Below are 67,795 nucleotides of genomic sequence, written 5' to 3' on the forward strand. Positions count from 1 at the left end.
GAATTTTACGTCCAACGAAAGCAGTCTCCTCAACAACGAATAAACATGTTCCCGCTGAAGGAGAACCAAGAGAATCCTCCTCTAGGACCCTATGGTGCAAGAAATATAAAGGGGCTCCCTCAGGCCGAGGAAAATGATACCACGTGGAAATGTGGGTCTTCAAGAATGAACAAAGAGCATCGGAAGTGGAAAGTACACGGGTAAATAGAAAATGAGCATTTCCCCTCTAATTTCTTGGAAACACCTAAGACTGCCTACAGCAAAAAGCAGATGTTGTCTTGGGGGTTTATCACGCGTGTGAAGTAACACATTGGATGACGAGCCCACGAAGGATCAGGGTGTGAACACCCTTCTGGGCTGAGGGGACACAGCATTAACCAGGTGGACTGAAAAATGGGGGAGTGAATGCTGTATCCCAAGAATAACCCCCAAAATAGCGACACAAGGATGTGTCACTTAAAAGTCAAGACACAGATCATGGCAGAATTATTTGTAAAAATAGTCACGTAATCCAAAAGGAGGTAAGAAAGTACGAGAGCAGTAACAGACAAAAAGAGGAAAAAATACATATGAAACAACACACCTAAACATTGATAGAATAAGTAACCCAATTAAAAAGGCAGAGGTCATCGAATGGATAAAATGCAAAACGAGACCCGGCTTCCTACTGTCTGCAACAGAAGCACCTTAAGTATGAAGACAAAACAGGTTGAAAGTGAATGGATGGAACGCATACACCATGCAGACAGTAAGGATAAGAAGTTAAGGTGGCTTTGGGGCGCCTGGGTGGCTCAGTCGGTTGAGCGTCCGACTTCAGGTCAGGTCACGATCTCACCACTGGGGAGTTCGAGCCCCGCGTCGGGCTCTGTGCTGACGGCTCAGAGCCTGGAGCCTGCATCCGATTCTGTGTCTCCCTCTCTCTCTCTCTCTCTCTGCCCCTCCCCTGCTCATGCTCTGTCTCTGTCTCAAAAATAAATAAACATTAACAAATTAAAAAAAAACCAGACGCTAAGGTGGATTTACTCACATCAAATACAATAACTTCCAAGACACAGAATGTTGCCAAAGATAAAGACATACATTTCATGAAGATGAGAGGGTCCATTCGCCAAGACAAGGAAACAAGCACAAACAGAGCCTCGGGGTACATGAAACATTGGGTAAAACTGAAAGAAGAAAGCAAGTCCGTAGTTGTCACAGCAAAAGGGCTGGAGAGAGAAGTCAATAGAAACATAGAGGACCTGAAAAACATCATCCATCACCTTGACAAAATTGTTATCGAACACTAAACCCAACAACTAAAAGATGCACCTTCTTCCCAAGTGCAGATGGTCTGCTCACCAGACGGACCACATTCTGAGCCACGGAGCAAATACACTTAAGTGTAAAAGAATCGAAGTCAGACAGAGTGTGCTCTCTGGCCACAGAGCAATTAAACCAGAAATCAACAGTGAGAGACCTAGGAAACTCCCAAACGTATGGATGCCAACAACATCTAAGTAACGCGTGCTCAGGGAGGACCTCACCATGGAAATTAGAGACTACTTCACCCCGAGGGGATAACGGAGACACAACAGGTGACAGTTTATGGGGTGCAGTTAAAGCCAGGTGTAGAGGGAAATTCATAGCTTTAAGTGGCTTCTGTCAGAAATGAATAAAGTTCCAAAATCAAACACCAAAGTTTCTAACTCAAGATTAAAAAAAAAACATCAACTCAAACCAGGTGGATTGGAGAAAAGAATAAAGGTAAGAAAAGATACCAGAGAAACAGGGAACCAACAAAAATCAGAAAATGCGGACAAAGCCGGTCGCTGATTCTTTGAAAAGATTACACAGTTGAACAAATCAGAGCCAGACTGACCGAGGGAAAAAAACAAAAAACAAAAAACAAGAAAAACACAAACGATCAATATCAGCAGTCAAAAAATTGCTATTTCAGGGGCGCCTGGGTGGCTCAGTCGGTTGAGCGTCCGACTTCGGCTCAGGTCATGATCTCATAGTCCGTGAGTTTGAGCCCCACGTCGGGCTCTGTGCTGACAGCTCAGGTCCTGGAGCTTGCTTCGAGTTCCGTGTCTCCCTCTCTCTCTGCCCCTCCCCCATTCATGCTCCGTCTCCAAAATAAATAAATTTTTAAAAAATTTTTAAAAAATTGCTATTTCAGATCTTAAGAACACAAGAAAGTGTTACAAATATCTTCATGCCAATACACTGAACAACGTTAAAAATTTGATGACAGTTTCACTCATAACTTTACGCTGATGCTTCGACAACTCTGGTTCATGGGACAAATCCCTTGGAAGATGCCAGTTGCCAAAATTCGCACTAGAGGAAAGAGAAAGTCTGTGTATCTCTACAGCTTTTTTTTTTTTTTTTAATGAGCTTTTAAATTAAAAACAAACAAACCTTCCCACCGGGAAAATTCAAGGCCCTGACGGTCTCACTGGTGAATTCTATCAAACCGTCGAAGAAGTGACGTCAGATTTCGCAAACCCTGTTGGTAACAGAGAAGAGGGTCCTTCCCAACTTGTACGAGGCCAGCAAAACAAAACAAACAACAACTGAAAACCAACACTCCTCAGGGACATGGATGCATAAGAACAGTGCAGAAAAGCCAGCAACACGGAGAAGGGGCAATGCGTTACGACCAAGGAGGGCTTCTCTCGGAAAGCAAGGATGGTTTAACATTTGAAAATCAGTTCATGCAGTTGACCCGTATTAACGGTATAAAGGAGGAAAACCAGATGCTCCTTTCAGTGGACACAGAAAAAAATTCCTGGACAGAATTAAATTTCCAATCATAAGAAAACCCTCGGCCAACGAAGGATAAAGAGAACCGAGAGGGAGGCTCTGTGAACCTGCGGAAAACCTCCGCGCGTGTGAGGCTCTATGTTGGGACCAAATCTTCATCGTGTTTGGGGGACGGGGACTGAACTACTGAACACGAGACTGCAGCCTCTGTGCTCCTCTGTGCTCTTGATGAGAAACGGGACATCCCGCCAAAGATAGTTTCCCAGGCGGTGACGCGGCACACTGCGAGACCAGCGGGCCACGGAAGGGCATTCTGTCTCCAGGCGTCACTTTGGGAGACCGCCTGTGTGCCTTTCCTACCAACGTCGGCAGTTCAACGACAGGGACCCCTGGCTTCTGCCGCCGGGGGGGACACCAGGCGGCGGCTCCCCAGACCCAATTCCGCGACCCCAAAGCAGCGCTCCTGTTCTTATCCCAGAGCTTCCTGTTCTCTCGGTTGACGCTAAGCGGCGTCAGCATCCTCGCTGTGGCGAATGCCGTCTCCGTAAGGCTGGGCACGGGGCAAGGACGCGGCTGTCCCCTCGTCTGCTCTGCATTTCCGGAGGTCCTAATCATTGCGAAAGGGACAACAGAAAGGCAAAGTGACTCCACACGGGTCTGAAGCAAACTGTCTCTGAGCTGCAGCAGCGAGACGGAAAAAGGGCCAGAGGCCTCTGCCTCGGTGGCCACAGGCCTCGAGGACCCTGGCTGCACCTCCCCCGCGCCCTCCAAGCACGCTCCTGCAGCAAGGCTGTGCTGTGCACGATCCGGTCCAGCACGGGTGGGACAGGAGCTCCCTGCTGGAAGGCTGCTCGTTTGCCCTTCCCGGAGACGGAGAGCGGCCCCAGGGTGGTCCCCGGAACCCCGGCTGGACTGGGGGAGGGGCTCTGCTGAGAGACAGTGACAAGGGCAGGAGCATCACACCCCCACGAGGCCCCGGGGACTCCGTGGCAGGCACACTGAAGCCCTTAGCACAGGCCAGACACCCAGCAGGGCCAGGGATGGTGGTGGCAGTGTGGTCTGTGCTGCCGTGACCGGCATCTTCCCGGTGACAGGACACCCAGTCCAGGAGGGAGGCCGGGTGGTCCTGAAGGGCCAGCCCCCATTCCTCCCCAAAGGCCAGCAACTGGCGAGGGAAGCCGGCCCTGGGCGGTGGGTGAGAGCCCGTCACCGTGGCTCAGGGCCCGGTGACCACACCCCGGGGAGGCCGTGGGTCTGGCCCGCGTGTCACATAGCGGGCTGTCAGTCAACACCTGTCACTCCCCGGAGTCATATGAAGCAAAGCCATCGAGGGCCTGGAGGGGCTGGGAAGGAACGGTGGGCCCTCAGCTCCGTGCCCGGATGAAGACGAAGCCGGGCAGCCTGCCCGCTCTGAGCACAGGCGGCCGACACCTTGCGTGGGTGCAGCCCCATTTGCTAGGAAATTCGCAGAGAGGAGAGGGGAGAGTTAGTGCCGTTGCCTTGGCAACCGCTCTGTCACATTGTAATGAGCAGAAGGAGGCTTGTCTTAAAGGAGCGCGAAGGGTATCGATTCGCCTTCCCGAGGGGGTCTCGGCAGGAGCTCGGCAGGCTCTCGCTGGTGGTGCCAGTTCCATGGGGAGGACAGCAGCGGAGGGGGAGGTACCCGGATCCCACCGCACCCGCCAAGGAGCAGAGTGGCGCCCCCACGGCACCACACCCCCTGGGCTCCCGGCTGGTGTGAAGGGGCAGGGCCCTCGGTGCCAGGCTCCGCACCCACCTCCACCTGGAGCCGCGGCTCTGAGGCTCCCCGATTCCCAAGTGGGTTGGAGGGAAGACTAGAGTCTACGCTTAGTTGGCATAGAGACGTGTGACAGCGCTGCTGGCCGTGGCCACCCTGCACCTGACTTCAGCCCCGAAGGGGAGAGTCAAAGGGAGAAGCCCAGGGGGCGCCTGGGTGGCTCGGTCGGTTACGTGTCGACTCTTCATTTCAGCTCAGGTTTGTGGGTTCGAGCTCTGGGTCTGGCTCTGCACTGAAAGCACAGAGCCTGCTTGGGATTCTCTCTCCCTCTCTCTCTGTCCCTCTCCCAGGCACATGCGATCTCTCCCCCCACACACCCCCCAATAAAATAAATAAATGTTAAAAACAAAACCCAGAGCTAGGACCAGGTCACAAGGGGACTTTGATGCAAGAGTCAACAGAAATATTATAAAACCAGGATGTGTCCGATGGGGTCAAAATGGCAACGTGGGATAGAAACACGTCCAACCCAACAGCTAACAGGGATTTCTCTCTCTCTCTCTCTCTCTCCCGATTAGCAGGTCCTTCCGGGACACGTGTACTCAGACGGTGATGAGCGAGCTTCCAGTTCCCAGTTTCTTCTGTTCCACTTTGGTCTCCCAGCCTTCTGTCAAGTTCAGGTCCGATCTGATACCTCCAGGCTGCAGAACATGTGGGGGATGATCTCATCCTTACGCATCGGTGCCTGCTTATCCCTCCTGCTTGTGTCCAGCCGCTGAGCGTGTGCGCGTGTGCCCGGCACGGTCCCGGGCGTTTCCCTCGCCGTGGCCTGCACCCCCCTGGCGGGTCGGCGCTTGGCGTTGGCACACCCGCACAGGCGGACGGCTGCCCCCGGGGACGACACTGGCGGTTCTGGGCATCGGCTTCTGTTGTTGTTCTGATCAGCGTGTCATCTTAAAAAACCTGCTTTACCAAGATGTACTGCACGTAGTGTACAATTCACCCAGGGAAGCGTGTGATTCGACGGGTTTTTGGTAGATTGCATCGTTACTTTCAAAGCCGTGTGTGTGTCGACCCTTCACCATTTTCGCGTGTCCAGCTCGGTGGCGCTAATCCCATACATGATGTCGCACAGCCGTTACCTTCTTCCAGTTCTGGAACTTGTTCATCACCCCACACAGAAATTGTGTCCCCATAAGTCATTACTCCCCGCCGTCCGTCCCCGGGCCCCTGGCGGCCTCTGCTCTGCCTTCTGTCTCTACGGCCTGATTCCTCTTGGACTTCGTGGGAGTGGATCCCACAGGGTAGTCCTTCTGGGTCTGGCTTACCTCTCTTGGCACTGTGTTCTCTGGGCTCACCCGCAAGCCCGGGCCAAAAGCCGGGACAAAAATTTTAAAAATTTTTGTTTGAGAGACAGAGAGAGAGAGAAAGAGAGAGAGAGAGAGAGAGAGAGAGAGAGAGAGGAGCTCAAGGAGGCTTCATGCTCAGCACGGAGCCAGACACAGGGCTCGATCCCATGACCCTGGGATCATGACCCGAGTCGCACACTGGACACTGGACCAACTGAGCCACCCAGGCGCTCCCCCCTCCCTTTGAAAAGCCGATTAATATGCCGGCACCCAATATACTACCTTGTTGATCCACCCTCTGTCGCTGAGTTGTTTCCATTTCTTGGCCATTGTGCATAATGCTGTGGTGAGCTTGGGTGTAGACATATCTGTTCCAGACTCAGCTTTCCATCCCTTTGAGCACACCCCACGGTGGACTTGCTGGGTCATCAGAGTTGTGTAGTTTTGAAAATAAAAACAATTCCTGCTCAAGTCAGACCTTAGGTCTCAGTCTACTTGAGGAAATCGACACAGCCTAGCCTCTCTGTTCCACAGGAAGAAAAGCCCCAGGACTGGAGCTCACATCCCTGACCCGCGACCGTGTCCTGAGCCCCTGACCTCTTCCGCACACGAGGACACCGGCAGCAGCCCCAGGGCATTGACACGGAGGTTGAAGGGGACGCTCAGGCAGTACGCCCAGGGCACGGAGGGTGCTGGGTGAACTCTCAGAGCCTCCCCCTAGTCCTTCCGAGTTTACTAAAGGTTTTTTTTTTTTTAATGTTTATTAACTTTTGAGAGGGAGAGAGAGAGAGAGAGAGAGAGAGGATGAGCAGGCGAGGGGCAGACAGAGAGGGAGACACAGAATCCGAAGCAGGCTCCAGGCTCTGAGCTGTCAGCACAGAGCCCGATGCGGGGCTCGAACCCACGAACCGTGAGATCATGACCTGAGCCGAAGTCAGACGCTTAACTGACTGCACTTAGGAGGCCCTGGTACGAGCATCTTTCATTCCCATTCTACAGGAGTGGAAACTGAGGCTCGGAGAGCCTCCCCCTGGAAGGGCCAGGACAAGACACCGGCCCCTCCAGCTCCCCGAGCAGCCTTCTCTCCACCCCCCACCCCTGCAGCCTCTCAGCCTTCCAGGGAGCGGAGGGGCTAGGGGCTCACAAACAGCTTGCTTTCACTCTCAGGCCAATGAAAGCCGAAGAGGGGCTGAGAGAACAAAGAGCCCCCAGGGCCTCACCTCGCCTCGCATCTTCTCCCAGGGCCACCTCCTCTGGGTACTCGGGCCCACCCTGCCTGACGACCTACCTCAGGAGCTCTCACCAGGGCCCAGGGGGCACAGCCCCTCCCTCACCTTCTCTTCCCAAGGTGCAGGAGCCCAGCTCCTGAGCCGGTGCCCACAGGGTGCCTCCTCCGTCAGGGGGCTGCACGGGGACAGGCTGGGAGTCCCCGCTCGTCCCTGCTCACCCCTGCTCTGGACCTTGCTGGGTGACACATCAGTTGCCCCCCAACACTGCCCCCCTCTGCGATGTGGGAAGATCGGACCGGACCACCCCCAGCCGCTCTGTATTCTGGGATTCTCGGGCCTGGAGCCTCCTTCACAGAGGCCTGGAGCCTCCTTCACAGAGTTTATTTCCAAAAGGCTGACCACTAAACAACGGGACAGAGACCAGACAGACGCCTCTAAACTCCTGTGGCCACCTTCACTTCCCAGAAAACAGGTGCCTGGAGACTCTCCTCCCCAGAAGGGAGCGTTTAAATGGAAAATGTGGCCCCCAGGACCAGCCGCCCTGGTCTGGGACTCGTAAATTCCGCGGGAACACATGTAAAAGGACAAGGAGGAACACAAGGCAGACCCCCGGGGACCCTTACAGGGCGTGTGCCCCCCACTCCCCCGCCCCGCACACAACCGTGAACACAAGGACACATCCTCACCCCCACACCCAATGGGACAGGGGCCCCAGCACAGGTTCCGTTCCCCTTGCACCCCCACACTGATCACCCCGGGACTACAGGCCTGAGCCCCGGTCGCCCTGCTTGCAGGCTCTGTCCCCAACCGGCACTCCCACCCCCGGACATCCTTCCTGGGTCTGAGCGTTGCTCTGCCTCATTAAAAGGTGACCCCCCAAGGGCATGTTCAGCTGCCATCTCTGTCCCTCCCGGAGATGTGAAGCCCGCCTGCAGATCCTCCCCCAGCGGCCAGGCCCCCCACCCCCACTCTGCCTTTCCCATCCCAACCCCAGGGGGTCCGGGGCCTCCCGCCCCTGCCGCCAGCCAGGATGGACTCTTCTGTCCGAGTTAAATTTCCCCCGCCTTTTTGATGTCACATCCTGTCCCAGCCTGCTTCCCCGCTGCCGCCGCCCTCCCCACTCCCGCGCGCGAGCGTGGCGCGCGGGTCCCTCTGCGCCACCCGGCCGCCTTCCTCGCAAACTTTTGGCACCCCCCGCCCAGGCGCGCCCGTGCGGGGAGGGGGGGTGGGGGGGAGCGCGGGAGGAGGGGCCGCGGAGGGCCGCGCCCCGCCCGCCCGGGGACAGCGGGGACAGCGCGCAGGACGCGCTCGCCATGCAGAGCGGAGGCTCCGGGTGCTGAAGGCGCGGGGCCAGCAGAGCCGGGAGCGCGTCCGCGTCCGCGTCCACGCAGCGCCGGCGCCAGCACCGGGGCTCCTGCATATGCCAGGACGGCGGCGGTGGCAGCCAGACATGCAACCGGCCCGGAAGCTCCTCAGCCTCCTCTTCCTCGTCCTGATGGGCACCGAACTCACTCAAGTACGTGCGTCCAACGCCATTTTCCTCCTTGCGAGCGAGGGAGCGCGGCGTCCGCCCAGCGCGGGGCCGGCCAAGTCGGGGAGCGGCTCCCAGCTCCGCGCCCGGGTGGGGAGGGGGCCGGAGCGCCGCGCACCCGGCTGGGAGGGAGGGGTGCAGGCCGACGGAGACCGCCGCCGTGCGCCCCCACCCGCGGAACCCCCAGCGCCGGCCCAGCGCCGCGGGGGGGAGGGGGTGCCCCTCTCTCCTAGGACCCCCAGCCTCCCACCGCCCCGAGAAGTTCGGAGGGCGGCATGGTGGCACCCGGGGCGGGGGAGACAGAGCAGGGTGTCCGAGCTCCTGGCATTTCCAGCCGAAGCTCTGAGTCCCACCCCCCACCCCCACCCCCCTACTCTGGAGCCTCCTGTGTCTCTGCCTTTGGGTGTAATGCTGCCCTTGGGGCTCCCCCGAGCAGGGGGTGGCAATTGTGCCTCCGAGGCCAGACCGGGAAGGACAGGCGGCGGGAGCAGGGCTGGGCGCATTGTGCACTCAGTGTGGAGGCTTGGGGGGTTGTGGCCACATGCGCGGCGTGAAGCGTGAGTGCCAAGCGAGGGCCGTGTGCGCGTGTGGGGACCGCTGGGCGTTTGAAGCGGGCTCGCTTGCCCCCCCCCCCCCCCCCCGAGCAACGTATCAATAGAAAGCCCATCTCTGGCTGGTATTCTCCATCTTAAAAATCCGTTTCGGAGCTGGCAGGTCTGGGAGGAGGAGAGGGCTGTCTGGGAGCGCTGGAATGGGGGTGTCTCCTTGGCAGCGGGGTGCTGGGAAGACGCTGCCAGCTTCGGGAGCCAGGCTGCTCGGGGGTGACATTAAAATGCCCTTTCGATGGTGCCACCGTGCCACGCTCGGAGCTGGAGACACTGGCCCTTTGGAGCTGCGGGTCCAGGGGGCGGACGGGGCCGCCAGCACCTTGCCGCAAGCCCCCAGCGGCCCCTGACCCTCCCTCCCTACCTCCGCCTCCCTCCATCTCAGGAGAAAAGAGGAAACAAAGAGAGAAGAGAGGGCAAGAGGAGGATCACGGAAGAGAAGGCTCTGGAACAGTCTTCCCTTGTTCTGCCTTGAAGCCCTTGCCGGCTCCCTGGCTCTGCCCGGGAGACGCAGCTCCCACCCCAGCGTCGCGAGGGTCCTGTCCCAGCCGCCCTCAGAGACCCCTGCCCCGGTGCCGTCGGGCGGTCGGGTCCCCTAGAGAGGTGCCTCGTGGTCTCCGGGAGAGAAGTTTCCTCGGCGGTGGGGAGAGCCTGGCCGAGGCCAGGCTGGTGTAGCATGGACAGTTGCACACGCGCACGCACGTGCACACTCACACAATTACACTCCACAGACGGGAGCACACGTGGGCAGCCAGGCAGGTAGTGAGTAGCGTGTGCCTTATTTAGACATTTTGGGAGAGAGAATGCTGGTTGTCCGTGGCCCTGGACGTGGCCGCCCCCAGCGCCCTCCGAGCCTTAACGGCCTCCTCGCTTCCAGGCACCCCGAGTCTCCATTCCCAGACCACGCAGGCTTTTCCTCGAGAGGTCTCCTCCTCAGGTCTGTGTAAAGATCCCCTGTTCTTGGAAGAAACTTTCGGTCCGACTTCAGCTGGAAGCTCTGTCTCGGTGGCGAAGGCGTCTGCCCGGCCACGCTGCCAGTTCCAGCCCCCGGGGGGTGTCAGCCAAGCCCTGTGCACGCACACCTGCCTCCTCCTCCTCCTGCTTCCGGGTCCCCTTCAGGACCCAGGCCAGCGCCCCACGACCACGCCCTCCCCTGGGCCAGCCAGGGGGGCTGATGTTTTCTGAGGCTGAGCTGTGGGATGTCTCAGGGGACTGTGTCCCTCGGTGCAGCCAGGAGGCCCGGCCCCTCCCTCCCTGGGAGGTTAGAGAGTCCCCTGTGGGAGGCCGATCGTCCCGTATCCCGGCGGGATCTTAGGACAAAGGCTCAACCAGGTAAGCTCGCTCCCGGTTGTTCCCAGCCTGTGAAGGGTCAGAGAGTGGCCACCAGTAACCTGTGAGGTGGGGAGTGGAGTGGGGAGCAGGTGTGGGCCAGGGCTGGGCTGCGGTCAGTCTGAGAACTACTGGCACAACCACGCTCCGAAGTCTTGCTCTCTTGATCCCAAAGTAATCCAGCCCTAGGCAGCCAGGTGTCATGAGCAAAGCCAAGTGCACTCGTCAGTGGCTGAGATAAGCAAACAGAGGGTGGGCCGAGCACCCGCGGCTGAGCCGTGAGGTGTCTGTCTCCCCCCCCACACCCCCCCTCCGTTTCTCTCCCACTTTCTGTAAGTGGCCCCCATGGCCACACACACCCCCCTTCGAGGCCTTTCCAGGGACGTGCCCACAGGGCTCCAGGGCCGCTGTGTTCGCGGGTTAGCCCGCGTTGAAGCGGGAGCGAGTCAGGAACGTGGGGCTGGTACCCACGCTGCTTGAAGGGTGCTCGCGGCCGGGCGGGGGAGAGGAGCGCGTGGCCGAGCCACCTGTTTTCCTGACAGCTCGCGGATGATGAGCCGTGCCACCGAATGCCAACCAGTGACGGACGGCCTACTACGTGCCAGGCCGGTGGGTCCAGGTGAAGCTTGTCCTCAGACAGACAGGCCTTTCTTGGCCTTATTCCGTGATTTCCAAAGAAAGGCTGGTGCTTCGTGCTTCCTGGGAAGGATTTTGGGAGTGTCCCAGCGGGGCACGGGGGAGCCGCCCCCTCCCTCTTGGGGGAGTCAGGCTGTGGGGCCTCCTGGGCTCCAGGCCTACCTGGTCCACCGATAGAAGCATGCTGCCTGCATATGAAGGTGTGAAATGAGCGGGGGCTCTGTAGCAACGACCTTGACCCCAGCTGCCTGCGCTCGTATCCCAATCCCACCAGGCGCCATCGAGGTGACCTTGAGGGAAGCTCTTAACCTCTCAGCCTGCACGTCCGTCTTTTCGTAACCGGATGACTCTGGAAGAGGTGGCCTCACACAGACCCTGTCTTGCTCGGCCGCTAACTCGCCCTCCCCGTCTTGTGCTGTTCTCGGATGCCAGCTGGTTGGGTTTAGCGCAGTCAGACCTGGGCTCAGGGTGCAGACGCGTCCGAGCCCTGTGGTCTGGCATCTGGGCCGACAGGCTTTGTGGGACCCGAGGCTTTGCAAGGGGCAGGAGACCGTGTGGGCCCAGGGCTCTGGCGTCGGAGCGGGGCTGAGCGTCGGGGAAGGTAGCGGCATCGGTCCTGAGGCTGCTCGAGCCGTGAGCAGGCAGGGAGGGGGGCGGAGGGGCTACACGGAGGCCGGCCGAGGCAGGAGGGAGGGTGTGTGGAGGAATGGGATTTGTTGCAACAGAGACGCAGAGCTTCTGTTGTTACCGCGAGCCCCAGGCCGGGCTTGGCCTTTCTTAAGGACGTGAGCCCCCCACGCGCACACCCGTGACGGCCTTCCGGCCCTGAACAATGAGCAGAGTGCCCTTGTGGCCTGCTGTCGCTGTGGCTGGCACGGCCGGGCCGGGAGCCGGAGCCCAGATGACAGCAAACCCCGGCCCCCTTTGGGGAGGGGTGGGGGTGCTGTGGACGGACAGGGCGGGTGTCACAGAGCAGCTGGCGTGGGGGTTAGCCCCCAGAATCCCACCGGGACCCGTCACTTCAAATCTGTCCTCTCCTCCTGAGATCCGCCGGTCCCGCTGTAGAAAACCCAGCCCGCTCCCTGAGCCGATGTAACTAGACTGCAACAGCCCCGTTGTGTGGCCTGCTCTAGACTAACCTGGGGCCGATGACCCCACTCACCTGGACTCCCCCATGGGTGCCCTGGACGCTGGAGTGCGAGCGGAGGCGGGGTGGGGGTTCGGGAGCACCGGGGTCTCGTCCCAAACCGGTCAGTTCACGACACACGGCATGTAAGGCGGCCGGCGGGTTGGTAGGCCACCGGAGAGGAGCCCTCCGGATTCCCAAGTGGCCGCCTTCCGGGCAGGAGGGCGCCGTGACACCTGGGGGGGGGGGGGGCATCAAGTTGTAGATCGTCCTCGCTGACGGCTGCTTCAAGTCCGAAAGCAGTGTGCTCCTCCCCGCGCTGACTTCAGCCTTCCCCGATAAAAAGAAAGGTAATTTTCTGCCTTGGGTTGTATTTATTACTAAAGTTATCAGGCCCTGTAATCAGTATTAACATCACCGTGTAAAGTGATACAAAACTAATTACAAGCTAAACTGAATTAGACGCATATGGCAACCGTGAGCCAGGCTGACAGGGACAGGAACCGATTTTCGGCGGTGGAAAAAAGCACCGAGGACGCCCTGCGTACCCCGAAGCCGGCAGCCTGAGGGTCCTTGCCACGGCAGGGCCACTTCCGCTGGCCAGTGCGGCTCCCACTGGGGCTGAGGGAGGGGGCAGCAGGTGGGACCCGAAAACACCCGTCCCTTCACCTCTCGGGCGACCCCCCCCACACACACACACGCAAGAAACAGGGGCTGACACCATCAAGGGGGGTTCCTGCGCCACGCTGCCCGCCAGGAGCGTCGCCTGGAGCAGGAGGCGGCAAGGCCAGCAGCCCGTGCCGTATCCCCACCCTCAGAGTTAGGAAACCGAGGCTGGGGGAGATGACGCAGCCCGTCTGGCGGCCCAGCGTGTAAGTGACAGACCCCTCCGTGTGCTCCCAGGTCCGTCTGACGCCTGAGACACCCAAGCTCGTGTTTCTGTTAAGACGGAGTGAACACATGAACCGCGGAGGGGAGGCTCGGTGCCACAGAGCAGCCAGCAGGGAGGCGCCTGGGGCCGATGCGCCAGACCCCCGAGCTTCGCGGAGCGCCCCTGGGCAGCCCGTCGTCTCCTGCGTCTCCCGCGGCGGGGCCCCGTGCGCTGCCTGCTCCCACCTGCCAGCTCGGCTTTTAGAAGGGGGGGCAGCAGGGCACGGGAGCGTCTGGCATGACCCTGACCTTGCGGAGCCCTTCCCACCGCGAAGGGCGGGTGGCCTCGAACAAGTCCCCGTGTCCACCCGCCGGGCGTTGGAGAGTGCACACTCTCAGGAACGAAATGGGGGTCCAGGAGGGAGCTCTACGTCTGCTTGATGGCTGAGCCCAGGAAGCGGGCAGAGACACACACACACACACACACACACACACACACACACTCAGCTCCGTGCGGCTCTGGGCGGGATTCAGACAGCGCTGGGGAGGAGGGACCAGGCCCCTCTTGGGGTCTTCTAGCAAACGCAGCTCCCCCTTCCTCTGTGCCCAGGTTCCATCCTGGGACACCTGCCAAGTGACTGGGGTGAAGCTGCCGTCTTAGCTCTCGGGCAGTGTTGGAAGACGCAAGCTTTCCAACCCGCTTGCTCTGATCCTGGCCACAGGGGTTTGGCCTGTGTGCTCCTTGTGCGCGGTTTAAGGACATCTACAATCTGGCGGCCAGGAGGAGAGTGGGTGGCCTCACCGAGGCGCATCTCCTGGCTCCATCCCCATTCAGATGCGCGGGGCGTGGCGCTCACAGAGAGCATCTCGCTCTGGTCCTGCGGGTTTAGGGAGCGGGCGCGACGCCCTCCGGGAGCTTGGACTTCACGGCAGTGACTCCTCCAGTGTGCAAAATGGCTCTCATGGGTGGTTCCGGAAGGACACGAAGTTACTCCCTCTGGCTCTCAGTGATGGTTTGGGTGTCTGAGGGTCGGAGAGAAAGCCGAGGTATATTTATAAATATTATCAGTAGCGGACTCAGCACCCCAGGGTGTTGGTGCTAAATCTGACAGCGAACAAGGTCCCGGAGAAGAAACAGAGGCAGGCTTTCAGAAACAATCCGCGGCTCTCAGACGTGAGTCCCCGAGCGCTGGCCCTGCCAAGTGCAGGAAAGTTCCCGTTCCCTGCCTAGGGGCAGAGTCAGGCGCGAGCGAGCGGGACGTGGCATCCAGGTACTCGATTTCTCCAGACACGACACCTCCCTTTGGTAGAGCTGGCTGGGAAGGTTTCTGAGGCGGAGGCCCCCCCCCACATCAGGCAGAGTCCTAATCTGTTGGAGGCGGGGCTGGGGGCGGAGCGTGTGCTCTGGGAGGGAGGGGCATCGGGCAGCACCCTGGTCCTGCAGACCTGGCCTTCTGAGCCATGTTGGAATCCATGAACCCGGGTCCTGATCAATGACTTAAATTCAGCAGAAACCAGACTGCTCTCCTCAGTCAGTTATGGCGACTTCCCTTAATGGGCGAAAGGAAGCAGTAATGTCTGGGGGGGCCCCCAAAACCCACGAGCTCAGCTCAGAGGGCGACCTGCCTGCAGGGCCGTCCCGTCCAGGGTCTCCAAAGCGCCACTCCCAGAAGCAGACCCCATTTCCGCTGGGCAACTGAGAGGACACGTGGCCGTGGCCTCCCGGTCTGGATGCAAGCCAGTCTGAGGCAACGTTTATGAAAGCAGCATGGAACTTTCCAGAGGAGGAGCAGAGGGTGTGGGGGGCCGCGGGGAGGGGCCACAAACGGTCAACTCTCTGAAGGACAAAGAATCGGGACTGAGGGCTAGAAGGGGGCGTCGTGGCTGAGGGAAGAAGCGGCCCTGGTGACAGCTGCGGGTCACAGAGCACTGTCCCATGGGGAAGTGGCTGCTCTTTCCCGGGGGGTTGGAATAGACACCGTGAGTCCCAGCTCCGCAGGACCTTGAGCCCACTTGCATGGACGGCGGAAGGAAGGGACCCGGGAGGAGGCTTTGCAGCAGGATGGGTCAGCTCTCTGCTCTGCAGCCGGGCTAACAAACGTCCCAAGGTGCCCGGCTCCAGACCAGACCTTTTGCTGTTGCAGAAATGTTCTTCCCCAGCAGGAGAGTGATGGAAAGGGCACACACAGGGTGAGGGAGCAGAGTAGCCCCACGTGGCCCCCCTAACCCTCTCCCATTTCCGTCTGCCCTCCCTCTCTCCTCCACCCCGGCTATGTGCGGATAGCTTCAGAAAAATATGCATGCTTCTTCAAAAACTTTATCTATTGGGGCGCCTGGGGGGCTCAGTCGGTTGAGCGTCCGACTTTGGCTCAGGTCATGATCTCACGGTCGGTGAGTTCGAGCCCCGCGTCAGGCTCTGTGCCGACAGCTCTGAGCCTGGAGCCCGCTTCCGATTCGGTGTCTCCCTCTCTCTCTGCCCCTCCCCTGCTCATGCTCTGTCTCTGTTTCTCGAGACTAAATAAACATTAAAAAAAAAAAAATTTTTTTTTTAATGTTTATTTATTTTGAGCTAGAGCAAGTGCCAGGTGGGGAAGGGCAGAGAGAGAGACAGAGGGAAAGAGAATCCCAAGCAGGCTCCTCGCTGTGCAGAGCCCGACACGGGGGCTCGATCCCACGAACCGTGAGATCTTGACCTGAGCCAAAACCAGGAGTCCACCATTTAACTGAGCCACCCAGGTGCCCTGGGAAAGTGTGCATGCTTTTCCACAGCAAAAGGGCATCCAAACTTTGCTCCTTGGGGCTGTCCCTTTGCCAAGGCCCAGACCTGAGCGAGTCCCTACTCTGGGGACCTGTGCTCTGTCTGTAGAACGGAGATGCTCCGACGTCGTGCCTCCTCGCGGGCCACAAGCCGGGGGGCAGGGCCTCCCAGGGCTGGACCATACCACAGGCGGCAAACGCCTGCCGTCATAAGCTGCCAGTCGGCAGTGTGTTGTCATAGCGGCCGGAGCAGACGGACCCCGTGACGTCTGACAGGCAGAGGTGTGCCACGTTTTTGAGCTTGGTCCTGGGAACGGCCGGCTCCCCACATGACCTTGAAGGTCTTGCTGTCTTCCCGAGCCTGACGCAGCAAGAGCATCGCCCATGGGCGGCCGCGAGGATCAAGGGACATGATGCAGCTGGCGTGAGGGCGTCTGGGGCACAGCACCTGCTCAGTTAGTGTTACGGTGGCTATTGAGAGTGGTGAGCGCAAGTGAGCCCTTGCTTCCAGGGAAGCCGTGTGGAAATTGGGATTTAAATTCCTCCTCAGCAACATTTGGGGTCGGCCGATGCCACGGATCCTTTAATCCAAATGCCTCACTCTTCAACAATGCACAGTTTGCTTTCGGAAATACTGTGTGGCCTCCTAAATCAAATTACACTTGCTCAAGGCTTCTCGGATGACCCTTTCAAATGCATTAAAAGCAAGAGTCTCTCCTACTGACTCATGGATTCCAGTCCCTGGAGAGGACTTTGGTTTGGGATTAGAGGAGTCAGAAGTGACTTACCTCCAACGTCCAGCTTGTCAGAGCAGCAGTGCAGGGAAGGGCATAGGGGTGCAGGGCAGGGCGGCAGGGGTGCAGGGCAGGGCATAGGGGTGCAGGGCAGGGTCGCAGGGGTGCAGGACAAGGTGGCAATGGTGCAGGGCAGGGCATAAGGGTGTAGGAAAGGGCAGGGAGGCAGGGGTGCAGGGCAGGGAAGCAGGGCAGGGTGGAAGGGGTGCAGGGTAGGGCATAAGGGTGCAGGACAACAGGGGTGTAGGGCAGGGCATGGGGTGTAGGGCAGGGCAGGGCCTCAATGGTGCAGGACAGGGCAGCAGGGGTGCAGAGCAGGGCAGGGCAGGGGTGCAGGACAGGGCATACGGGTACAGAGAAGGGCATAGGGGTACAGGGCAGGGCATAGGGGTGCAGGGCAGGGTCGCAGGGGTGCAGGACAAGGTGGCAATGGTGCAGGGCAGGGCATAGGGGTGTAGGAAAGGGCAGGGCATCAGTGGTGCAGGGTGGCAGGGGTGTAGGGCATGGCAGCAGGGGTGCAGGGCAGGGAGGCAGGGCAGGGTGGAAGGGGTGCAGGGTAGGGCATAAGGGTGCAGGACAACAGGGGTGTAGGGCAGGGCATGGGGTGTAGGGCAGGGCAGGGCCTCAATGGTGCAGGACAGGGCAGCAGGGGTGCAGGGCAGGGCGGCAGGGGTGCAGGCTCACTGTGGGTCAGGAGCAGGGCTATACCCACCACACACCCCTGTTCTGTCTACACACGCCCTCTGGGACGGAGGGATGTGAATGGTGCCTCTGTTTGTGCCTTTATAAACACAGAAAGGGATGCAGAGGTGGTGAGGAGGGACTGACAGGCGTCAGGCTGGGTGCGAGCCAGCTGTCGCCCCAAGTCCTGCTCAAATTCTCTGACCTCCAGGGTCGGCTCGGCTCCCAGGCAGCTGTAGCAGTACCGAGGCAACGTCCACAGTTGGCAAACCCCGTGGGAGTCACCCAGAGCCCGATGTTTACAAAGACGGCCTCCCAGCCACGCCTCAGGGGACGCCACAAACGCTCCCAGCTCCCCAGTATGACTGCAGGGCTCACGTCCCCAGGCCGGCCCCCAGTGTCCGTGCGCGGAGGGTCGAGGGTCGGAGGGGGTCCCGGGCGGGTGGAGCCGAAGCAGCTTGTGGGTCCCGGGGTCCTCCCGCCTCCCGAGTTCCCCGGAGCAGCGTCGGCCCCGTCGTCGCAAACTACCTGGTCTTGGGTTTCTCAGTTGAGGAGCCCAACGGACGTGGTGCCCTTCAAACTTCCTTTGTTTCCTTTTTTTAATTCTTTCTATCTGCCCATCTGGACCCTCATCCTCCTCGAATGGGGCTCTGGTCGGGGGGATTACTTTCGTGTCCAGCAATACCTTCTGAGCACTTGTGCGTCCTTATCAACAGCAGCAGCTGTCACGAGGAGCGGCAGGGGTCCCCGGGGGCACGAGTCCCAGCCCTGCCATGCACTTGAGCCCTGGTCACTCAGCGGAGGGGTCTCCCGAGTGCGTGCTGTCTCCTGCCAAGCGGGGTGACCGGGAAAGGCACCGTTACCGGGCGCCAAACCCGCTCCCGCACTAACGCGCTCCGTCTTCACGGTACCCCGGAGAGAGAGGTCACTATTACTGTTAGTGGGCCTGTTTCCCAGATGGGCAAACTGAGGCACAGCAGGCCCAACCCCTCGGCCGGGGTCTCACAGCTGGTGGCAGAGCCAGGGCTCAAACCCAGGCCACCTGCCCTGAGTCTGCGTTCTCCGTGCTGAGCGGCTCGTCCGAGACGCCTCTCTCTGGCAGCGGCGTGTTGGCCACTAATAATAAGAGAGTTTTCATTCACGCTCGGTGCCCGGCCACGGCGAGTGTCCAGGAATCGGCTCCCGTGTTGGTGTCGCTCCTGTCCCGGGCTGCACGGCAGGCTGTATCCAAGCCCTTGCCGCTTCTAGATGCACAGCCCGAGAGTTCTGTAGACTGGGTTGGGCTCGACTGGAGATTCTTTCCGCCAAGGGAGCGGCCACTGCCCGCAGTGGGATTTGAGCGCGAGTGATCTGGGCAGCGTGGCTTGCGGCCCTGAATATGCTGGTCACGTGCTGGCAGGGGAAGGAGGCTGAGCTCCGGTAGTCGCGTGAATGTGTGGCCTGGTGTGACCTGCACGGGCGGGCGGGCTCGCCGCGGAGCCTGCAGTACCGGCTCACACTGGGAGGTGGCGCCCTTCCCCAACGGTTGGAACCGGCCACCTGCACTCCCTGGTGCCCCTGGGGAAAACAAATCAGAAAACCCTTCGTTGGGGTCTCACACCGGACACCCGACACTCGGGCCAGGACCATCCTGGCTGTCATCGTCCCCTCTCCCAAAGGGCATGGAACAGAGACAGACGCCCTGGGAAGGTGGTGTGCATCTTCGGTGGCCCCCGGGAAGGCCGGATCCTTCCAATCCCGGTTCAGGAAGGGAGATTTATTTTCACCCAGGCAGAAAAGAGTGTGGTGAGTGACCTGGGGGATGCTTCCCAAACTTCCGGGACCCTTAGTGGGAGGGACTGAGGACGGACGGACCCTTCATCCCCTAAAGGCTCCTGCAAATGCTAAAGCCGCGTTCAGGTGTTCGACCCAGTCAGCCCCGTGCCTCGGAGACGTGCGCGTGTCCTGCCGTGATGCCGCGGAGGGCTGGGGACTTAGGCCAGGCTGCCCTGACCCTCCACTTGGGCCCCAGGACTCGGGCTCCTCTCTTGCCCCCAACCACACACCCCAAGGCCCCGCCCAGCTCCACACTCCTCATGGGCCAGGCACCTTCAGCTCTCCTGCCCAGATGCCTGAGCCCAAACCTAAACGCAGCTCCTGCCCTGCCCTCGGACCCCTCCCACCCCAACCCAGGGGCCCACACTGGTGGGTGCTGCACCTGCCAGGAGGCTCCTTTCCTCCCAGAGGCCTTAGAGCACCTGCCCCACCCCCCACCCCCCCATCCCGGGGGATTCCAGAAAGCCTTCCCCTTTCCACCCTTTTCCTCGCCCCTCCCCTCCCCGCGCTGGGGCTGGAGACCCCTTCCCGGCTGGGCTCCAGTGCGGGGGCGGCAGGGTTGGCGGGGAGCTTGGAGCCTCCACCCCCCAAGTAGTTCCAGGGCAGCGAGGGCGAGGGCTGAGCGCGCGATGCGGTGGCCAGCGGGGGTCCCAAAGGGATGCCCAGGCCTCGCTCAGTCCGTCCGGCCGACGGGAGGGAGCAGCGGCGCCACCAGTCTGGACGCTAAGGCCGCCGCGATTTTAGGACTTGGGGGCGGTGGTCGGCTCTCCTCCTTGAACACCCATCGCAACCCCTTGGCGACTGGGGTTTGCAGGCCTCGCTGCCAGCAGCCAGGGGGCGGCGGGGAGCCAGAGCGGAGAGGAAAAATCCACCCATTTCCTGGGCAGATTGCGTCGGCCGCCGCCCGGCCGTGTCCCCGCCTCCCGGCCGCGGCCCCCGCGCGCAGCCCGCGCGGCGCTCAGAGCCCGAGCCGGAGCCGGAGCCCGAGCCGGCGGCGAGGCGCGCAGCGCGGAGGGGCGGCGGCACCGCGGACACCGGGCAGCGGGCAGCGGCCACCGTCCCCGGCGCCCGGGGCGGCGCAGCCATGGCCGGGGCGCGCGGGGCGGCGGCGGCGGGCGGGCGGCGGCGGCGGGCCGAAGGGGCGCGGGGACTCGGCCGGGCGCCCCTGCCCGCCGCGGTGCCCGCCGCCTGAAGGCTGCCCGGGGGCGCGGAGCCGGCGCCGGCGCGCGCGGGCGCAGGAGGCGACTCGAGGCGCGATGTCGGTGCCGCTGCTCAAGATCGGGGTTGTGCTGAGCACCATGGCCATGATCACCAACTGGATGTCCCAGACGCTGCCCTCGCTGGTGGGCCTCAACACCACCAAGCTCTCGGCGGCCAGCGGCGGGACGCTCGACCGCAGCACCGGCGTAAGTCCCCGCCGCCACCCCGCGGGCCCTGCCGCCCGCTCCCTCCGACCCCGACCCCTGGCTGGGCGGCGCCGAGCGGGGGCGCGGGGGCGCGGGGCCAAGGGCACGGGCAGGGGTCCCCGGCGGCGGCTCTCCCCCACGCTACCGCCGGCGGGGGTGACCGTGCCCCCCGCGCTTGCCCCGCCGGCCGGCACCCCGCCCCGGTCCCCCAGGGGCGCGCCTCCTTCCTTTGCCGGGGTTTCCTCTCGGGGCAGGGGGCCTCAGGGACTCGGAGGCCTGGAGTCCGCATCAACTAATATTAAGTCCCTCGCGGACAAGGTCAGGAAACTGAGGCAGGGGACTTGGGGACTTGTCCAAGGTCACTCAGCAAGTAAGGGGTGGGGACGCGGGGCTCCACCCTGTCAGGGCTGGTCCAGCCAGGGCTCCAGCGGAGCCCGCCCTACTTTGTCAAAGCCAGACGGACTGCCGGAGTGGGCCAGCGGCCGTTGGGGGAGCTGGCGGCTGCGAGTCCCCAAGCCAGGTCCCTGACGGTCCCGGCCGTGGTGGCCAGGGAGGGTGCAGTGGCCCTGGGGGGCACTGCCTGTGGAGCTGGCCCCTCCTGTCCCCTCTGCCCCTCTGCCTTGCCTCCCAGGTGGCTTTTCCTCCCTCATCAAGGCCTTGGGTGGGGGGGAGGGGGCGGGTGGCGAGTGGCCGGGGTGCCTGTGGGCAGGCCTGAGTCGGATGTTGGCTGGAGCCACTGGGAGGCAGGCCGAGCGGGAAGCAGCCCTGAGAGGAGGGGAACGGAGGAAGGAAGGACCCCAGGCGGGCCCCTCCTGGTGGGGAATGAAGGGGGGCGGGCAGGAGGCTCCTCTCCCACCTGGTTTGTGCTGCCCTGGGCACAGGTCTTTGTGTGAGCCCCTCCTGAGACCCTTGTCACGTTCACCTGCCGTTTCAAGCGCTTCCAGTGCTCTCATAATGACTTTGCTCCGGGGTCTGGGTCCTAAACCTCTGGGGTGGCAATGAATGAAACAAATGTATCGACTACTATAGGTTCTCCTCCCGGCCGGGGCTAAAAATAGCAGGGAGGTGACCTGAGGCGCCCGGGCAGGCTGCCGGGGGAGGGTCTGTGCTCAGGGAGTGTTTTCCCACAGCAACGTCCACCCTGTGCCCCTGGCGCTCAGGACCCGGGCCGGGCGGCAAGGTGACACCGGCCACACACGGCTCCGGTTCCTTGGTGGGTCCTTGGGCATATCCCGGGACCGAGGCTGGGTGTGAACGCCATGCCGCCAGAAACTTGGTGACATCCACTGAAGGACCGCGCGTGGCAGCCGGGTCGGAAGCCTGGCGCTTCCTCCGGCGGCCTCTGCCGGGGTGCCGGGGACGGTCGGGGCTCGGGGCGTTGCGGCTCTGGGCTGACGGGCGGCTGGATCCCGGGTTCTGCCGCGGGTGCCACATCCCTTCGCGTCAGGGACGGCGGAGCGAGGCTGCGCCAGCCACCCCTGCGTGCCTTGTGGGGAGGAGATCTTTCTGAATTACGTGCTGCGAGTGAACCAGCCACTTGCTTTCCTCCCTGGCTCCTCGCCGGCTTGCGGCCTCTTCCCTCCCGTCCTCCTAACCTATCAATTTGGTCAGATGCCAGAACTCCAAACATCCCTGGAATTTAAAAATCCCCTGGATTGGAAAAAAAGAATTAAAAGAGTCGTGTCGGTTTCACTTCCTTCTGGCCCTGGGGACCCTGATAGGAGATCGCCCCTTTGTTCTTGGGGGCCCCTTTCCCTCCCCGTGGTCAGAACCAACGCGTCTTTGGACCGTTTCTGCCTTTTTCCCGGAGGCTGGACTCTGACAGTCCTCCCCGGGTGTCTTTCCTGCTGCACTGCCTTACGGTCTGACCTCTCTCTCCCTCTCGCTCCCTCACCACCCCCCCCCTCCAGGTGTTGCCCACCAACCCCGAGGAGAGCTGGCAGGTTTATAGTTCTGCCCAAGACAGCGAGGGCAGGTGTATCTGCACAGTGGTCGCCCCCCAGCAGACCATGTGTTCACGGGACGCCCGCACGAAACAGCTCAGGCAGCTGCTGGAGAAGGTGAGTCCGCGTGGGGCGTGTGTGTGTGTGTGTGTGTGTGTGTGTGTGCGCGCGCGCGCGCGCGTGCCCACACCAGCACCAAGGCTCGGCCAGCCTGCAGGGTCTGTCCTGCTTCAAGACCTCCCTCTTTCTTGGCACGTCCACACTCAGAATGTTTGTGAACGAGTGACTGAGTGAATGGATGGGTGCAGAACCCTCAAGGATGGCCCAGGAAGAGACGAGTAGACCCGCCGGTCGCTGCAGGCTCCCCTGAGGAGCCACGTGGGAGCGGGGTGCGGGGACGCGGGGTGCTTTCTTTCGCTGCCACCATCTCTTGGTCCCTCCTGGGGACCCGCAGTCCAGGGGGCTGGGGGCTGGCGCGGAGCAGCTCCGCGGGGGGCATCCTTGCAGCCCTTTGGATTTTGCCCCTGGGGCTCTCCCCCTGCCCCCCCCCCCCACAGCAGGCCTTCCGGAGCAAAATTACACTGGGTCCTCATCTTTGCACCCACTGTGAACGGCACCGTGTGGCTCAAAAACACACTCGGAAGCCATCGTTCCAAATAATCTCCACGAGGATCATGTAAACTTGGTGAGATTTTTCACCCCGTTTCAAGAATGGAAGTCAGAGGGTGGACCACCTGTCCCGAGCCAAGCAGCTGGCTCTGGGGGGGGAGGGGGGGCCGGCCCTCAAACCGCGGAGTGGCGCCCCGCCTGGCGTCCTCCGCCCCCCCCCCCAGAGCTGTGCACGCACACACACCACCCACGGACACACATGGACACAGCACGCACAGGCACACTCACACGCCATGCACAGGGCCACCTACACACCCCCCCACACACCACACATACCCCGTGGACATCCCACGTACACAGTCACACACACGCCAGTAAAACTGTACGTTGGCCGTTGTTGAGGACACGAGGGGAGGCGCCGGCCGAGCCGTGAGGGTCTTGGGGCAGGTCAGGTCGCTGGCAGGGGGACCGCCTTGTGGTGCTAGGTCAGGACCTTTTCATTTGGGCCCCGCCCAACCACCACCCCTCACAGGACCAGGTCCCAGTTTGGCCTCAGTTTCCCGAAGTGTGGAGGGAAGGGGGGGCGGGGGGCACTGCCAGCTCTGCTCATGGGGAGGAAGAAGGGAGGCGAGGCTCTGGGCGGCGCTGGGCTGTGGCTCCCGCTCCCCTTTAAGGACAGTGTGGTCTCTGTTCTCATCTCTAGCCCACCCAGTACATCACTTGCAAAGAATTAATGTAAAACGCATTTAGCAGATTCCACAAACGTTCATTAACACCAAACTAGACCAAAGCCTAATTGGGCCTTTAATTATTCAGAATTGCAGAGGCAGGAGGTGGAGCTTGAAGGGGCCTCTGGGACAGCTGAGGCCGGGCTGGGGGGCGGGGATGGGGGCGGGGCCGAGATGGGCCGAGGGGGGCGGGTCGGGGGGGGTTCGGGCGGAGGGCTGGGCTGGGGTGGGGGGGCCCTGTCTGGGGGCAGGGCTGGGGGGCCGGGCTTGGGGGCCTGTCTGGCGTCGGGGCTGGAGGGGGGGGGGGGGGGGGTGGAGTCCGGGCTGAGGGGCGGGGCTGGGGGGGGCGTGCTCGGGCTGGGGGGCGGGGCTGAGGCGGGGCTGGGGGCGGGGCTGGGGGCCCGTGAGGAAGAACCTCGAGCTCTTGGGGGAGGTGCTTTCTGGATTCCAGAAAGCTCTCAGAGCCGGTAAAGCGCCGGCCTGGGAGGCCTCTTTTCTGCCTACAGACGCCACCGCGCCACGGCTTAACGATTTAAGGCCCTATTTTACACCCCGGTGGGCACCGTGTTTTCAGAGGGCAGCAGCTTTTGTTGTAAAAGAGGGGGCTTCAGCGTTCTCGTCGTGGGGCCTCCCTCCGGTCGCCGCCCCCCCCTTCTCTTGCCGTGGGGAGCGTGCACCGAGCTGTGCGGGTCTGATCGTGCGTGCCGTTGGTGGGGCCGGGGTCCCAGCCGGCCACCTCGCGTCTAGTTCTGTGTCTCCCCGGCCTGGCTTCACGTGAACCCACCCGGGGGGCTTCCCGCGGTGGAGTCGTGGGCGCACGCCCGGGGCTCTGACTGTCACTGGCCCGGAGCCCTTGGGAGGGGCACTGCCTGCTGCGGCCAGGGCTGACCGCTAACTAGCCCGGTTCTGACGCGGGGCCGGGGGCGGGGGGGATGAGGGCCCCTGGAAACCCACAGAGTGGAAAAGGCCTGCGGGGGCCCAGGGGCTCTGTTTCTGTTCCCCTCGAGGAAGCCACCTGCCCTGAATTTGGAAGCGTGGGTTTTGGAGTCAGCCCAGGCCTTGAATCGTGGCTGGCCGCCGTGTGGCGGCAGACAGTCTGCTCGACCTCTCTGAGCCTGGCTCTCCTTATGCAGAAAGTGGGACCGGAAATAGTGTTCGCCAACCGGGGTTTCATCGAGCTTGAACGGAGTAGTGACGTGATGGGTTTAGCCCACTGCCTGGAACACTGAAGACATTCAGTAAATAATTAGGGTTCGCTAATCCCTGGAGGCCGGGTGTGTCTGTTGCTTGTCGCTGCCCCTCCCCCGCTTTCCCAGCTCCTGCTCCCACGCTGGTCAGAGCGTGGGGGAGGGGGGGGGTCGGTGTCATTTAGCAGCTGCGTGACCTTGAGCTCGTAGGTCTGCTTCTCAGGGACACATCCAGCGGGAGAGAGGGTGGGTGGCCCCGGGCCGGGTCTTCCGGCGCTCCTGGGAGTGGTTGTGCCCTTCCGCTTTGTGACCCGCCAGAGAGGAGGGTCCACCCTCCCTGGAGGTGGGAGAGGCAGAGGGAGAGTCGCGTTTTGTGTTAAGGCAGCTGGGTAGCTTGGCATCCTTAAATTTTGTTTTCTAAATCTTAAATTTGATCTTAGTTAAAATTGGTTACAAGCCTTCCTTCCCTGGCAAATGAAAAGCCCGTTGTGCAGCGTGTGGCCCCTGTTGGCCGATCGAGACTGGAGCCGGCGGACCCAGTGGCTTCTGCTCTGCCCACGGAGGCCCTTGCTCCTGGGGAATCGGATGTCCCAGGAGAGGAGGGGAGAGGGGTCTGGACCGGAGGCGCCATTTGTGTTCCTGCTCCCAGCATTGTGGCTGCTGGGGGGACACTCCCCACCTTATGATGTGTGGGCCTCCTGCTGTGGTTACAGGAGTGAATGAGGCCCAGCCCCCTCCCATCCCCTGGCTGTTGAAGCAGATGAGTGGGTTGCTGCCCTGCAGGCATGGCTCCGACAAGGTAGTGCTGTTTCCAAGCAGTGTGCAGCCACTCCTGGCTTGGCGCATCCTGGAAGCCTCCCCGGAGGAGGTGGTGTTCGGGCTGGGCTTTAAGGTAACCAAAACTCACGAGTCTTCTCAAAGGGAGTGCTGTAGTTACTCAGTGTGAGGAGGTAAGACAGCTGGTTATTCAGTGCGAGGAGGGCAGGGAGAGAGAAGGTAAGAGAACAAATATATTCCAGGTCCCCGTGAAACGTCTAAAGAGAAAGGATCCGAGAGAGTCAGAGTCACCCACGTACTGTATTTTACAAACGTGAATTTTTAAACTGAGTTTGTGTGTTACTTTTAAATAACCGTAAAATTCCAGGCATTTCAAAGTGCTGCAATGAGTAATACCAATTTTTCTCCCACTGAGAAGCCTTTTAGATGTGCTCTTTTATTTTATTTTATTTTATTTTATTTGTGGGGGTGGACGATGCACAGGAGGCACAGAAACCGAACCACTACCAGCTTTTCACTGGCCAAGTCCGGCTACGTGTCATACCCAAATGATTCTGTTTCTAAAAGGGAGAGAGTTTTCAAAGGCAGCGGAATATCAGAGCTGAAAGTTCGCGGTTGTAAAGGTGTCGTCCTCCCTCGTAATTGGATTGGACTCTAGGGAAAATGACCCAAACACCGCCGCAGCAACCCTGAGCTCCGTTCTGCCTCCCCACTGCCCCAAATGCCTGTGCCCAGGAGCACGAGCCACTTTCCCGAAAATAAAACGCTCTGGCAGGTGGCTGCACTGAAACTGTTTTCTTTTAAGCTCCCTGGAATCCTGTTGAATATTAAAGTTCCATCTTGAGGCTGGACTCAATTCTGGTCTGCCTGCAAAGGTGTAAAACAGTGATTATTCATTTGCTGGGTGATCGATTCCTGACTGTATGTTCGGAATGCACATGTTTGCAGAGCAGTCATCTACCTGTGATACCGCGGGGCGTGATGGATGGTGTGCAGGATGGGGAAAGGGGTTGATAGAGAGTCAGGGAGAACAGTTCTCTTGTTCCTTGGTTCCACGCTTCTGCCATCAGCCTTGGCAACAGGACGGCTGGGAGATTTAGGAGGAGAGAGAGGCTCTTCCTGGGGCGGGGGCAGCCCAAAGGCACTATTCGTCTTTCGTGGTATGCGTGCCTGCCTAACTGGTTTCATCCTGCAGAGTAGAGAGACTTAAACACAATCCCTGACACAGGGAAGAAAAAGAGCCACCCAAAGCCATGTGCCTGGAGCCGTGACCAGGGAGGACCTGAAGCTCCCGAACCCCTGATTGGCAGCCCTGGCTGCAAGGAAAAGCATTCTGGAACGTGGCAGGCGAAATGTTTACCAAAGCAATTTGCTCTGTTTGGGGAGTCCTTGGTCATAACACTCCCCGGTGTTGGTGATCAACTAGTAAATGATGTGTGGGCTGCTTCTGGTTCCCTGTGTGTTGGCCGTGTGGAAAAGGTCGCGGTCGTGCATTAGAAGGCAAATACGATGGGCGGGCCCCTGCTACGGCTCCTTCCTTGAACCTGTTGCCTTTTTGACAGGTGCAGAACATGTCTCAGTCCATAGAGGTCCTGGACAGGCGGACTCAGAGAGACTTACAGTACGTGGAAAAGATGGAGAACCAGATGAAGGGGCTGGAGTCCAAGTTCAGACAGGTGGAGGAGAGCCACAGGCAGCACCTGGCCAGGCAGTTCAAGGTAAGTGTGTCCCTCCTCCTCCGAGACCGGGCTTGGTTTCCCTTCAGGCTTCGCCCCTTCCCTCTGGAAATAGAAACCGGGAGCCCGGGGAGGAGCCCGGCGAGAATCGCCCTTTGCAAGGGGGCTGCTGTCCTTGGAAATAGACAGGCAGCCTGTCCCCGCCCTGGTTTGGCGAATGACACCTTGAAAGGGGCGGGCTGAGGAATGGGTTTCAGACCCCTGTGAGCTTCTGAGGCAGGTCACAGATTGGCCGGGAAGGGACATGATTGGTCGTTGTCATTCTCAAGCTGCTGCAGGTAAATCACATTAGCCAAGGATTAGCTTCATTGATTAGAGCCGTTTCTGAGCGGGGATCACTCAGGGCAATTTTTCACATCTGACCTAATTTAGCTATGACAAGGCACACTGTAGATTTGCAGGGAAGAAGGAGAGAGACACCAACATCTTTCTCACTTCCTGGTAAGTGTTTCTCCCCCACCCCCACCCTCCCCCGGGTAACTCTGGACATTAAAGCCAGAGTGGGCCCTAAAATTATATATACATATGTAGAAATATGTATATATACATTTCTGCTTTAGTCAGCTTCAAAATGTTCAAATTGAAAAATTATACGCACCTCAATTAAGGTATACATGCATGTTAATTAGCAGTCTAGCCCAGGTATAAACGAACAGGTCAAATTACACAACCCTGCTTGACTAGAAATTGCTGATGCTCCGTCTTCCTGTCCTTTTTATGCTAATGTTTTCCTTTGATGTGCTCCCTGCATGAAGCAAGAACTAATCCGCTTTTAAGAGCGATACATTATATAGGCAAAATGGCAGGCTAATGAAGTCATAAATCTATATTATAAATAAAACGATAGCAGGCCTGAGCCTGTTGAGGAGAAATGAAGCGATTGCTCACGTCGGAGGCAGGTGAACACGTTGTCCTTGCTCCTGACACGTCACTGCGAATTATCTCAGAGAGAGATTTTGACCTGCTTGACCAAAAAGAGTTTGTGTCTCTCCCTGAAAGGGCAGCATTCATTCCCTTCTCCGTGGTAGACTCAGATTCCCCTAAAGACGAGGGTGCCTTTAGCCGCCGAGGGCTAGCCGCGCGGTGCTGGTACTGTGCACGCAGGCATCCCCCTCCCGGTTCCAAAATTGGGGGCAATATGGCCCCGGGGGAGGAGAAGCAGCCCCTTGCCTTTGACCATGCTTTAATTGCACTGAGAATTTCAACAGGAATTGCGAGGGAAGCTCTGTAACTGTTAAAGCAGTTGGTTTGGACGAAATCTAGCATTGCAGTGTGATTTTTTTTTTTAAGTGACCATGAAAATATTTGTCTATTAATGGCTGTCTGTTTAAGGCAAGCTAGTGAGGCAGCTCTTCAACAGTATTTCATTTTCTTGCTTGCAGGGCTAACTTAAAAGCGTTTTTTCAATGCTGCACTGACTGAAGAGGCAGTCCACTCCCATGTAACCATGAAAGAGGGTCAGAGAGCTTGGGCACCATGCATTTTTGCTATTATTTTCCAATACTTAGCACCATATCACTAAGGAACCTTGAATACAACCAGGATCCTCTTTTGCATGTGACTGTAGATGCATTTCATGGATAGTTTGAACCCTTGTCAATGCATTTTTTGAAAAAGAAAAAAAAAAAGAAACTTTGTGTGTGTGACTCAAAGCATGTAACCTTAAGATGTTGCATTCTAAACTGACAATAAAGACTTTCCCAAATATGTTGGTGTTCCGGAGACTGTTTAATATGCTTTTCTACCCCGTTTGGACCAGAATACATAAACCTATAAAGAAAGCAGGAAGGTGCACACCCTCCCTCACCCGGGGAGAGAAGCCAGGCCAAGGCAGGGTGTGGCAAGTTTTTGCACGCAGAGCACTGAACCCAGCTTATTTTGACCTTGCAGGCGATAAAAGCGAAAATGGATGAACTTAGGCCTTTGATACCTGTGTTGGAGGAGTACAAGGCCGATGCCAAATTGGTATTGCAGTTTAAAGAGGAGGTCCAGAACCTGACGTCAGTGCTTAACGAGCTGCAAGAGGAGATTGGCGCCTATGACTACGATGAACTGCAGAGCAGAGTGTCCAATCTTGAAGAAAGGCTCCGTGCATGCATGCAAAAACTAGGTAGGACCAGAACCCTGCGGGGGCGCGGCTCTGCTCCGCCCACCTCCGCTCCCACACAGGCTTAGGGAGTGGTGCTGAAGCGGACAGCGCCCGCCTGGCTTCAGAGAGGCCCCGGGCAGGGCTCCCGCCTAGGCTCCCCGGTAGGCGGCACTCAGGCTAGGGCACTGTCCCACCCTGTGCAGAGAAGGCCAGCTCACAGACCCCGTGGAGTCGCACATCTGGAGAAGGCATCAGATGCCACACACCATCTGAAGGATGTGTATGCGTGTGTGCGTGTGTGTGTGCGCGCGCGTGTGTCCCGGGTGAGTTTAGGACACAAGTTCGATAGGGCTGGAAACGTACATCTCAGATTCTCTCCGGGTTGGGGACAGGGGCTGAGGAAACTCCCAAGAGAACGCATCGGGCGTAGTTTGAATAAAAGAGAAGAGAAACTCCAGTCACACCACGGTAGAGGACTTGCCGTTCACGGGGAGTAAAGGCACGAGTCCGTCCTAACAGCCTGGATAGAGCAGCTCCTCTGAGCCCACCGGCCCCTCCACCCCGTTGCCCTATTCCGGGAAGGACCCCCGCCGCTGGGGGAACCCCTTCAGGTTCTTGGGATCAATACCCGCTCGCCTTGTCAACTCTCCCGTGGATTGCTTCCACAAGTCGTGGCTCGTTAGCATCTGGGTCCGCTCTTCTAGCACGTTTCAGTTTTTCCAATTAATCCTTGGGTTTTCTTACTGAGACTCGCTGGCCCTTGTCACCTGCCGTTTTTTGACACCAAGGTGGTTCGTGTCCCTGCCGTGTACTTCTTAGTGTGATGGAGGGTCATTTTGACTTATGAAGAAGCTTCCCTTGGGTTTTTCTCTGATATTCTAACTTGATTCCCTTTTTGTTCCCTCTCCCCCCCACACACAAAAACACACCCCAAATGCCTCTTTATAAACTTACAACGTCCCGAAGGTCACAAATGCTTTTTAAAATCCCTAGTGCCGTGAGGTGAAAGGGAATGTCCAGAGAGCGAGGAAGGAGTCGGCAGGGCCCCCTCCCCCACCCCCCGCACCCGTTTGAGCCGGTCCGAACATCCAGATTATCTCAAATGCCATTCTAGGCACCTCAGCAAGGGCAGACGCTTGTTACATACCTCAGCCCCGGAGGGGACAGCGAGAGGCGTTGGGAGTTTAATCTGGTTTACCGTGGGCACTTACGCCATGTCACATGAGGGATCGTCTGCTGCGTTTTTCCAGTGACGTGGTTCACCACACCCCAGTGTCGGGGGCTGGGGGACCCGGGACCTGTTCTGACACTGCAGGGGTCCGTGTGGATGTTCGAATGTTCACAATGATGGGGCTATGTTTAAGACGATGGGCTGTGTGGTTCTTACCATTGGGCACAGGTTTGGGTTTCTAGCCACAATTACCCCACACTGACCATCGCCTCTCTCTGGCCACACCCTGCCAACACCCCCACTGAGAGGTCTGTCCCAGCCTCTGAGGACTCTGGGGGTGGGGGAGGGCTCATTGACTATGTTTTCCCTCACTGGGATATAGACTGTGTATACCAGTGAGAAATGGCGATGAAACCTCCATGCTTTCCGAGTCAAGGGTCAGGGAGCAAAACGGAAATTCAGAGTGGAAAGTTACCAAGGCAGAGAAGCCGCAGGCCTCTCCGAGGGGGATGCCACCCCCTAAAAACACTTGGCCTATTTTTAGAAGCTGCGTGAATTTTCCTTGCAACTTTGAACCTTGCGGCTTTCACGTGGTTCCCCCGGGGCCGCCAAAATGGTTGATTTGGGAGCGAAGAGAGAGGACCAGTCCCGGGGACCGCATTCTCTACGTGTCGGGAGTGCAGCCGTGTGGTCTCGCCTCTGCGTTTCTTTGTTCAGAAACACCTTGACTTGTAGATAGACCCACTGAATCGGAGTCCGCAGGTGGGGCCCAGGGATCTGCATCTAACCAGCACCCGGGCGATTCAGGTAAACAACGCCAAAGCGGGAGAACCCTCGGTCTGGGGCCGGCAGTGCGGTGAAGTAGTTAAGTGCTGCTCTGTGGCCGTGTGACTCTCCCAAGGCACTGCCACCTGTTTTATCTGTACGGTGAGGGTGTAGGAGTCCCCGTGCCCTGGGGTCGCGGTGGAAGTCCAGGGACACCGTTCCCATCATGGCTGCACACTGCATCTGGCAGAGTAGGGGGTGACAGGTAGGCAAGCAGGGAGGGAGGGAGGTAGTAGGTGATAGGTAGGCAGCCAGTTAGGAAGTAGGTGATAGATAACTAGGTAGACAGGCAGAGAGCAGAGGATAGGTGAGTAGGTAGGGAGGTAGGCGGGCAGACAGTCAGTCAGTCGATAGATGAACGGACAGGTGGGTGAGCAGGTGTGGGGGTAGATAGACAGTGGATGATACAGTGAGCAGTAGCTGTCCCATCTCCCTGGGCTGTCACTTAAGCTCAGTAACTTAAGGACCACACTCCCGTCCTGCGGCTGCTGATTTGGTCTTTATTTCCGCCTTGCAAACGGGCCCCATCTTAGCGGCCCGTTCGCTTGCTTGGAGCTTCCGGTGAGCACAAAGCACAGAGCCCGCCTCCCGCTCCGTGGGGGCTGGTGGCTGGGGCTCCCGCAGCTCCCCGGCCGCCCCCCTCCCCGGCCCTGCCCCGGCGCCTTGGTGCCTTGGTCTCCAGGCTGTCTCTTGGTCCTTGGCTTGCCAAACGGCACCTCGTTACCTTCCCGGTGTGACGGTGCAGCGCCTCTAATCAGGGTTCTCCTTGTGGCCGCCTTCTCTTTAGGTCCACGATGCTGGTAATCCCTGACCCCAAAACATACACAGGGAAAAACAAACAAACAAGGTTCCATTTGTTTTGTGTCTGTTGGTAAAGATTTCTCTCTCAAGGGGATTGTATGTTTTTCCCGATGGCCCAGCCAGAAAAAAACGACTCTGAAACTCCTTTTCTAAAACTGGAGGGGGGCTCAGCGTCTCTGGGCATTCCTCTGCGGGGGGGCGGGGGGGCACTTCCGGCCACACCCCTGCAGCTCCCCTCGTTCGTTCCCAGATGAGCGAGCACCACGGTTGCCCAGCGGCCCTGTCCCCCGGGCTGGGGCGTGAAACTTCACTGCCTCCCTGGGAGGAGCCTGCGGAGTCAGGTGACCCAGCAGCTACACCAGCCGAGCCAGAGACTCGGGATCCAGTGCAAAATGTTGTTCGTACATCAAGGCATCCTGAGCGTGTCGTGTGCCTGCTAGCTTCAGGCCTCAGTTTTCCTGTCTTTAAGAACAGGGGGAGGGATAGCTGATTTTAGGGCTTCCCGCATTATACCATCCTGGGTGGGAAAGAAGTACCCAGACACCCAGAGCACTACAGTCTGGGGTGGCGGGGTGGGGGGGATTTTCTTGTCCCACGGAGAACACATCTGAGTGAAGCCCCGGGGCATCACCGACCCCACCAGCCCAGCGTGCACGTTGCTAGCCATCAGACTGTAGACGTTTTTGCCAGTTTTGGGTGTCGGGCATGGCGCTTTGCCTCGGCACTGTTTCCTAGGCTCGCTCTCCTGGAGGAGGCAAGCCTGAAGCCTCCCTCCTGTTCTCTGGCCCTGGAGGTGTGGCGGGTTCAGGGAGGCAGAGGGATCGGCCCTGACCTGCTCCCAGGGGCCTGCAGGGGCCGGTGAGCGAGCTGCTGGCCCAAGGGTGCTGCGTCCCGTCGAGGCTTGAGAGCTGAGTGTGGGTGCCTCTGCCTGCAGGAGACCCCGAGGGGGTGGCGGGGAGGAAGCAGACCCGCATCCAAGGCCCTCCTCACGTCTTGGCCTGGGTGGGATCCTGGCAGGGCCGGCGTCGCCTTCTGGAGTCCTCCCAGGAAGCACTCAAGATTATGCCTGGTGAGAGGTCTCCTGACGCCTGCCCTGCCCTGCCCGTGAGCGGAGGCGGGGTGAGTGGCCCTCTCCGTGCCCCTCCCAGGCTCCAGGGCTGTGTGCAGCCTGAGCTCTGTCCTCAGGCTGCTCTCCCTGCAAGGACACGGGTCTGCCAAGCTCCCAGCTTTGTGAACTGTTCCCAGTCCTTGAGGGATGAAAGCTGGGAGCAAGGGAGACCAAAAGCCCGGGGGGCCCGGCCTGCCTGCCGCGGGGCCGTCGACCCCACGGTCTGGTCTCTCTTTGGTGGGCGTGTCGCCCCGGACCCGCTCAAGGCTCCTCGTGGAGACTGTCCAGGCTGTTGTCAGAAGCGAGTTCCTTCTAGGAATATGGCAAGAGGCAAATGACTTCGTCTGCAGGACACTGCCTCGTCCGGGCTCCCGGCTCTTCGGGCATCCTCCCTCCTGAGACCCGTCCTGGGCTCTCGAGGGCGGCCGTGCGGGCCCAGCAACTCCGCCCCCTCCAAGCTGCACCTGCGCAGGGGCGCTTCCCGAGCCTCCTCCCCGCCTTACGCACATCCTGAGCCCTCGTGACAGAAAGGGACACCTACCTTCCTGAACTGCATGTGCCAAGACTCTTCCGTGAGGCCCTGCCACAGGGCTCTCTGAGATCATGTCAGCTCCCGAGGTCATGGCAGAACCCGTCTGGACAGAGAACCAAAAATAACTCCCTGACTCAAGCAGGGCTGGCTGCCTCCAGCCCCATAGGCCCTGCTCCCCTGCTCCGCAGCCCAGGCCAGGAGGCTCATGGTGGGCAGGACGTGGTGTAGCGGTTCAGGGCAGCCGTGACCCCGACTCTACTGGGGACGAACCCCGTCTTTTCCACAGCCGTAGTCTGAGTTCACAGCCATGATCGTGGCTGCTACCCCCACTGAGCACTGATTCACATCAGCTGCCCTCCTGGACTCTCCCCCCTGGTCAACCCCTTCAGTCTCCACTGCTCCCCTCTGAGTTCGTGGCAAAGGAAGAAGGTCTGTGCCTCACTCCGGGGAGGGTGACCCTCGCTCTCTTGCTGTCCCCTGTGCTGGGCACCTAGCGGAGCAGTAGACTCGTGAGGATTTTCTGAGAGGAGTAATTTCACCTCTAAGTACCTGAGCTGAGCGGTCACTCACTCACTCACTCACTCGTTCACAGCCAGCTCCCCAGGCTGGGCCTTGCAGAAAGAGCGTGAGTGCAAGTGCAACGGGCTTATTGCCTGGGGCGGTAAGACCGGGCCGCCGCTTGGGTCCACGGCCCCAGGAAATGTGTGGTCGTGAGCATGAGTCAGTGGGGACAAGGTGGGCAGAGTTCAGAAGGCAGAGGTCTCGGGAAGAGGCGTGGGTTTGGGCCAAGCCACAGAGGACCGGTGGGAGGGTGGGGGGTGCATTCCAGGTGGAGGGAACAGCCCCAGCAAAGGTGTGGAGGCAGGAAGGGCCTGGCATCTGAGCCGAGCTGAGGCGTTGGCTCGCTCTTTGCCTTCTGAGTATGGCGTGGGGGACAGATATCTGTTCTCCTTCGGGCAGTCATCGTCTAGCACAGTGGGGGGTATGGCTGCACAGACTTGGCCGGGACTTCGGTGTGCGATTGGATAGAAACCCGCAGGCCCGCTGGGTTCCCCAAGCCATGACATCCTTGGGGGCGATGGCCCCTTTGGACTCCTCCTTCCAGGCAGGACCGCTGTCCCCTGGCTCAGCGGTGGGGAGGCTGGAGGGGTCCCTGGTCAGCATCTCCAGATTCCCACCCAGTTCAGAGAAGCTGCTGTCTCCTGGCAGCCCAGAGCCCCCAGGTCACAGGAACCCTACCGGGCAGAGGGGGACACCAGCCTTGGGTCCTGCTTCTCCCACGTTCCCCCTCCTCCAGACCAAACACTTAGGGAACCCCACCCCGAATCCTCAAGAGGCGCGTTAGGTGAAAAGTTGGTACGGGCTCTCCTGAGATTTCCGAGAACCCACCCACTTTTTCTTACTTCTAGTCCCTGTAGATGCTGGCTAACCTTGGACGGCCGTCCAGTCCCCTCGTCCACCCTCTCTCCTCCCACAGAGGGGGGACAGGGCCCGGCAAGCTTGCTGTGATTCTCGGAGACCTGGCCCGCCTGCAGCCTGCGAGCCATGACTGCTGCCCGGAAGCTCGGTCTGTGAGGGGACAGTACTTACGTGGGAGAGCACACGATTGCTCCTGAAGGCGGAACAGACAGGAAATCTGGAGAAGGGGAAGGGATAGGCGGGTAAAAATAGGTGTGGACTCAAGGCAGCAGCGGGAGCAGGGCGGCACCACCGATGGGAATTTGGAGGCGAAGCCAGCCCCGCTATTGCCTGCTGGTGGCTCTTACCTACCCCGCCACGGCCTCCGTGCTCCCTCCAGGCACTGGGCCGCGATGTCAGGGGTCTGTCTCGGCAGTCTTGTGCGATGATGCTAATGTATATACTCACCCCGCTTTAAGTTCGTAGAGAGAGACTAGTCTCTCAGGCCTGGCCTGCCGTGCGCTTTGCCGGATTATCCTGGCTAAACTGTGTCCCCAGGTTAAGTCACTGACAATCTTCCGAAAACTCCCGGATCTTCTTGGGACCTTGCGGACCTCATGTCCGCGTGCTGATAGGCTCCTATGGGTCCGGAGCACCCTGTGGCCAGGATTCTGGAAGGCCTGAGTGGCTGTGCACACGGGCTGGTGTTCGCCCGAGAGTGGAGTCTTTGCTGGGCCGACAGGTGCAGCCTGGGAGGCCCATGGGACTGTGGGAAGGGTGCTGGGTCCCAGCCTCAGCGGTGCCGAGTGGCTGTGTGGCCCTGAGTCCGTCCCGGCCCTCAGGCCACATCCGAGGGCCCCTCTGTCCCTCTGCCCTGCTCCATCAATGCCTCCAGGGTCCCTGCTCTCAGGCTGCAGGGCTCCCCCCAGGCAGAAGGGAGCTTCTCCCTCTGCGGGAGAGGCTCGCAGGCTGTCCCGCAGAGGAGGAGCTGGCCACTCCCCTAGTCTGGTTCTGACTGACGGAGGGGCGCAGAGCAGCGGGCTCCTCCCAGAGACGCGCCTCGGGGCCCAGGCGGCACCTTGCAGGGAGCCCTGGGGTGACCCCGCAGCACGGGGCCTTCGGATGCACCCTGCCATCTCTCCGGCCGCGTTATGGGCTGGAGCTGTGGCTGAGCCCATTGCCCAGGAAAACAAGGGCGGCCGTTAGACCGAGAGGGGCGGACGGGACCCGCGTCCTCCTGCGGTGGGAGGCTGGGGTCGGGCCGGGGGACTCACCCTTCTGCACTGTGCACTGTCTTCCAGCTTGTGGGAAGCTGACGGGCATCAGTGACCCCGTGACCATCAAGACCTCTGGCTCGAGGTTCGGGTCCTGGATGACAGACCCTCTGGCCCCCGAAGGGGATAACAGGGTAAGTGCCCCCCCCCTGTCCGTCGGGCCTGGGTGTGAGGTTGTTTGGACAAGAGTGCCCTCGTGGGCCAGGCGAGCCTGTCTCCGTCCCCCGTGTGTCTGGCCCTCGCTCCGATGCCCGGGTGCCCACCCACCCAGAAAACCACTCCGGCGGTTGTGGCTTGAGCACAGCCTGGGGCCCCTGGGGGTGCGTTCCCGGGCCCAGGCGGCTTTGCAGAGGGGCCCAGGTCCCTCGCTGAGGTCCCTGTGCTAACCCAGAGCCCCAGACCACAGGGATGGGTCGCTGTATGAGACCCCGAGATTGATCGCGGTGACTGTCAGAGCAGGTGGATCCGTGCATAGCCTCCGAGGCTCGACTCTGTCTCTCTGGCTGGGGAGGGGGGGGAGGGGCGGGGAGGAGGGGGAGGGGGCAGGGGTGCTTGGAGTCCTTCTCCCTGGCTGCGGCCGCCCCAGACGTTTCCAGCCCCATCTCTGCTCCAGAACTGCTCGGCCTTCCTTACTTTAATGACGTCTCATTTGTATTTCATTTGTTATTCCTTTCAAGGCTGATGGAAACTCGCGTTCCTTTTTGATTTAGGGAAGAGGCTGTGTTCTTTTTTTTCTAGACTTCTCCCCTGGGTAAAAACGCAGAAAAGGAGAGCAGCGCAGGGCCTAGGTTGTGGTGTTTGAGCCCCTTTGGGGTGTGGGTGCGAGGGCTGGCTGGCTGAGCGCAGGGACGCCCGCACAGAGCTGTGACGGCGGCACTTAGAGCCTCCGCCAGGGGAAGACTCGCCCGGGGTTCCCAGGGGAAGAAGGACAGAGTCTGGGCCACGCTGTCGCTGTCCCGCGGCCATGCGCCCCGGCCCCGCGTGAACAGGCCAGACTCCGGGGCGGTTCCTGCCCTCCCTCCCCCTTGTTTTCAGGGGGTTGCGGGACATTTGGAAACTGATCACTTTCGTAAAAAGTCTCACCTCTTCCTTCAGGCAGGATTGAGAGCAGGGCGGGGGGGGCGGGGGGCAGTTAGAAATCTGAGACCTTCTAAGGGCCTTGTCTGGGCGACTCTAATGGGAAGGGGTGGGTGGCTTTCTCTCCCCGAGATTCCTGATCCCCCCAGCTCCCCTCCCCCACTCACACACCTGCCGGGAAGCATGAGGCATCATCTCTTGTATTTGGGACAAGGGGTGGCTCCATGCTTCTGGCACACTTCCTCCTGGGGAAGGTGGGTGGGGGACAGTGACTGTGGGCTCTCTGGGAGCCTGAGACTTGTCTGCCCACCCTCCCGCCCCCGCCTGGGGCGCCTTCCTGCCTTCCTGGTGTTCTCCAGCCCCTGCTGCGGAGGACTCTAGGGGGGCCGGCCAGGGACTGACTGCAAACCCGGGATATGCATGCAGACACGGGTCTGCGGGGCGTTTCCGTTCTGTTTCCAGAGTCTGGACGGTCAGCTGGCGTTGGCCAGTTTTCTGACGGTTTGATTGGCTAGTTGTTATCCGGATCGGTTTTCTGGTCCACATCCCTCGTGGCGAACCCCAGCTGTGCTCTGGGGCGGCATTCGGGAAACAAAAGCGAGGCGCGCAGGCAGGGCCCCGAGAGAGCACCGCTCTCCGTGCCGGCACCGCTCACACACTCAGGCGTGCGCGCAGGTCCGTCAACACAAGGGAAGGTAGCTGCTGGGCCTCGACACGCGTGCCTGCCCCGGTCGGGCCTCCTGCGACCCTCCAGCCACCCGCCAGTGTGGAAACCACCCTTACGTCTGCCGTTTGATGAGAAAACCCGGGTCCAGTCTCTTGCCTAAGGTCTCAGGAAAGGTCGGTCCGTGGGTTTATTAACGAACATGTGCAGCAGGCTGAGTCTCCCGAGACCATGCTCTCCCCACCTCCTGCCTGCAGCCCGCCTCCTCGCCCCCTACACACACACACACACACACACACACACACACACACACCCAGACAGGCCCTTGGGGAGCCTGGAGCCAGAACCAGTGACCTCGGTCGCTGCGGAGAATGAACCCGAGTCGGGGGCACTGAGCCCGCGTCTGACGCTGCAGACGTGCCTCTGGCCCCCGTTTTGATGTTGCTTTCCTTTGTTGTAAACAGCACCAGGCAGAGGATCTCTCTTCCCAGAGATACCACGTGTCGGGGCTCCTGGAGGCCCAGCTGTTTGCCCGCCCCGAACAGGGAGGATGGAGGTGTGCGAGGCTGTTGAGGGCTGATGCATGCCCTTGATAATTAGACATCTATTTTCTGCTCGATGACTCAATCGCCCTCCAGGAGAGGAGGCCCTGGTGACGGACAGAGCGTGCCAGAGAGGGACGGCGGGAGGAGGCTTCGCGGGGAGCCGCCAGCAAGGGGAAGGGAGGAGCCGGGGCTGGCTGGTGGGGGCCGCTGGGCGCTGGGCATTCGGCAGCTCAGAGCCCGGCCCCCGTGTGGTTGGGGCTGATCGGAGCCGCACGCTTAGCACGGCCACCGCCAGCTCCCAGCTGGCTGCGCGACGCGTCCCCGGGCCCTGCCGTTGATGTGGAAGAGTGCTGTTTCGTGTGATCTGTTTCGTGTTCCCGTCCGGGGTGTCCCACGCACGCGGGAGACCAGTAACCTGCTCCAAAGGGAAACAGGAATCCGTGTCAGTGTCGGGGGCAGGCGCAGCGAGAGGCCGGGGGCGGGGAAGTTGCGCGGGGGTCCTTGGCGGCAGTGGGGGGGACCCACGGGGGGCCTCAGAGTAGAAGCCACAGCCTGCTGCTTCCCGATGCCCTTGCGCTGAGGTGTTAGAACAAGGTTAGCTCAGGGCGCCTTTGTGTTCTTCCTTGACTCCTTTATTAAGCACCAGCTGTGTGCCAGGTGCTATGCTGGCCTCTGGTGTCCTTCCACTGTGTCCAGATGCTGCCTTCTCTCGGCTGTGACAGGCCCACACGCTTGTGGTGGCACCGGGACTCCAGAAGCTCTTAACCCTGATGCCGGGCTGTGTCCGCCTCCCCACCCCCAGGAGACCCTTTGCCCTGATTCTGAGACCTGTTGCCTGCTCTGTGGACCAACCTTCTAGAGTCCAGAACACCTTCTTTCCTATTGGCTGGCTTCTGCCGTGGATGTCCCAGGCGTCAGTCCCTCTGTGTCTACATCTGTTTTCTTAGGACAGCAGTCATGGGACTTAGGGCCCACCCTAACCCAGAGGCCCTCACCTGGAGATCCTTAATGATGTCTGCAAAACTCTCTTTTCCAAATAAGGTCACATTTAGAGGTTCCTGAATGTGGACATATCTTTGGGGGGGTCGCCATTCACCCCACTACAAAATTGAGAGCTCCCTGCCCCGGGGGGTTCCGGGGGAGCGTAGGAAACGGCCTCTGGGCGGTGAGCTTGATCAGTGGGGGGAGAGGGCATCGCGGTGGGAGCATCTCTCAGTCCCCGGGAGCCAGGGACTTGGCCTGGCAGGTGCAGAGGCAGCCGGAAGCTGGGGAGAGTGATGGTCTGGGGGTTCACTCGGCATCAGGCCCCGGAGCCAGCAGGGAGCTGATGGCATAACTGAGGGCACGGGGGCACAGGCCACTGGTTCCATCGTGAGATGCGCTCTGAAGCAGCCTGCTGTGGCCACGGCCGCCTCTGAGCCTCTGACGTAGGAGGCCAGTGGAGAGCACTCGGGGTCACGTCATCCGTGCCGCGTTCTGTGAAGGGGAAACTGAGGCCAGGCAGAGACCGAGGGTCCGCGCCTGTATCTGGGACGATCTCTCCAGGAGGACTGGTCGTCCACAGGGCCCTTCCTCAAGATCACTGGTGCCTACGAAGGTCAAGGTGGGTGTGTTTCTGAATCCGGCCTCGCCCGGGGAAAGACGTGTCTGCTTGGGCTCCTAAGCGGGAGCAAAAGAAACCTCGGGCCTGGGTGTCGCCCACACCCGCTTGCCATGCACCACACAGGTGTGCGGCCCTCTTCCTAGAAGGGGAAGGGAGGGTTTCGGTGGTCTTCAGCCAGGGGCATTTCTGGGCTCCAGGGCAAGACCTTGCACCCTGCGGGCATAATGCCCGGTTCCGGGCCAGGCCAGCACCCCTGTGGCTCGTCAGCCCCGCCGGCTGACGCTGGGGACAGCATCACTCTGTACGGAGGAGGGTGGTCCACAGCCCCCTGGCCTCTCCCCACCGGATGTCAGGGGCACCCCCATCCCCGGGGCAGAGCCCCTCCTGGCTGGGAGCCCGGGGCCTGGCCACCTGGTGTGGGCATAGCTTCTGCCCGCTGGCAGACCCACCAGACCCCTCTGGCCTCAGCTTTCTGTCTGAATGGGGGTAACAGCCCTCTCGGCACTCGGGTGGGCGTGAGAACCAGAAGCGGCAGGGGGCCAGTCCCGGCCACAGAGTCCCGTGTGTGTGAAGACAGACCTGTGCCCGGGCTTCTAGACACGGCGGTGCTGACCTGGGCCTTTACCTGGGTGGCCAGCCTTGGGTCTCAGGCGGAAGAGGAGTCCTTCCGGGAAGCACGAGTGCCCAGAGATGAAAAAGGTCTCCCGCCCCCACCCGGCTGTGAATGCCAAGTGCCCAAACATCTGGTAGGGTCTGGCCCCCAGCCGGGAGCTGGGGCCTGGGCCACCCTTTCGTGGCCGCCCCACACGTTCCAGAAGCTCAGCCTTGCAGATGCCTTGGCCTTGGACCTGGGCTGGGAGCAAGAACTCTCGAACAGTCGGTTTCTCAAAGGGACCCCCCTGCTTATCTGCTCTGGGCCGGGCCCTGGGCTGCCCGGGAGGGGACACGGGGAGACGGCCTGGCCCCACACTCGCCCTGTGTAGCTGGGGTAATGGTTTTCCACTTGGTTTGTCTAATCCAGAGATGGGTCTTAAAAATCTTGGTGCTGGGGCCACGGTGGAAACCAGTCATGTGGGAGTGGTGGGGCCAGGAGGCGAGGAGCCCAGGCTGAGAGTCCCGGGAGGAGCCAGGCAGGGTCAGGTCCACAGCAAAGCAGCGGGGGCTCCAAGCTGGAGGGTCCGACCTCACCCGGAAGCTTTAACCAACACGCGTGCCTGGCTGCATCCCTGGAGTCCGGTGTGATCTTTCTGGGGAGTGGGCGTGCCCCGGGGCTCAGAGGGCAGCCGGGTTCCAGGCTCTAGGGGCTCAGCTGTGGGGGTTCAGGACGAGGCCGGAGAGTCGGGATTCCGTGTGAGCCTGGGGACGTGGGAAGGAGGGAAAAGGCATTCCGGTCGGGAGAGGAGAGTGAGGAGAGGTGCCCTCTGTGAAGGCAGGGACCCCTCCTCTCGGGGCCCGTGGGGCTGTGATCATGTGCCTCTTTTTGTATAGAGTGTCTTGTCTCTTTGTGGTTAAACATTTAGCCCCTTGTGCTGATGTTCCCTCCCAGCCTAAATTGCATTTTCCAAAAGCATGGTGCCCTGCATCCAATTTGCTAATTTCCGGAAAGAAAAGGCAGTTTACAAATCCTGAGCAATTCGATGCCCGTTTCACCCATCTCTGCCCACGGCAAGGAGGCACCGGACCCTGGGGGTCTCTAGGGTCACAGGCCCACTCGTGGGGGAGGAGATGTCTGTGCTCATTCAGAGAGGGAGAGAGGCAGTTCCTGCAGGCACGGGTCAGGAGAGGGTTTGGGGGGGTGTCATTGGAGCCTGATCTTGGAACCAGTAGTGAGCTCCCTGTCTCAGGACAGAGCCAGGTGGAGGCAGGAGGGCCACCCCTCGGCCGCGCAGTCACGGCCTCCGAAACCCCTTGATTCACGGCACTTGCCCGTTCTGATCCCAGACCCACATCACCGTGGGCTGGTCTGAGGGGGGTGCTAAGGGTAATAAAAGCCTCCAGACGAGACCCGGGTTTTTTGGCGTATGTGTGTGCGTGTGCGTGCGTGCGTGTGTGTGTGTGTGTATCTCATTAAAAACAGAAAGCGCACCTGCCTCTAAGCATCCGAATGGATGCCTCAGGAACGAGGTTATGATTTTTTGTAAATTTTTTAACGCGTGTGTAATGCCATGTCTGAAAGCCCCACACCCTTAATCTCTCCTGCAGCCGGCAGAGCCCTTGATGGATAAAGCAGCTGTCTCATTGCCAGACAGATGCACTGGGGGTGGCATTAGCCCGGCAGATTTTCCTCTGACTGACTGCATTGCTTTCTAATTTGCTCCCATATTGGTGGAAAATGACTAAAGCGTTTTGTACAAAGTCTAGACCGTTTTCGAGTCAACTGGCATTTAAGCGATAATCGGAAACCTCTTCCACTGTGGCCCCAAATGGGGGCCACGACTGGGTTTGTTATCGTGGTGGCTTGTGACACCGGGGGCCCTGCACGAAGCCCCCATTCTTCCTGGAGAAAAATCCCCCGTGTCGGGTGTGACAGAGAGATCCCACGCGCGGCGCCCCAAACGCCAAATCGGTGCCTTCCTGCCCTGCAGGCAGTGCAGCCGTGACGGCCTGGAGGGGCGAGAGGTCCTGTGTTCGGCAGCCCCTGGCTCTCGGGGGCTGGCCCTCCGTGGCGCCCTTGGCGATGGGCCCCCATGCCACAGGAGCCCCTGGCGGCTGCGGGCGTTCTCATCCGGCGCTGTCTCGCTGGCTTGGGGGTTCGTACCCTGATGGAGTCCCTTCCTTCCCCCCATGAGTGTGAGCACCTGCTGTGTACCCGGCTGGAGAGGGAGCAGTGGACACAGCCCGAGCAGAGGGCTCCATTTCGGGGCCGACGGCCCCCAAGCCCCCTCTGCAGGGTGTGCTCCCCCAGCCCTTCTCTGAACCGGACCCTTCTCTCCAGGCGGGGAGCAGCCCTGGGCCCTTGGACATGCGCCCTGCGGGCTCGGAGGGGGGACATGACGGGACCCCGTGTGGCCTCCCTGGCTCTCTCGGTGCCGGCCCGATGCCCGGTAGATTGAACCCGGAGTCGGGGGGAGGGGGGGGAGTTGGTCCGAGGGGGGAGCCGTCCCCCCACCCCACCCCCAGCGGCTGACGGGTGTGCCCTCTCCGCAGGTTTGGTACATGGACGGCTACCACAACAACCGCTTCGTCCGCGAGTACAAGTCCATGGCCGACTTCATGACCACGGACAATTTCACGTCGCACCGCCTCCCGCACCCCTGGTCCGGCACGGGGCAGGTGGTCTACAATGGCTCCATCTACTTCAACAAGTTCCAAAGCCACATCGTCATCAGGTTCGACCTGAAGACGGAGGCCATCCTCAAGACACGCAGCCTGGACTACGCCGGGTACAACAACATGTACCACTACGCCTGGGGCGGCCACTCGGACATCGACCTCATGGTGGACGAGAACGGGCTGTGGGCCGTCTATGCCACCAACCAGAACGCCGGCAACATCGTGATCAGCAAGCTGGACCCCGTGTCCCTGCAGGTGCTACAGACCTGGAACACGAGCTACCCCAAGCGCAGCGCCGGCGAGGCCTTCATCATCTGCGGGACCCTCTACGTCACCAACGGCTACTCGGGGGGCACCAAGGTCCACTACGCATACCAGACCAATGCCTCCACCTACGAGTACATCGACATCCCCTTCCAGAACAAGTACTCCCACATCTCCATGTTGGATTACAACCCCAAGGACCGCGCCCTGTACGCCTGGAACAACGGCCACCAGATCCTCTACAACGTCACCCTGTTCCACGTCATCCGGTCCGATGAGTTGTAGTCGCACCTGCCCGGAGGCCGAGGGTCCGTGTCCTCACCCGCGTGGGAGTCTCTGCGAAGCAGCTGCCAACATAAGCTCACAATGCTAATCATACACTGACTTCGAAACGATCAGCAGCAGCGTTCTCTCCGTGCACTTCTGGTCCGAGCAAGAGGGCGACACCCTTGGGAAGAGACCCCCATCTTTGCAGCTGGAACTGCAGTCCAGGGCTCCCTGACCCCCCCCCCCACCCCCAAGCGCCGCCCCCGCCCGGCCCCCTTTCCGGTCAAACAATCTCATACAGAAGCAAGGCAATGACTGTTGGCCGGCTCTCGGCCGAGAACAACCACTGTCAGGTCGCATGGACATCCCCCCCTAGATCGTGCCCAGCTCCGGTGGACGTGACCGCCGTGTCCCGACCAGGGCTCCCCCCCACCCCCGCCCCGGGCCGCTCGGGGCGTCCGCAGGGGCCGACGTAGGCTAGTGTAACTCATCCGTGACGGCTGCCGTCTCTCCACCGCGTGTCCTGTCTTAGCTGAGCTGAGGCTCGGCGTCCCCACGGACCCGCGTGGAGCGGATGGCCGCAGCGCCCACTTGTTTGAGCTCGTGTCCCCCGTAGATATATCGTGCCGCGTCCGTCTGTCCTTTCCTTGAGGCGGTAGCTCTGTGTGTTCAGTTGATGCTGTGAACGTTGTAAATGCCGTGCCGTAGTTTGGGTTAATAAGTGGATGGTTTTTGTTTCCAAAAAGAAAAAAAAAAAATACTCAGTGTTCACCCTTAGAAAGAGGTAACCAAGTTCATGTTGATAGTAATCGAAGGAATTCTACTCCTCTTGTTAAATTACTCAGTAATGTAACCATGGGTGGCGAGGGCTTGTCTGGGGAAACTCCGTTTCCAGCGGGAAAGGAACGTTCCTGAGGGTAACAGAACGCGGGACGTACAGGTTTTAAGTAGAAATGAGGGGAACTTTGTACTGTCCAGTTATCTAAGGAACAATAAAGACAGTAGGAGATACTGTTCCCTTTGTCATTCCTGAGGCTTTGGAAGGGACGGAGACTCCGGCCCCTTGTGACGTATTCCAGAGTCTGGGCGGTCCTCTGCCCCGGAGGACACACGCTCTCCGCGGGTCTCTAACCCCCATCCCCCCACCACCGCCACCAAAAGCCTGAGAACCAGCCTGGGGCTCCACGCCCCCTGGGGTGAATCTGAATGCGGGGCTGCACCACGGGACCCCACCTCACCCCGCCCTGGGGTCTCCTCCAGGAACATCTCTGGACGCAGTGAGGGACAGAGAACCTTGCGCATCCGAGGAGCCCAGGCCAACTCACAGGTGCCTGTCGATGCGGAGGGGGGCCCGGCCACACCCCCCACCCCACATCCCTTCCTGCTTTCTTGTTGCTGCCGGAACCCCAGCATCCTTCTGCCAGGGAGCTCAGAGAGGCCCTGACCGGTGACATCAGGAGAGGAGGGGCGGGCAGAGGGATGCCAGCTCCTTAATTAGATCCTCGTCCCCACGAGCAGGACGGCTATCACACCACTGCAGGACACAGGACGAGCTTGCAGGGAAAGCTGGTCAAAGGGGGAGGCAGGGTCACACTTTCACGTTTTCACAGGTCTTCTGGGAGTGAGGCATCCAAACTCGTCCCCGTGACGGGTGGGAGCCGGTCATTCACGTAAGAGCCCCAAGTTTCGGTCAAGCGGTAATTCAGCCTCCAAGGCCCCTGCTGGTTCCTGGTGTGACAGGAGCCCGTCCAAACTCATCAGGCAGGGGCTGTTCCGTAATTACAGCTGCAATTATGGGCCAGCTTCTTGGGACTGTCCCCTAATGACAGAGGGGCCGGCAAATGTACAAATACCTGTTCTGAGTTCCAGGAACAAAATAATGACCCGAGAGGTCCAGAATGGATTTGCTGTCTCCGACTGAGTATTTGCTAGGGAAAATATTCCTCCAGGATATTAAATACGCAAGAAAAATGGTTCCATCCAGAAAGCAAATAAAACAACCGGCCAGCCACTAAATCTCCCAGATTCCAATAACTGAATATATTGGCTGATGGCAGGACATCTGTGGATGAATTTTCTTTATTAAAAGTCTGGCATGGAATCAAAACCCACGGCTCTTTGGGGGAACTCGAGGCCACGGCAGGAGACACCCAGTTCTGAGTGCGGCTGGGCCCGGGGCTTTCCCATTTCCGAAGTCCGTGATGGTTGACCCCACGCGCCTGTCCGTGGAATCTTCTGTGGCTCCCATAGACCCACGGGGTCCTGTAGACCAGGTGGGGGGAGGACGCCCACTCTCTGGCAAGCCAGCTGGAAGGGGGTCACGGCTGCGGGGGCGGAGGTCATCTCTGGCTCTTGGGAAGCACGGGGGCGCCATGCAGACGCCGGGTCACATCCGTGAGCAGGGTCAGAAATGAAGGGCAGTGATGATTGCAGATCACTGAGCACACGAGACGGGGGTGGATGGTGGTCCTTTACTGGAACGTTCAACTGCATTCTCTTTGGAGGTTCCAAGGGGAACTCGAGCACAGACCACATTGGAAGCTGACGTTGGCACCCGCCCCGCCCCCACGTGCCCCTCTGACCTCACACGCACCCTGGAGATGAGGTGACGCTCCCTGTCTCCAGATCGGGGGCCTTGGGCTCCAAGAGGCCCAGTCGTCTCTCGGGGCAGCTGACCTTCCAACCCCCAAAACGGTGTCCACGTGCACAAGACGGTGAGGACCTACACGAAGGGAGGCATCTGAATGTTCCAGGCTCTTACAGGTCCCTGGAGAGGCTGAGTGGACGCTGGGGAGGGGCTGAGCCGAGGTTTGGATGCCAAGCGGTTCCTCGGGAGGAAGTGAACGCCCCCAGAGGCCGGAGGGGGATTTGGGTCGGATCCTTGCTCAGCCCCCTAGCTGGCGTGGCTCCGAGAGACGTGGCAACTTTCACTGAAAGAATCAAGGCCAGGGGGAAGTGGCCGTGGAAACTTGGGTGCCACAGGGCGGGAGGCTGGATTCCCCGGGTGCACCGGAGGGGCTTTCCGGGGCCTGAGGAGCCGGGAGCCCGACGGTCCATCCGATGCTGAGCGCGTTGGGCCTGGCGGAGCAGAGCTTTCTCAGTGTGAAGGGGCCACGGCAGATCCACTCACCATCGGGTAAGGTCCCTCCCTTGGTGGCCCAGACCTGCAGTACTGAGGAGACCGTCTGGAGAGAACAATCTCCATTTCCTGAATAAGTTGTTTCCAGAAGGGTCTCCTGTAATTTCATTTTAATAAATGTACTGTTAGAGATTGTTTTCACAGGCTGTGAGGACAGGGAGTCCTTCGGAGCCAATAACGAGGAGAGGCCTCACCCACACCCCCTCTTCTTACACGAAAGGCGCCCCGCCTCTACGAGATTCCCCTGCCCCCTTGCTGTCCTCGTGTAGCAACTTCTCCTGAAGGCGACATTGGGAGCACGGAACTGTGCCCTGCTGCTTTGCACTGCCGTGTGACGTCCCATCGCGCAGAGGTGACACAAAGTGCTTAAGTCCAGACATTTTGCCAGGACTCTAAGAGCGCGGTGAGGTCCTGCCTTCTGAGGGATCCTTGGGAAACCCCCCTCCCGCGTGGTGCCGCACCACGTGCGTTTTGCAGACGCCGACCCCGGAGAGCAAGGAGCGGCCGGAACCCGCGGCCGAGTGGCAGGCTGGCCCTGAACCCGGGGCCGCCGGGCCCTGCGCGCCACGCTCCCCGCCCTCGGCTTGCCCGTTGGCACGCACAGCATGTGTGAGTCACCGGAAGCTTGTTCATCACCCAGCAGGCAGCGGAAGGTGCCAGAACGGTGTACCTGGTCCTCCAACCCCGGGGGCTGGTGAGTCACTGCTGCAGGGTGGCGGGGGGAGGGAAGGGACAGGGGTCTGTCCGGAGGGGGTGGGGGGGGCGGCTGGCAAGTAGGGGAGCAGGACCTCCCTCTGGGTGCCCGTCATCCTGCTGCCCCAGCACACGCGCCTCCACACACGTGTGCACGTATGGGTGTGCAAAGCACACGTATGCACACACGCGCACACACACACGCACACTGGTTAATTCCAAGCCCCTGCAGGCTAGCGCCCGGGACCCGTCTCCGCCATGACGAAACGGGGGTGGTCACTCGCCCGGCCCCCTTCCAAGGGAGACTCCGCCCAAAGGACTTCGTCCACCGGCCCCGCCTTCCCAGCCTCCCGGCCCGCCCCAGCCCTGCGCCATCGCATCCACGCATCCACGGAGGGGCTCCACCTTGCCTCCACCACCCTTCAGGGCCTGGGCTCCCTGGCCTGACGCGGGCCGCGTGGGAGGGGTGCTGGAGAGCGTCCCACGTGACGCTGGCACCCGGTCCCCGTTCTCAGGAGGCGGCCACAGTCCCACGGCACCCCTGCCCAGCTGGCCGGGGCACCGGGCGTCGGCAACGACTTCAGGGCGCGGTCCCTCGCTCTCCGCTTCCCGGGAGGGGGTGCGCTGCAGTCAGGCCCCACGTGACCTCCAGGCCAGGGGCCCTCCGGCCCTCCGGCCTCCCTTTCCTGCTCTGGGAAGCTTGTGTCCTTCCAGGGGATCCCTTGCCTCGCCTCCAAGGCACCGCTGTCCTCACGAAGCAGGTGAAGACAGTGAGCCCCGGGGAGCCCAGCTGACGCCTGAACCTGTCAGCACCGCTGGTCGGAGGCTGACCCGGGATGTGCCTCTGCTGAAGGCACAGCTGTGCCTGGAGACGTTGGTGCCGTGTCATATAGCCGTCCCCTAACGGCCAGACTTTCGGCTGCCGGCGCCCCGATCCCGACCCCGACCCCGGGCCACCTTCCTCCCCCAGTCAGGCCTGGCAGGGGGCTGACGCCGTGAAAAACAAAAAAAACCCCAGTAGTTTCCTGATTGATCTCTCCCCGCTACCGGCTTGAAAATCAGGTCTCCGAGAGCGATGTCACTCCCCCACACTCTCATTGTTTCATTTCTGCTTATCGGATTCTGTGTCGTCCTGGGGGGACGTCCCCTCTGCCTCCCTCCAACAGCTTCTGCTACAAGGACATCGCTGGCCCTCGGCACGGGCGAGGAGGAGGTGCCCCTGCCCTCCACCCCCCACCCCCCACCCCAGCGCTCCCAGGCCCGGCCCTGCCGCCTCCTTTAATTAGCGGGACAGTCTCGGCTGTCAGCTCCCGGCTGCCTGTCTGGCTTAGGCCGGCGCCCGTTGTCCCGTTAAATCGGCTGTGGCAGGCCATAATAAAGAAGAAAAACAGCGGCTGCACCAGGTGAGCGGAGGGGCCGATGTTTGCCCAGGAAGGGCCCAGAAAGGAGACATTCAATTAAAGTTTTACTACAGCTCCAAGGCTCCAGGCCCGGCCCTCGCAACCAGGGGCTTCAGAAATGACTGAGGACGGGGGCGCCCGGGGGACTCAGTCAGTTACACGTCTGACCTCGGCTCAGGTCATGATCTCGCGGTCTGTGAGTTCAAGCCCCGCGTCGGGCTCTGCGTGGACAGCTCGGAGCCTGGAGCCTGCTTCGGATTCTGTGTCTCGCTCTCTCTCTGCCCCTCCCCTGCTTATATTCTGTCTCTGTCTCTCAGAAATAAATAAACATATTTTAAAAGCTTTTAAAAAGAGGAAAGAAAGAAATGACTGAGGACGGACAGGATGTGCTTCCTTGAGTCCAGCCTCTGGAAGGCTGTCTGTCCAAGCGTGACCCCCGGGTGCCGAGGGGCTCTCCTTCTGGCCAAGGAGATGAGACAGTTCCAGAAGGCGTTCGCCAGCCCCCAGTTCTCTGTTGCAAAACCAGCAGCTAATTTTGCCCGTAGAAGGGCAAAAAAAATAACAGAAAAATTCAGGCAGCCTCTTCGAGCCAGGAATGATTCCGTAGGTACAGGCTTAATGTAAGCTGAGAGGAGATTTTCTGGTAAGAAACACCTTGTTCTGAGACGCTCGCCTTCTCTGGCCCCCAGCACGGGCTGTCAGGGCGTTTTGCAAAGGAAGCCACAGGGACACGTAGGCATCTAGCACTGGGAGGGGGTGCCGCCCGCTGGAGGCCAACGTCACCTGGTCAGACCCCTGCTCCAGGGCTGGCCGGCGGGGCCCCGGGGGCCCTCAACTGACCCTCCAGGGCTGCGGCTTCCAAAGGCACCGCGGTGAGGACCCCCCGAGCCCACCCTTGCACAGCATGGAGGCTGGGGCTTCGGGATGGGGATGCTGGGGCCCGGCTAGCGGTCCGTCGGTGCCCCTGACTCCGGAGCACGGTGTGCTGGGTGCCAGGAGAGCCCCTCGAGTTCATCCCACATTTCGTCTCGGCGGCCATCCCATCGCAGGGGCCGGGAAGCCCAGGCCGGAGCAGTCGGTGACCTCCAGCGGCCTTGGGGACGGGTTGGCCGTGCCCACCACCTTGCTGCACTCGGGGAGCAGCCTCTCCGACCACGGACGGACAGCCACAGTGACAAGCCCCCTCTTGGAGCCACAGGGCCACATGGTCTCGGGGAGACCGCAAACGTCGGGTCTGCTCGTCTCCGGCGTGGCATGGCAGGACCTTTGTGCCCTCTGCCTGGCACGTTTGCCCCAGAGGCTCACAGGGCAGACTTTCTCTCCACCTGAAGGTGAACCCCACCTGCAGGGGCACGTCCATCACCTGCGCGCGAGTCTCTGGGTGTCCCCAGGGCCCAGCTCTGCCCCTGCGTGACGTGTACACATAGTCCCACCAGAGCATCGAGCAGGAAGGCTGGTTCAAGCTGGGCACGGGCCTTCGAAAGGCAAAAGAAACTCTAGCTGCGGTCAGTTCTCCGTTCCAATGGAGCAAACCTTTCCAGATGTCCTTGGAGGCGCCCGCCGTGTGCGGAGACGAGGTTGTTCGCGCCCTCCGGCAGGCCGTCCCCGTGGGGCGCAGGACCTGGCCTGGCTCTGGTTCTTGTCCCCTCCCCCCCCCCCCCCCCGCCCCGTTCTGGCCTCTGCGCACTTCCTCCCTGCTGCTCAAACCCGAGTCGGGTGCGACGCAAGAAGGACGAGAAGGGCCCGAGAGCCCCAGTGCCTTTGGGGCCGTGGAGGTCACACCGTCGGTGCCCCTGCTGTAGCTCGAAATCGCCCAGGCCCCACATCAGGGGAGGCTGCCCGCCTGACAGCGCAGCCTCCCCCTCCGATGTCTCGGCGGAAGGAGCTAGAAGCAGTTTGCTGTGTGTGAATTATTCAGAGCAGCCGAAATGAAATGAGGAAATGAGGCGACGGGTACAGATACAGAGAGTCAGAAAATAGATCCTACTCCAAAGAATGCGTAAGGTTGACGGTGAAAACCAATTAGCTCTGAGTTACAGAAACATTATTTGATGAGGTGCAGCCAGTTGTTTCGAGAACGGTGCCCGTGAATTGCGTTTCTGCAGACAGCCTCACTCGCGCTGTTCCGCGGCCTCTTCCGTGATGTTTGCTGACCTCTGCTGCTTTATCACGTGAGCTCCCGGGGGGCAGAGGGCCCTGGGGCTCGGCCACCGCCGGGGCCCCGGGCCGCACACCTGGGCCGGCACACAGCACGGGCCTGCGGCAGATTGCCAGGGAAGGGCAATCTGTTGCGTCTCCATCTCGTGGACTCGTCTCCACGTGCGCCCCTCGCATGCGTCCCCACCCTGGCCCCAGACAGTGTCCCTGAGCCGCGGCCTCCACCCACCTGGACTGGCCCCAACCACGGGTGTCACGGACGTGCCTCAAGGCGATCGCTCAAGCCAGCGGGACAGACGCCTCCGCGGAGCCGTGCGATCCCCCTCATGGTGAAACCATCCCAATCTGGGATCCGCTGGCTCTGGGTCTGGGGCTCGCTCAGACCATCTCCAAACACGCTGCTCGTTTAAGCTTCTCTGTGAGACTTGTTTGCCCCGAGACGGGGCATCCCCTGTGGGAAAGTGGGAGCAGAGCTGCTGTGTGGACGTTAAGACCATCGGATAACAGATAAACCAGGCAAAAGCTTCAGGGCTCTAGAATTTTCCCCGACGGCGGGACATGGCCCTGGGGCTACTTGGTCTGGTCTAGAATTTTCCTTGACAGCAGGGGCACTGGGGCTGGCAGCCCTGGGGATGTGGACCATGACCTTGCTCGTCAAGGTCACCTGTGACATCGTGCCCAGGAGCCTCCCTCCGGGACTCCTGGTGGACGCACAGCATGAGAAGTGACAGGCAGATGTGTCCCCGGTGCTGCAGCCACGGGTCAGGCTGACCTGCCAGGTTGGCTGGGCGAAGCCATGGCTCTCCCTACTCGCCTCCCCCTCTGAGCTACCGGACCTCGATGCCCAAGGAGCTAAGGCTCTTCAAGCCTGCTGTTCTGGGGTTCCCCGCACAGGTGCCTGCTGTATGGAGGGCCCTGCAGCCGTGGGGGACACAGAGACCCATAAACCCGGGTGTCTGCACAGAGGGGGGTGAGCTCAGGGCCTTGTAAATGGCCAGAGGGACCCTCCGTTTCTGGGGCTGCTTTGACGCATTGGTCGGTGTGGGATGTAACCATCTGCTTCTGAGCTCGGTTAACCAAACAACCGTTCATCCGTTCACCCATCCAGAATCTCCGGAGCACCTACTATGTGCCGGGTGGTGCTTTGGGCACTGGGGATGCGGTGGTGAAGTCAGGCTCTCCTCCGCAGGCCCACCATGTTGGGGGTGGAGGCAGAGGGGGCGGCTAGAAATCAGAAAGCCCACGGCTGCTGGCAGCAGGGGTGGGGAGGGATGGGAGAGAAGGTGCCTCTCCAGGGAGGCACCGTCCACGGGGATCCGAGTCCCCGGGACGGACGCACGCCTGGCGTATGGGAGGAAGAGCCAGCCAGCAGGTGTGGCTGGAGCCAGAGGGAGGAAGGACAGGGGTGCAGACGGGAGCAGGGGAGGGTCGCTGGAGAAGTTGGGGTGCCCGGTGCCGTAGCCCCTTGGAGAAGCTGGGAAAGAGGGGGGCAGCCGGGGAGGGGCCCGGGGCCGAGGGCAGGTCTGCGCAGGTGGGGACGCTGGGCCGCAGGGGGGCCGTCAGGGGGCCGGGCGGGCAGTTGCAGGACGCAAATCCCCAGGGGTAGAAAGGGACTCACGGAAACAGGGGCCTGTGGTGGGTCCGGGCGCCCCACTCCTGGGAGCAGTAGAGCTTCGGCAGACGCGCGGTGGGGGCCCCGGGGGGACGGCGGCCCCTTTCCGTTTGCCCCTGTGTTCTCAGTGCAGAGAGGGGAGGTCAGCGTCAGGTGAGGGTGGACTTGGGAGAGGGGGCGTAGGGTCTCGGGTTTCAAGGCAGTGCTGGGAGTCAAAGGCCCCTGGGCAGCCACATGCACACAGAGCAACAGATCAATGGGTTAACCGCGCGGGGGCCGGGCCTGTCGACCGCAGTGAGAAGGTCACTTCTCACGGCACAGGGAGCGAGTGGGAGCAAGTGGGAGCGGGGTGACCGGGAGGGGTCATAGACGCCGTGCAGGTCAGGCGGGGTGGCCATCTGTCGTGAGAGCACGGCCCTGTCTGAGGACTTACAACCCTGGAGGCTGGAGGAAGGGAGGCTGGAGCCAGGATTTGGGAGGAGGAGATACCCCGAGGTGACCAGGTCAAGGGCATGACCCACTGCCAGGGTGGCCCCGGTGGGGGGGCAAGCAGGCCAATGGAGCCAAAGGGCTGAGCGGCCGCTGGGGCAGGACCGTGCACAGAATGCTGCCGGCAGGTTCCGCAGGAGACAGGCTGGGGCTTCACAGAGCGGGGAGACAACAGGGTTGGACCACTTGGAGAAAGAGCCCCCCACTGGGGGACTGCAGGGGGCCAGGTCCCAGCCCCGGGGGGAACCAGCCTTCCGAGCAGGAAGGAGGAGGGAGGCGTGGGGCTGAGGCCAGGAGCAACGCGAAGGCACCTAGGTCTCAGAGCTTAAGGAGGCAGCTGGGAGCGATGGCCTGCCAAGCCGGGCTCTCTGGGGCTGGCCACCTCCCTTCTGGATGAGAAGGGTCCAATCTTAACAGGTGGAGCCTCCAAGGGGGCGGGTCCAAGGAGGGGTTTTCAGCAGATGCAGAAAGAATTTTCCCTGGGTGGTGAGCTCCCCACCACTGGCCATATGCAAGCGGAGGGGAGGAATAATCACCGGCGGGGTGCCTGCTGCGCGAAGGCAGGGCCGGATCTAGCCACCTCTGTTCTGTCCCCAGCCCCCATGGGGTGCGAGCCTGAGTCTCCCTGCAGCCTCTGCCCGCTGGGTCTCGTTGACGGGCCCTGGGCCATCCACCCGGCACCTCCAGGGCACCGCCCCGCCCGCCCGGGGCCATCTGCTTGTGCAGCGGGCCAGATGGGTTTTCCGCACACCAGCATCCGGCTCCACACGCCCCCCCCCCTCCGGCTCCCGCAGCCCGAGTGCACCCCCGGGATGACATCTCAAAGTCAGCAAAATGTGATTTTATTGATTGGAGATGCTGGGCGTGTCGATTTCCTGCGCAGGGAAAAGCATGCGCTGCCCGGTCGCTTTCTTAAGTCGTAAAATGCGTTGTGCGCGTAAAAGGGCCTCGTAAAACACCGGCCACCGCGCGCTGCTGGAACCGCTGACTTTCTAAATCAGGGAGATGAGTCTCAGACGAGCCTCGGTCTCCCTTTCTGCTGTAAAACGGTCTCCCTTGAAACTGGGACGGGAGTCAGCCAACATGTCCCCGAGGCTGCCAGAGGGCACAGGACACGGCCCTGGGGGGGCCGGGTTCCCAAAAGGCGCCTGCCAAGGCACAGGGTGGCGGCCACGTGTCGCCCTGAGCCTCCCCTCCCCTCCAGGGAGGACCCTCGCTTCTCCGGGGGAGAAGCTTCAGGGCCTGGTCCTGGCCCTCCCAAGCTCAGTCCCGGATGCTTCCACTCACGGGCACGCTGGGCGCTCCGCACAGATTAAGAGAGAGACCCTCCCGAGTACCCACAGGGTCTCTGGCCCGCGGTCTGATGGACGGCCCGTGTTCTCTCTGACACGTTGGATGAGCAGCAGCGAGCGAGCACCAGGTTCCCTCCTCTCCTTTCAGGCGGTACGCGGGGACCCAGGGGCGTCTGAGGGCATCCGCGAGGATCTGGAGGGCTTGGTCCGTCCTGAGCCCCCAGCTCTTTGCCGAAAGGAATGCTGAGCAGGTGCCACGCGTGGCTCACGCCGCTTCTGCATTCCCAAGGCCAGAGTCGGTCTGTGACCCCCATCTACGCACAGGGGAGGCTGGGGGAGGTCGTTTCCCGGAGGCCGGGGAGCCAGAAGCCGGTGAAGGGGACCAGATCTTGCCAAAGCGGTGAGGATAAAAAGCATACCTCCGGGGACCTCTTGGGCCACAGCTTCACGGAGGCTGCAGGTGCAGCGCTGGGTGATCCCAGGTAGGTGACTCAACCTCCCTGAGCTCATGGCCTTGGTCCCCAGAGGAGAGGCTCACCCAGGTTGGCAGGGCTGCGGGGACCGGACGCAACGTCAACACAGGGCGAGGCCGTGCTGCGTTTATGCTGCGGGTACCTCTCACCTTGATCCTGCAGCCTCGTGGACCGTCCCTTTCACCCCCTTCATCCATCCCTCAAGGACGGGGCCAGCCGGGTGACTGGCTCCAATCGTGCACTCAACGTGGGTGGATCGGTAAGTGAGGTCCTTCCAGAAGGCACGTGGGCCCTTTTCAGGACAAAGCCAGCTCACAGAGGGGCCAGGTCCGTGACGGACGCCACCTGCCGGCGGGACAGGACCTCCTTGGGCGCTGGCTGTGCCCCTCCCATGGCCACCATGCCGCGGCCGGGGACTCCGGTCACCCGTTGGCAGGAGAGCCATCGGGGGGCGATTCAGGCCCCCATCCCGGGCGTGAGGCGGCGGGACCCGGAGTGGCAGCAGGCAGCCACGGAGGGCTCTGAGCGGGGAGCAGGCCACGCTGGCCGTGCTGGAGAAGACAGAGGCAGAGCGGAGGAGGCCTGGCTGCGAAGGCAGCTGCCCGAGGTCACCACGTCAATCTCCACACAGAATGGAAACTGTGTGGCTCCTGAAGGTCACACGAGAGAAGGTGAAGGCAGAGCCAGAACTAGGGTCTCCCCACTGGGCCCGGCTGGACCAACAGGGCGGGAGGGGGCTCAGCCAGGCGCCCCGCGGCAGCCAGCGGTCCACGCGAGCGGGGCCCCACTTTCGTTTCTCCAGAAAACAGCCAACGTGTTTTCCCGGGCAGTCACACCGGGCCGCAGGAGGCGTGCCGCGGCTCAGACCCGGGTGACAAGTCAGGGCCCCCGGCCGAAGATCCCGGGGGGGAGCGGCGGCTGCTCCCGCTCGTGCCGTGGGAAGAGCCCGAGAACCCGCAGGAGGGGCCCCCAGTCCGGGCAGGAAGCGAGGGACCCTCTGCTCGTCCGTCACCGGCCGACTGCTTGCTTCAGCGGCCTCTGGCGGGGCTGGCGCTGACACTGGCAGCCGGTTTCCGAGCATCTGGCCACATTATTTAGCTGCTTAATGACGGCAGAAGCGGAGAGCAATCATGCACGTTAGCGTGCGACGCATTCCACATCCCTAATTGCGTGTCGCAGCCACTCATGGAAGAGCGCTGTGCACCCCGCCTGCGCGGCCGCGGCTTCCCGAGGACCAGGCCCCCTTGCAGCCGCAGCCGGCCGGTTTGTCCGGGGCCCCAGGGCCCCAGGGCTGCTGCTCTCTCAGGCCGAGCCGGAGCCGGGGGGACGGGGACAGACGCACACAGGAAAGGAGGGAAAGGGGCCGGGGACCCTGCGGAAGACGCAGTAGCAGCCCCCACGACGTCCACGTCCTGACCCCAGAGCCTGTGAACTGTGACCTCACACGTCAGGAGGGGTTGGCAGATGCTGAAGACCGACATGAGCCATCGATGGTTCTGGAGGAGGAGGGATGACCCAGTGGCCTTTAGGGGTCCTTACCTGAGGGAGGCGGGGGTCAGGGCGGGGAAGACGCTGCTTTAAAGAAGCAAGAGGGGCCTGAAGCAGGGCGTGGGGACCCCGGGAAGGGCAGGGGAGGGAGGGATTGGCCAAGAGCTTCCTCGTGCACCCCCCACCCCTGCGCCTCGCTGCCCAGACTCACGGTGTGCCGGCAGGCCTGCGTGGCTCCTTAGAGCAGGAGCCCCAGGAAGCAACAGGGGGGCCCTCCCTCTGCCCCTTGGGTCTGGGGGTCTCAGGGAGCTTGCAGGGGGGCGGACTGTGTGGGTGACAGCGGGTTCTGTCCACACGCACAGCAATGTGGCCAGCATGCGGCCAGCTCCGAAACACGTACGTGGGCCCCCAGGAAGGGGCTCTCTCCTGCCGGGACCCCTGCAAGTGGGAGGGGAGCAGGTGTGCTGGGGAGGGCACTGGGCTTGGGTCTGGCTGCTGGGGTGTCCCTGACCATCCCGAAAAACCTCGTCACATTGCCCTAAAAGACCAAGTGGGGGAAGGAGGGAGTTCACTGATGTGTCCCAGGGGGAGGGGGAGGGGCAGGGGGTGGGTAGACACAGCTCCTCCCGGCCCCCACCAGCTCACCGCCTCCTGCTAATATCTGAGGAGGGGAGGGCCACGACTAACCCCTAACCACCGTGCCCCCCATCCCCCAGCACAAGCAAAGCCTGGCACTGAGGGAGGCAGAGGGGGAGGGGGAGGGCAGAGAGAGGGGGGTGGGAAGGGGCAAGGGGGGCACAGGGAAGGGGAGGGGAAGGGGAGAGGGGGGCAGAGAGGGGGGGTGCGAAGGGGAGAGGGGAGAAGAAGGGGAGGGGAAGGAGGGAGGGGGAGGCAGGGTGGGGAAGGCAAGGGAGGATTGAGGAGAAGGGGAAGGGAGTTGGAGAGGGGCAGAGAGTTGGGGGGGGGGGGTTCCCTGGCCTGGGTCCCTTGGCTGCTCTTTGGTGAAGCCCTACCCCCCTCTACCGTGCCCTTCACCCCAAGCAGCTGGAGCAAAGGTCTGCACGCTTTCCGGAAATGCCTGCAGAGCAAGAGCGGATGGTGACCTTGCGTTTTAACTTCCAGCAACTCCGAGGGATGGAGCCCCCTCCCCCCAGGAGGAAGGACAAACCCCGGGAAGGAACCTGGGCCATCTGTGGCTGTGGCCCGCCCCTCTGCAGGGGGGCGGGGGGTCAGGAGAAGGGCTGTGTGGCGGGACCCCACCTGGTCCTCCCAGGAAGCTGCTGGAAATCACCCTCCACCGTGGGCTCTAACCCTGTGATGGAACTTGACGGAAGGACTGAGCTAAGAGACACCTGGGGGTTAGGGACAAATTTAGACCGTGCGTGTGAAAGTGCTGAGTCACGTCGCCTGTTTGGAAAACAGAGAGCTAATTAAGTTCGTGTCAGGGAACAGAGGAGGCAGTGGAAAAAACCTGCTCAGCTCACAGAGGGCCCAGGTCCCCCCTCCTGCGGCACGGGGCGAGGACCCCGGGGAGCAGCTGGCCTCGCCCCCCCAGAGGGAGAGCAGGATCCGGAGAAAAGTCGGGTGTCTGCACCTTGAGGCCTGCCGGGTGGGCTGCTGGAGGGAGGGACGGGACTTCCGGCACCCTCCTCCCGTATGCACCCCACCTTCTTTTCTTACCCCAGCACTGGCTCCCCTGCTGGGGCAGAGCCCGAGCGAGCTCTGCCCTCACAGCTTACGGTCTGGCAGCCAAGACACGTGCGGGGGACGGCACGGCCCAGCATCCGGTGGCCAGTGGCCGGTGGCCGGCTGCTAAAGGTGCCGAGGGAGCGAATTCATGGGGGAGGCCAGTTGTGCGGGGGGCAGGTGGGGATGATTGGAGCCCGGGTCTGAGCAAAGCCCCTGGCATTTGACTTCGAGTGGCTCGCTTTGCAGACATTTGCAGGCGCCCATCCTGGGACACGCTGGTACAAGGGGGCTCCCCAAGGAGCCCACGTCCAGGGGGACGTGCGCCCCATTCAAACGTTAACACGCAGGATGGGGCCGTGAAGCTGGGTCCTCTGTTCCCCGCACCGGCCCGTCTTCCAGGCTTCACCCCTCGGCCTTCCTCATCCTCACGGTGTCGGGGGCACACAGAGGGAGCGAGCCCGGGGCCGGAGGTCCTCCCTGCCTCTCCGCCGCCCCTCCTCTGGGAGGAGACGCCCGCCGTGGCAGTGCCGCAACCCCGCGGGCCCCTGGCGGGGGGGGGGGCCGTGTGCCTGGAAGGTGCTCCCTGAGCCACCACCCTCAGCAAAAGCAGGTGTGGAGGCTGATTGTAAGCGACGGGGACTTCTCCACAACGTCCGGGCGGGGGGGGGGGGTGTCGGGAGGGGCTGACTCCCTCTGAGTCTCTGAGAGGCTGTGGACTCGGGAGCCCGGACTCCCCCGGGCCTGGCCAGCAGTGAGGTTCAGGGGAGGTCCTCGCCAGGGGACAGAGGCCCTCATTCAGTTTGGGGAGGGGGGATTGGTCCCAGGACCCCTGCTGACATCACAGACAGGTGCAGAGGACCGGTCCGGAACCCTTTCCCGAGGACGGGTGGGCAGGGAGCCGGCAGGTGGGACCACCAGGACGGGACGGTGACTCCCAGCCCCTGCCGTCTGCCCCTGACAAGCTCCCAGCCTCATGGCCCCCTAAGTGCGTCCCAACCACTGTGGGCCCCGACGTCCTGCCCTCACAAACAGGCCTTGGCGAGGGCCGTTCCTTCTGCTGGGAGTGGCCTCCTCATCCCAGGTCTCAGATGAATGTCACATTCACAGTGACACTCTCTCTGTTCCGTTAGACTTGGCCAAGCCACAGATGGTTTGCCGAGCAGGGATGGTTTGCCAATTCAGCTTCCTGGACCCAGACTTTTTTGGCCTCCATTCTGCCTCCCCTTTGTCTTCATGGCCCAAGATGGCGGCCCGGGCTCAAGCCCTCACATCTCTGTCCCAGGCATCAGGAGGAAGGAGAGGACAAAGAAGAAGCAGGTCACAGGGTGATCACCCAACTGCCATTTGGGGACCGTCCCCAGAGCTGTCACATGACACTTCTGCTTATCCCACTGGTCACACAACTACTGTCACGCAAGGGATGCTGGGAAATATTTTCTCCCCTGAAAACTGGAGCACCTGGGCCATCTGGTGTGCCTCAGATGCCCCTAGGGAATCTTCCAGCATGTGTGGTGCGCATCTCCTGCTCCACGGAAGCTGTGCCCAAGCCCCTGCAAAAGCCCCGTCGTGCAGCCCAGGGCAGGGGTCCTGTCTGGGTGATGGAGAAGGATCCCAGGGAGACCCACAGCCCAGGGAGGAGGGGGAACACGTGCCCCTCCCCCCTGCCCGGTGGGCACAGGTGAGCCGGCCGGGGGAACCACGGGAGATGGTTGACCCTGGACCGCGTCCCTCAGGATCCCCACCAGCCCTGCCCGGAGCCAGGAGCCCCGAGGCAAGTGCCACGTGTGGCTTCCGAAGCGAAATCTCTTGTTCCTCGAGAAGAAGGCTGTCAGAGCCCGTGTCTCCTCACCGCCCTCCTGGCTTCCCAAGGTCAGAACACGAGAGGCCCCAGTCCTCCTAGCTCCCAAGGTTTGGGGAGCAGGGTGGGGGGCAGTCAGCACCAGCAGGGGACAGCCGCACTGGGGCCTCCGGCCGAGCGGCGGCGCGGGTGAGTTTGGCCCCAGGCTGATGTCACTCCCTGTGTCCGGGGGAGGGGGGTTGCCAAGGCCTGGACGGGTGGCGGCGTGGTTCTTCCACACCAGGTTCCCAGACTCCAAGCGGGGCACAGAGAGGCTGAGTGAGGACGGCGGGCAGGGGAGGCCTCTGCTCCTGAGCCTTCCGTCCTCCGTCCTCTCTGGAGCCTCCCTGGAGGAGGACCCCCTCTTCTGCCCCAGGGGTGCCCCGGCCCCCTCGGGCCCTTCCTGCAGCCCCGCTGGCTGGGCAGAGAGTCCGGACGCATACTGGCCGGCATCCGCTGAGCACCCGCTCCCAGCCGGGCCCTTCCAGGCAGGGGCGTGCCAAGCGCTCAGAGGCCCGTCCAGCCCCGGCCTCTCCTCCTTACTCTAGACTCGCCCACCGGCATCTGCACGCGGACGTCTGGCGGACATGTCCGCCCAGCGTGTCCCCGTCACCTCCAAAGCCCCCGCGCCGTCCCGTTCACCACACATCACCACATTCCCCCTGCGGCTCAGACGGGAGCCCCAGGACGAGCCGTAGGCCCCGCGGTCCCTCCCCCGATATCCGGCCAACGGTAAGAGGTGTCCGTTCACTCAGCCCGCGACAGCTCGCAGGTCCTTCCGCCTTCACGGGAACCAGCTTCGCCTTCTGGGCCTGAGCAGATGCCCCCAGGTCCCCACCCCACCCCGCCGCCCCGCCACCCAGCCTCGGTGGCCCGTCAGCGGACGGAGGCTGCAGGCTTTGGCTCCCGCCGAGGTTGGCTCCGAGCTCCCCCAGGGTCTGGCGCTGCTCCGGGGGAGGGTCCCTCCTGCCCGTCCCAGCTCCCAGGGACCCCAGTGGCCCTCGGCTTGAGGCAGCGTCCCTGAGTGTCACTCTGGTCTCACTTGGCCTCCTCTCTCCTTCTCTGCTAAGGACGTCTGCCCTTGGATTTTGTTCCCACCTAAACTAGGATGATCTCATCTCATGATCCTTAACTTAATTACATCTACAAAGACTCTTTCCAAGGAAGGTCATAGTGACAGACTCAGAGTAGGCATATCTTTTGGGGGCCACCGTCCACTCCACTAGAGTGTGTCCCTTGTCCTTCCCATCTTCCAGCATCTCCGCACCTGCAAAAGCTTCACCTCACCTTCCTCCTTCCGAAGGCAGCGCCCTGTCTGTCTGTCTCGTCATCCTCTGTGCCTGGAGTGGGTGGACACTCTAAATGCCTGTCTTCTGCTCCGAGGAATCCCAGGCAGGGTGTAGGCGGCCAGCAGGAGACCCTGCCGGGCCCCCTGGCCCCAGACAAATAGAAACCCAGGGTGGAGACTGGACCAAGCCGCCCCCACCGGCCGCGTCCACAGGCCCCTTGGTCCGCGTGAGAGCGCGAAGCTCAGGCTCCCCGAGGGGCCTGCACGACGGTGCGTGGCAGGTGCCCAGGCCTCCGCGGCCGGTCTGGGAGCACAGAGGCACGTTGGCACCAGATGTGACTTGTGGGTGGGCACCAGCCCCTCGTCAGGCTGGCAGCTCGTTAAGGCAACTCAGGAAGCAGCCGAGGGGGCGAGTTCACAGCGGCGGGCGGGGAGCACACTTGGGTCTGACTCATCATTATTTTACAGAAGTTCAAACACGAGGAGGAGGTGAACGTGTGACCCACTTCTGCCGGCTGATGGGCACCGACACTGGCAGGAGTGCCATGGCAACCAGACGCACGGGTTTCATTACAGCAGCCCACGGCGCTTTCTCACCAAGATTAATGGGGAACAGACACCGTCACCTCTCGCAGCCGGGGAGGGGGGGCGGGGAAGGAGCAGCGGGCTCTATTTACGAGTGGAGCCCCTGTGCACCCCGCCCTCCGTGGCCAGCTGCGCCCACGTACCTGCTGGGAGCCTGGGACACCCGGGGCCGCGAGGCAGGGCCGTGCCCGACCCCCTCCTCTGGTTCCCAAGGCCCCCAGTCCTGTCACCCAGAGCGGACCAGGGTCCCAGCCCGAGCCCCTGACGCCAGACCTGCTCCCCCACCCCCCGCCCCCACTGCCCCCCTTCACTGAACCGAGGCTGGCTACTAACTTACGCGTCTCTTCCTCCAGGGAGGCCTCCTTGACTCCCAGACCTCTGATGTCCAGATGTGGCCCAAAGACACAGCCTCAGTGCAGAAACAGGAGCATCTTGTTCCAAGTAGGATTGACCTCGGTGAGCTGGATGGGGCATCCATTGTGTCCTCCGCCCCAGAGTGAGGGCTGCCCAGGTGGGTGTCCTCCTGCCCCGCCTCACCCCTGTGTTGCCCACTCACTCCTGGTTGCCCACCCTCGGGGTGCCATCTAGGGAAGGTTCGCCAGTCTCCCGAACCGCAGGTGTTCAGAACGAACACGCTCCCCTTTCTGGCCGCTCGGACTTTGCTCTTTAGTTTTATTCCTGTGTCCCCGACTTGGAGCTCTTGTCGAGAGGCCCCATCACAGCCCCTCACTGGCCCCACCCTCCCCTGGGAGGAAGAGCCCCTGCCTCCACCAGCACCGCTGGCCCCTTCCCATCCTTCCCATCCTTCCCGCAGGTGACAGGTCTCGGATCCCCGAAACGGATTCCCAGAGATGTGCTCGGGGAGATACACATCTCGATCTGCAGTCTCATTTGGAATTACAGGTCCACACGGTCTCAGCGCCGAAGTCAGTCAGGACGGGTCTGCAAGGTCGCAGGGGCTTAAAACAACAAAGGGGTAGGTGTCGCTTACACACAGGGACCCCACGGGTCGGCCCACTCATGGTGCAGGCCGCTGGGAAGCCCCGTGGGCAGTGCTGGTCCTGGAGGCGGAAGCCCCGCACCTGCCCCAGAGATCGAACGTCACACCCCCTTCTGCTCAGAGCTCATTGGTCGGAAGCGGTCACGTGGGGGGGGGGGACCCCGGAAGTGCCTTCCCGCCAGCCGCTGAGAGGTGGAGAGCCACAGCCACGTGGCGAACCACGCTCATGACATCAAGTCAGGTGGCGCCGGCGTTCAAGGCCCCCTCCAGCAACCAAGGTGTCCTCCCTAGCACACGCCCCGACACCACCTGTGCCCCCCTCCCAGGACTAAGCGCAGGGACTGACTGAGTGCTGGCCCAGTGCTCGGTGTTTGTTAAATTAATAAATCAGGCCATGCAGGGGCTCCTGGGGGGCTCAGTCGGTGAGGCGTCCAACTTCGGCTCAGGTCACGGTCTCGTGGTTTGTGGGTTCGAGCCCCTCGTCGGGCTCTGTGCTGACGGCTCGGAGCCTGGAGCCTGCTTCCCATTCTGTGTCCCCCTCTCTCTCTGCCCCTCCCCCGCTCATACTCTGTCTCTTTCTCTCAAAAAATGAATAAACATTAAAAAAAACTTAAAAATAAATAAACCAGGCCATGCATAAAACTTAGACGCTTCATGTGTTTAGAAGGCAGAGCCCCCCAAATGCTCTCCATCTGCGTGGGGGGGCATGTCTTGACAGGGGACCACACCCACGCCAGCAGCCCCCAGCATGGCTCAGACGACACCCTCCCGGGGTTGCAGCTCAGAGCAGAATCCCCTTCCTGTGCCGTGGAGGGAGGAGCTCCAGGGCCTGGGCTCCTCCCTACCCCCCCCCCCTCCACAATGGACTCTATTCGTCAAGACTTGCCTCTCCAAGTCCTTGGTGCTGCCCCACGGTCCCCCATTGCCTCTCCTGCCACACCAGCCCTCCTCCACTTCCCCTTCCAGACTCGGATCTGGGCACATCAGGCCCCTGCTCCTGTCCGTGGCTCAGAGAAGTTGGCCTTGGAAGTAACAGAGCAGCCCAGGCACAGCCTGGGGGCGGGGGTCCAGGCTCCAGCCCACAGGGGTAGCTATTCCGTAAACTAGATGCGTTTGCACGGGGTGTGTGCACCCAGGGCTGGATGTTGTGGCTGTGGCACGAGCAATGCTATGATCAGGTAGATCCCTCAGAGTCTGGGGCCACCCAGCCCGCGGGCCCCTCACCCTCCTGCACCCCTGCCCGACTTCTTCGGCTCCCCTCCCCTTCCACCAAAAGCCCGCTCGTCACAGCTGCGTTCGCCATCCAGCGTTGGAATCGCTGTTTCCTCTGACCCTCCCCACTTCTGCATGACATTTGCCACAGTGACTCCGACCTCACGGTACTGTGCCCGGTGAGCGCCTAGTGCTAGGTGGGGCCAGCCAGGGTGCGGGGAGGGATTCACGCGGGAGAAAGCCAGGACTCCCTCTGGGCTCTGTGGCGCCCGACTGTGTGGCTCACCTTCGAGGCCTGTGCCATCCTTAACAGAAGGACTATTGAAAGTAGAAGATTTGCAGACGTCAAGTTCAGACAGTGGAGAGCTTGAGCCCGCCATGCAGGAGGGTGTCAGCACCACGGCCAGCACCCCTACCGTAGGGATGTAGGGAAGGGAAGACATCTTGAGGTCCCGTCACCCCTTCACCTACCGGCTGGGATGCAGACAAGCCTCCTCAACAGCCTGAGCCTCATCCCCTCCGCAAGGTGAGGACCCTGCCCACGGGGCTCTTGAGTGGCTCCCAGGAGACGAGGGATAGAAGAGATTCCAGCTCAAGGACGACACTGGTAACTGCTCAGTAAAACATGACCTGGGTCCAGCTCACCTTCCACAGCCTGCGTGTGCGCAGAGGGCCGGGGGGAAGGGCTGGCGTGCCGTCTGGCGCGTGCACACGCACACGCACATACCCCCAGGCACATGGGGGCGGACGGGAGGGGCTTCCCCCGAGGCCAAGGGGCCAGCCACGCTTGCCCCGGGAGAGAAGATGGACAGAATGCACACGAGGCTCGTCTCTGGCTGTGAACTTCTCGTCTTGTGCAGCCAGTTCTGAGCTGGGCTGTGTATCCTCAGTGCGGAAGATGAGCGGTCGAGCGGCCCCTTTCCTGCAAAGGTCAGAGAAGCCCCCAAGCGCCCAGGGACCCCTTTCAACGGCCTCCCCAGGGGACCCCGATGCAGGTGGTTCCCCTGAGTTTTTAGGAACTTCCAGGTCAGAAATGGAGCCTACTGTTTTTTGAGAAGGGGATTCATTTATTATTTTCTTTAATTTTTTAAATGTTTTTATTTATTTTTGAGACAGAGACAGAGCACGAGCAGGGGAGGGGCAGAGAGAGAGGGAGACACGGAATCCGAAGTAGGCTCCAGGCTCCGAGCTGTCGGCACAGAGCCCGACACAGGGCTCGAACTCACAAACCGCGAGATCGTGACCTGAGCCGAAGTCGGACGCTCAACCGACTGAGCCACCCAGGCGCCCCTAGAAGGGGATTCATTTAAACATTGCTGGTTCCTCTGCGCTTTGACTCCACGTTTGAAGGACACGGTTTCCTCCTCTCCTCTCTCTCTGCGGCCGCCTGTAACTCACAGCCATCTGGCAAAGTGAGTCGTCGGCAGAGGTCGAAACATTTATCTTCCTCTCCCTACCTGATCCCTCCAGAATTCAGAAACTCCTAGTGCTGTCATTCCTCATGACAATTTATGTATTTGCCTGAGACTGGGAAGAATCTGTCTTCCTGGAAAAGGACACAACTGGACGGGTCCTTGACCTGGCTTCCCGGCCCCTGGAGGCTTTTCGAAGTGCAGCCTGAGACTCCTCGTGGAAAGTTCCGGCAAAGCAGGTGTAAAACAGCCTGTACGTTCAGTCACTCTTCTCGCTTAAGTAACACTCTCCTTACATCCATCATCAGGCCGACTTTATTGAAAACCAGACTCGGTGCGCAAACAAATGAACCTTAACCGTGTTCAGCTTTGCTAGAGAGGAAAACCGTGTTTGCGCGATAACCTTTGCGGACGTCAGAGTCCAGGACTGCCAGCCGCCTGGGCTTTCGTCTTCTGCCCGTCACCCGGACCGGATCCAGAGTTCTCCCACTTCCCTCCAACGTGTGGCTAGAACCCCCCGAAAGCTGACGTTTCCAAGTTCTTCCCGCTCGTTTGCCTTGGAGTCAGATGGAAATCAAACTGCTCCTCTGCTGAAGCCACATCAGCTCCCGCAGGGGACAGGGCGACTGAACGTCCGGGCAGCCACCACTGCGGCTCCTATGTGGACGGCCTTCCCGCCGGTGGCCCTGCGGCAATCTTCTCGGCTGGACGCTCTCTCCGCTCCCAGAAGGAGTGCGGGCCTTGCTGGGACCACTTACCCTTTGGTTTTCTTTTGTTTCCATGGAAATGGCTCTCGGTAAACTACCTGATTGCTCAGATCACTTAGAGACCTAGAGGAAGCGGAAGCAACATCACCCAGGAAGACATGTTTCTATCATCCTGCCCCAGTCGCGTGAGGGAGGGGGCGTGATTGCTAACGTGTCCTGGTGCGCCCGTGTAAACAGCTTTTACAAAATTGGAACCCTTTTGAGTCATCTGATGGTTAAATAGTGGCTCTTGGGGATGTCCGCTCCCAGAGGCATGTGAGTCCTTGGCTCTGGTCCTGCCCGGAGCCTCCACCCTGGCCTGGGGGCAGCCACTCCCAGGCTGCAGGGCCCCATCGAGATCAGGCCCCGGGGCGACATCCAGGACATCCACAGTAACCACGGAACAAGGAAGGCCGGGACCAAGGCGGGACCATACGGTGCTCTCACCAGCCGGCTGCGCTGGAGGAAAGCCTCGAATTCGGTCCCCCAGGCCAGACGGAGGGTAGGTGGTGACAGGGTGGCGCTTGGGGCCAGCCATCTTTCCAGTCCGTGGAGCCAAGGACCAAGGGTGGGGACAACCGTTAACCTAAAAAACAGAGAGGGCGCCTGGGCGGCTCAGTCGGCTGAGCACCCGACTCTTGACTTCAGCTCAGGTCGTGATCTCACCGGTGCGTGAGTTCGAGCCCCGCGTCGGGCTCTGCTTTCTGCCTTGTCTAGCCGACAGCGTCCTCGGAGATCGCCATAGGGCTCGGCGTGCGGGGCGGAGAGGCGAGACTGAAGCCGGGGGCCCTGGGGAGG

General features: G+C 61.2%; 2 protein-coding genes and 1 long non-coding RNA gene across 6 annotated transcripts; all 3 read left to right on the plus strand.

The window, feature by feature from the left end:
* The first annotated feature begins 8,277 nt into the window (after window positions 1–8,277).
* OLFM1 (olfactomedin 1) lies at window positions 8,278–45,499 on the plus strand. Of its 3 annotated transcripts, none has more exons than XM_027051687.2 (6): window positions 8,278–8,580; window positions 22,525–22,674; window positions 27,421–27,576; window positions 29,485–29,704; window positions 36,820–36,926; window positions 43,829–45,499. In XM_027051687.2, the coding sequence occupies exons 1-6, from the start codon at window positions 8,485–8,487 to the stop codon at window positions 44,501–44,503; spliced, it is 1,404 nt and encodes a 467-aa protein (XP_026907488.1). In that variant the 5' UTR covers window positions 8,278–8,484; the 3' UTR covers window positions 44,504–45,499. The 3 variants fall into 3 exon arrangements, with proteins under 3 accessions (XP_026907488.1, XP_026907487.1, XP_014943132.1); XM_027051686.2 differs by lacking the exon at window positions 8,278–8,580 and adding an exon at window positions 20,341–20,614; XM_015087646.3 differs by lacking the exons at window positions 8,278–8,580; window positions 22,525–22,674 and adding an exon at window positions 23,107–23,242.
* A 13,244-nt stretch (window positions 45,500–58,743) lies between these two features.
* On the plus strand, window positions 58,744–62,845 carry LOC113596835 (collagen alpha-4(IV) chain-like). Of its 2 annotated transcripts, XM_053204425.1 has the most exons (4): window positions 58,744–59,046; window positions 60,200–60,786; window positions 61,303–61,486; window positions 62,511–62,845. In XM_053204425.1, exons 1-4 carry the CDS (start codon window positions 58,885–58,887, stop codon window positions 62,541–62,543), a joined length of 966 nt encoding a protein of 321 aa, XP_053060400.1. In that variant the 5' UTR covers window positions 58,744–58,884; the 3' UTR covers window positions 62,544–62,845. The 2 variants fall into 2 exon arrangements, with proteins under 2 accessions (XP_053060400.1, XP_026907566.2); XM_027051765.2 differs by having other exon boundaries at window positions 61,303–62,845.
* Window positions 62,846–62,850: 5 nt separating this feature from the next.
* On the plus strand, window positions 62,851–64,252 carry LOC128312063 (uncharacterized). Its single transcript, XR_008290858.1, has 2 exons — window positions 62,851–63,138; window positions 63,442–64,252. It is a non-coding gene; the product is annotated as an uncharacterized LOC128312063 (long non-coding RNA).
* The last annotated feature ends 3,543 nt before the right edge of the window (window positions 64,253–67,795 follow it).

Source organism: Acinonyx jubatus, chromosome D4, assembly GCF_027475565.1.
Source record: "Acinonyx jubatus isolate Ajub_Pintada_27869175 chromosome D4, VMU_Ajub_asm_v1.0, whole genome shotgun sequence".
NCBI lineage: Eukaryota > Metazoa > Chordata > Mammalia > Carnivora > Felidae > Acinonyx > Acinonyx jubatus.

Bases quoted from the DNA above. Each gene is read 5' to 3' on its own strand.
- OLFM1 (XM_027051686.2), top strand. From the start codon at position 20,465: ATGTCGGTGCCGCTGCTCAAGATCGGGGTTGTGCTGAGCACCATGGCC. The intron at 22,675-27,420 runs GTGAGTCCGCGT...CCTTTTTGACAG, and splicing joins TCAGGCAGCTGCTGGAGAAG to GTGCAGAACATGTCTCAGTC. The intron at 27,577-29,484 runs GTAAGTGTGTCC...TTGACCTTGCAG, and splicing joins ACCTGGCCAGGCAGTTCAAG to GCGATAAAAGCGAAAATGGA.
- LOC113596835 (XM_027051765.2), top strand. From the start codon at position 58,885: ATGCACCCCACCTTCTTTTCTTACCCCAGCACTGGCTCCCCTGCTGGG. The intron at 59,047-60,199 runs GTGCCGAGGGAG...TCTCTGTCCCAG, and splicing joins CCGGTGGCCGGCTGCTAAAG to GCATCAGGAGGAAGGAGAGG. The intron at 60,787-61,302 runs GTCAGAACACGA...TCCTTACTCTAG, and splicing joins CGCCCTCCTGGCTTCCCAAG to ACTCGCCCACCGGCATCTGC.